The 69,851-nt window shown below is 52.1% G+C and overlaps 2 protein-coding genes across 2 annotated transcripts; both read right to left on the bottom strand.

Annotated features, from left to right (window-relative positions):
- OPTC (opticin) lies at positions 29,902–36,552 on the bottom strand. The gene is made up of 6 exons (XM_005690373.3): positions 36,231–36,552; positions 35,385–35,520; positions 33,626–33,784; positions 32,725–32,927; positions 31,006–31,101; positions 29,902–30,578 (listed from the first exon to the last, which is right to left on the bottom strand). Exons 1-6 carry the CDS (start codon positions 36,453–36,455, stop codon positions 30,408–30,410), a joined length of 990 nt encoding a protein of 329 aa, XP_005690430.1. The 5' UTR covers positions 36,456–36,552; the 3' UTR covers positions 29,902–30,407.
- PRELP (proline and arginine rich end leucine rich repeat protein) lies at positions 43,565–57,521 on the bottom strand. Its single transcript, XM_005690372.3, has 3 exons — positions 57,349–57,521; positions 48,548–49,530; positions 43,565–46,638 (listed from the first exon to the last, which is right to left on the bottom strand). The coding sequence occupies exons 2-3, from the start codon at positions 49,512–49,514 to the stop codon at positions 46,463–46,465; spliced, it is 1,143 nt and encodes a 380-aa protein (XP_005690429.1). The 5' UTR covers positions 49,515–49,530; positions 57,349–57,521; the 3' UTR covers positions 43,565–46,462.

The raw sequence follows: 69,851 nt of genomic DNA, 5'->3' as shown, positions 1-69,851 counted from the left end.
GAGAAGGAAATGGCAACCCACTCCAGTACTCTTTCCTGGAGAATCCCATGGACTGTAGCCTGCCAGGCTCCTCTGTCCACCGGGTCACAAGAGTGGACATGACTTAGCGACTAAACCACCACCATTTATATTTAGCTACTATAAATAACTCACGATAGAATTGCCCTTTGTAATGTATAAGGCACTTTTAATCCATTATCTCAAAACGGAAAGTTATTTTTGGCTCTCATTCACCGATGAGGAACCTGGGGCTTAGAGTGGTGAGATGCCTTGGCCAAGGTCCGTAGTTTATGCAGAAATGCTGAGTGAGAACCACTTTTGGTTAAGACAGAGAGTACTGACCTTTTCAAGCCCAAGTGCTAAGAGGGGCCACCAGAAGGAAAGAAATTGGTGTGGCCTTTAGGCTTCCCTTGTAGCTCAGTCAGTAAAGAATCTGCCTGCAGTGCAGGAGACCCGGGTTTGATCCCGGGGTTAGGAAGATCCCTGGAGAAGGAAACGGCAACCCACTCCAGTATCCTTGCCTGGAAAATCTCATGGACAGAGGAGCCTGGTGGGCTGCAGTCCATGGGGTTGCAAAGAGTCGGGCAGTACTGAGTGACTAACACTTACTTACTTACTTACTTTGCTAACGTAGGGCTTGTTGGGAGGTGGTAGAGGTCACACAGCCCACTTAGGGTGATACAATCAGAGGGTGGAAGCAAGTGGAGTCCCTACCTTTCCTTGGAATTTCAGAAAAAACCTTTAACAGGAGAGGTAAAGTCTGTATAAATGCCCACAGACTTGGGAATCTTTGTCACTTTCCCTTGTTTGATGGTTTTATCTCCTGCCCATTCATTCTCCTGAACCATAAGCAATAAAATCCTAATAAGAAAAATCATCTATCTGCATATTTTGGAGGCAGCAAAGAAACAGACACTACACAGAAAAAGAAGAACCCCAAAGGATATGTGGCTAGTGGCAATTTTTCAGGGGGAAAGACTAAATCTTCAGGACATAGCAGAGGCTGGGAAAAGTGAGAAGAACACAGGAGCTTCCCAGTGGGAGTGGGGCCCACCAGGAGTCCTGGGATTTTACAGGGGAACAGCCAGCCACCTGGGCCCACGTGGAGCCAGACCGTGGAGCTAGGTCATGTCACCACACTGTACGCGGCTCAGAAACGCTGCAGCTCGCGGACTCAGGCCTCAGGTGATGAGGGGCTCAGTGGCAGAAGACCAGGAGCTTTCAGAGAAGTTCTGAGGACGGTCAGATAGTCGGCCATTGGCTGCATCTGCTGCCAGACTGAGAGAGGAGCGGAGGCAGGGGAGGTGGCCTTGAGTTTGTTCAGCTTGAAGCCTCCCTGAGGTGCGTGCAGCAGTTCCTCTCCAGCAAGAAGACTTGGGAAGAGCTGCAGCCTGCAGCCCGGGTCCTGCCCCAACCACCGTCACTAACTCAGCTGTGTTGCCTTTTCACACAACTCCCCAGGCCACTGCGTCTTCACTTGTGAAACGGGGACAAATAATTCTAGCTTTAACCATTTCATAGCATTCCGAACAAGAACAGTTGAAGTTAACAGATATAAAAGAACACTGAAAACTAACAAATTCTGAAGGACTAGAAGAGCATTTCGTGTGTTCTCATTATTAATTAATTTTAAGGCACTCTCCAATCCACTAGTGTGGCAATGTGTCATCTGTTACTGACTGGGAGCTCTCTGGTCCTGGGTGCTCCAGATGCATGGACGTGTCCAGACTGCAGGGCACAGGGGAGCAGCCAGTTTCCGTGTCAGAACAGAATGGTGCATGCTTCATGAGCTAGACTTCAGGTAGATGAAGTTCACTGGAAGGCCCAAGGAAAGAAAAAGGAGAGACTGTGTGACGTTTCGAGAATTTTCTTCTAAGATTTTTTTTTATATTATTTTTTCTGAATTTTGCAGTAGATTAAAGATATTACGATTTTTCATTTCTAGTTATTTCAGCTTGATGATTTTTGATGATGAAGGTGGATTTTGTATGGGTGTGTGCAAGTATAGGCAGCTCTTTTTGAGAGGGTTTGGGCACTCCTGTATTCAGAGTCAGGAGAATGCACTATATATATTCTTCTCACATCCTTCCTGGATTTTAGCAGCTGCCATCTCATGCTCAGCCTGAGTGTCCTCAAGCTCTCAAGGAAGGGAGGCGCCTGGAGCTGAAGAGAGGAGCAGACAGGGCAAGCTGACTCAAGGGAAATTCCTCTGTTTCTCTGTCTCTCATCACAGCCTTTCCCTGAGGCACTAAGTATCCAATGCCAGTGACTCTATAATAATCTCTCACCGAGAAAACTGAAAACACCAAGGGCTGAGTGTGGTACCCAAATTGCAAATCAATGAAGTCTGAATTAAATATTGATTTTCCCCACTTTCTTTCAGGAAAGCTTCTTTAGAGTAATTGCCTTGCTGGTTTTGTTTTTCACTTTTAAATTTTCATCCTGATTTTTAATCACTCCAGTGCTGAAAGGCTAATAATCCTGTAAGGAAGAGCTCCATCCTCCCCACTTCCCTTTCACCTTCCTCCCAGCCCTCCTCCCTCCTCCCTTGGTAACTTTCCTCTCCAAAAATGGAATGTCAGGAAGTGGGAAATGCGACTCATAACATAGGACTGAGCACATCAGCCCATAAGGCTGTGCAGGGTGAAGGGCAGTCAGCCCCACCCCTGGGGCTCCAGTATGGACGCCTTGTCCCAGAAGGAAGAGCAAGGTATCGACTCCTTAATGTTTAAGATGTAATACATAAACTCTAAAATCCTTTAGCATAACTGACCATATATAGATCAAAGGCATAAATATGTTTAGGCCATTTTTTCCTCCAGTAATTCTCAATTTTTTACAATTAAACCCAAGATAGTAATCTTAATTCACACACACACACACACACACACACACACAAGCTTGTGGCACAAATAAGAGCAAGGCCTTATCACCAAGGCCAAATAAGAGATGGAGACTAAGCATCACAGGGGCTTGGCTTCAGTGGGATTCACCTAGACTGTTCTCTTCACACTCCTCTTCAGAAACTCTTCCTTGGTCTGCCTCTCCTAAAACCCAGGGCTTTTATCCTTGGATATGGGCCTGTCAGAGCTGGAGGAAAATATTTAAGCCTTAAAAAGATTCTGGTGCTTTCTCAAGTGTGCCAAATCCTCATATAGCAGAAAATGAAACATAAGTTCAGGCAAGAATCTCCAAAATAGTTCTGCCTCTCCCATAATGATGACTAGAATGTCAAGTAGGAAGTCATTTGAATTGTTTGTGTGTCTGCTTTGTTGAGTCCAATAAGTGGTTGAGCTCTAGGTGTGGTGAGAGGGCAGGTCCATTTCTGAGAGGCTGGAGTCTGCCTGGTGGCCTGTAATTCTCCACCCACTCTGGAGAAGCTGTCAGTCCCAGGCTCTGGGTAACAAGGAAAGCAGCCCAGCCCTGACCCGCTTTCTCTCCCGCTGTGTGCCAGCAGCTTCTGGGCCTCTAGCACATCCAGTCAGCCACTGGCTCCAGGCTGCAGAAAAAGAAATCGGTCCGGTCTCAATTCCCAGAGGACCAGACTGGAGGCAAGGATGTTCTGGGATGAGCTTGTTAGCAGAGAAATTTAATTACATCCCTCTCACCAGACCAAAGGTTCTGTGTTTCCACAATGCCTCCCTCTTGAGCTCTCCAGTGTTGGTTACGAGCAGGTCTCTAAGTGTCAAGGTGCAAGTGTGGAGAACAGGAAGATGGTGCAGCCCAGGGGATTTCAGAGTTCCCCCAGGAGGAGAATCGTCTATGTGCTTCCTTCTGCCCTGCTTCATTCACTTTTGCTGGAAATTCCTCAGATTTTGGAATGAGCCAAATCTGGGTTTGCATGGCAGAAAATGCATTCATTCACTAAACACTTATTGAGACCTACTGTGAACCAGGACTCAGGTAAAGAAGTATGGAGATAAAAATCACAGCCTGTGATCTTAAAGACCCCTTTCTAGGGAGACAGACACATACGCAATTACAATATCGCTTGGTAAGGGCTGTGATAGGTATAGCCATGAACCCAAAAGACGCTTACTCCTTGGAAGAAAAGTTATGACCAACCTACATAGTATATTCAAAAGAAGAGACATTACTTTGCCAACTAAGGTCCGTCTAGTCAAGGCTATGGTTTTTCCTGTGGTCATGTATGGATGTGAGAGTTGGACTGTGAAGAAGGCTGAGCACCAAAGAATTGATGCTTTTGAAATGTGGTATTGGAGAAGACTCCTGAGAGTCCCTTGGACTGCAAGGAGATTCAACCAGTCCATTCTGAAGGAGATCAGCCCTGGGATTTCTTTGGAAGGAATGATGCTAAAGCTGAAGCTCCAGTACTTTGGCCACCTCATGTGAAGAGTTGACTCATTGGGAAAGACTCTGATGCTGGGAGGGACTGGGGGCAGGAGAAGAAGGGGACGACAGAGGATGAGATGGCTGGATGGCATCATGGACTCAATGGACGTGAATCTGAGTGAACTCCGGGAGATGGTGATGGACAGGGAGGCCTGGCGTGCTGCGATTCATGGGGTCGCAAAGAGTCGGACATGACTGAGCGACTGAACTGAACTGAACTGATGTAAGAGGGACACCTAAAGTCTACTAAATGAGACCAAGTGGGACCAGCTTTATGGAAGTTTGAGAAGGTAATGAATAAATGAGATGATCTGTATAAAGTGCTTCCCCTTCATGGATCACAGTGTTGTCATGGAAAAAGGGCTTTTGTAACTCAACGAAGCTATGAGGATGCTGTGCAGGGCTACCCAAGACAGATGGGTCACAGTGACAAAATGTGGTCCACTTGAGGAGGGAAGAGCAAAACACTCTAGTATTCTTGTGTGAGAACCCCGTGAAAAGTATGGAAAGGCAAAAATATATGACACCGAAAGGTGAGCCCCCCAGGTTGGAAGGTGTCCAATATGCTACTGGGGAAAAGTGGAGAGCAATTGTTAACACTAATAGCTCCAGAAAGAATGAAGTGGCTGGGCCAAAGCAGAAATGACACCCAGCTGTGGATGTGTCTGGTGGCAAAGTGAAGTTCAATGCTGTAAAGAGCAATATTGCATAAAAACCTGGAATGTTAGGTCCATGAATCAAGGTAAATTGGATGCAGTCAAGCAGGAGATGGTGAGTGAACACTGACATCTTAGGAATCAGTGAACTAAAATGGATGGGAATGGGTGAATTTAATTCAGATGACCATTACATCTACTACCGTGGGCAAGAATCCCTTGGAAGAAATGCAGTAGCCCTCATAGTCAACGAAAGATTAAAAAATGCAGTATTTGGGAGCAATCTCAAAAACAACAGAATGACCTCAGTTTGTTTACAAGATCGCTCATTCATTACAGTAATCCGTTTATGCCTAAACCACTAACGCTGAATAAATTGACTTTGACCAGTTCTTTGAAGACCTACAAGATCTTCTAGAACATCAAAAACAGATGTCCTTTTCATCATAGGAGATTGGAATGCAAAAGTAGGAAGTCAAGAGATACCTGGAGTAACAGGCAAGTTTGACCTTGGAGTACAAAATGAAGCAGGGCAAAGACTAACAGTTTTGTCAAGAGAATACACTGGTCAAAGCAAACACCGTTTTCCAACAACACAAGAGGTGACTTTACATGTGGGCATCACCAAACGGTCAATACCGAAATCAGACTGGTTATGTTCTTTGCAGCCAAAGAAGGAGAAGCTCTACACAGTCAGCAAAAACAGGACGAGGAGCTGACTGTGACTCAGAACATAAACTCCTTATTGCAAATTTCAGGCTTAAATAGAATAAAATAAGAAAACCACTAGCCCATTCAGTTATGACCTAAATTGAATCCCTTATGATTATATAGTGGAGGTGATGAATAGATTCAAGGGATTAGATCTGTAGACAGAGAGCCTGAAGAACTATGAACAGAGGTTTGTAACACTGTACAGAAGGCAGTGACCAAAACCATCCAGAAGGAAAACAAATACAGAAAGGCAAAGTGGTTGTCTGCGGAGGCCTTCCAAATAGCTGAGAAAAGGAGAGACGTGGAAAGCAAGGGAGAAAAGGAAAGATATACCCACCTGAATGCAGAGTTCCAGAGAATAGTCAGGAGAGAAAAGAAGGCCTTCTTAAATGAGCAATGCCAAGAAATAGAGGAAGACAACAGAATGGAAAAGACTAGAGATCTCTCCAGGAAAATTGGAGATATCAAGAGAACAGTTCATGCGAAGATGGGCATAAAAAAGGACAGGAACGGTGAGGACCTAATAGAAGCAGAAGAGATTAAGAAACAGTGGCAAGAATAAACAGAACTATACAAAAACAGTCTTTATGACCCAGATAACCACCATGGTGCGGTTACCCACTTAGAGCCAGACATCCTGGAGTGTGAAGTCAAGCGGGCCTTAGGAAGTATCGCTATGAACAAAGTTAGTGGAGGTGATTGAATTTCAGCTGAGCTATTTCAGATCCTAAAAGCTGATGCTGTTAAAGTGCTACGCTCAATATGTCAGCAAATTTGGAAAACTCAGCAGTGTCCATAGGACTGGAAAAGGTCAGTTTTCATTCCCATCCCAAAGAAAGACAATGCCAAAGAATGATCAAGCTACCATACAATTGTGCTCATTTCACATGCTAGCAAGGTCATGCTTAAAATCCTTCAAGCTAGGCTTTAGCAGTGTGTGAACCAAGAACTTCCTGATGTACAAGCTGGGTTTAGAAAAGGCAGAGAAAGCAGAGATCAAATTGCCAACATTCATTGCATCATAGAGAAATCAAGGAAATTTCAGAAAAGCATCTGAAATTGACTGCCTCATTGACTATGTTAAAGCCTTTGTGTGGATCACAGCAAACTGTGGAAAATTCTTAAAGAGATGGGAATACCAGACCATCTTCACTTGTCTCCTGAGAAATCTGTATGCAGATCAAGAAATAACTGGACATAGAACAACAGACTTGATCAAAATTGGGAAAGAAGTATGACCAGGCTATACACTGTGACCCTGCTTATTTAACTTAAATGCAGAATTCCGTTCAGTTCAGTTGCTCAGCCATGTCCGACTCTTTGATACCCCATGAACCACAGCACACCAGGCCTACCTGTCCATCACCAACTCCCAGAGCTTGCTCAGACTTATGTCCATCGAGTTGGTGATACCATCCAAGCATCTCATCCAATGTCTTCCCCTTCTCCACCGGCATTCAATCTTTCCCAGCATCAGGGTCTTTTCCAATGAGTCAGTTCTTTGCATCAGGTGGCCAAAGTACTGGAGCTTCAGCTTCAGCATCAGTCCTTCCAAAGAATATTCAGGGTTGATTTCCTTTCGGATTGACTGGTTTGATCTCCTGGCAGTCCAAGGGGCTCTCAAGAGTCTTCTCCAGCACCACAGTTTGAAAGCATCAATTTTTTGGTGCTCAGCGTTCTTTATGGTCCAACTCTCACATGCATACATGACTACTGAAAAAACCATAGCTTCGACTCTACAGACCTTTGTCAGCAAAGTAATGTCTCTGCTTTTTAATATACTCTCTAGGTTTTTCATCTAGGTTTGTCAGATTGAAGGCTAGAGGAGAAGGGGATGACAGAGGATGAGATGGTTGGATGGTATCACCGACTCGACGGATGTGACTCTAAGTAAGCTCCAAGAGTTGGTAATGGACAGGGAGGCCTGGGGTGCTGCAGTCCATGGGCTCACAGAGTCAGACATGGCTGAGCAACTGAACTGAACTGAACTGAAGTTTGTCATAGCTCTTCTTCCAAGGACCAAGCGTCTTTTAATTTCATGCCTGCAGTCACCACCCGCAGTGACTTTGGAGCCCGAGAAAATAAAGTCTGTCACCGTTTTCATTGTTTCCCCATCTATTTGCCATGAAGTGATGGGACTGGATGTCATGATCTGATCTTAGTTTTTTGAATGTACATCATGCAAAATGCTGGACTGGATGAATCACAGCTGTAGTCAAGATTGCCAGGAGAAATAACAACCTAGATATGCAGATGATACCACTCTAAGAGCCTTTTGATGAGAGTGAAAAAAACTGGCTTGAAACTCAACATTAAAACCAAGATCAGGGCATCCAGTCCCATCACTTTATGGCAAATAGATGGGCGGAAAAGTGGAAACAGTGACAGATTTAATTTTCTTGGGCTCCAAAATCACCGTGGATAGTGACTGCAGCCATGAAATTAAAAGACACTTGCTCCTTGGAGGAAAAACTATGACAAACCTAGACAGCGTATTAAAAAGCAAGAGACATTACTTTGCCGACAAAGGTCTGTCTAGTCAAAGCTATGGTTTTTCCAGTAGTCACGTATGCATGTGAGAGTTGGACCATAAAAAAGGCCAAGCACCAAAGAAGTGATGCTTTCAAACTGTGGTGCTGGAATAGACTCTTGAGAGCCCCTTGGACTGCAAGGAGATCAAACCAGTCAATCCTAAAAGAAATCAACCCTGAATATTCATTGGAAGGACTGATGGTGAAGCTCCAATAGTTTGGCCATGTGTTGCAAAGAGTCAACTCATTGGAAAAGACCCTGATGTTGGGAAAGATTGAAGGCAAAAAGAGAAGGGGGTGGCAGAGGGTGAAATGGTTAGATAGCTTCACCAACTCAATGGACATGTATCTGAGCAACCTCCGGGAGACAGTGAAAGATGTGCTGTGGTTCATGGGGTTGCAAAGAGTCAGACACAACTCAGAACTGAACAACAACAACAGTATAAAGTGCGTAACACAGTGTCTGGGATGTAATGACCATCTATATATTTTAGTTGCTATTATTACTGAGTTGTATGATCTTGCAAAAGCTATTTAACTCTCCTCTTTAGTTTTCACATATGTAAGAGGGAATTCAAAAATCTATTCAACTGTGAGCAGATAGAGGGCTTGTCCTCTTGACTTGGACCTCCCAGCTGCTAAGCAGTGCCTGGTATACAGATGCTGGTTTCTCATTTCTCTTCCTTCCCTTGGCTTTTTCTTCTGCTAGCCCCACTTAGGGCCTAAACACTTGAAAACAGTGGCAGCTACTTTTTTTTCTTTCAGTTCAGAGTCCATTTTGCTTTAAACTCACCTTCCAAAATAGGTCTGATTTTAAGTTCAGCCTTCTTTCCACTAAACTTTAGTTGCCATGACATATTTTTAATCTAACAATGACATGGAGATTTTTGCCGAACAAATTAGCAATGCATTAAAAAACAACCCAGCGGAGGCAGGAATACAGCGAAATGGACATATTTATTCACTGCTGGAATAATGTTTAAAATAATATATAAATTCTAAAATCTTTTAGGATAACTGACAATATATATCAAAAACATAAATATGTTTAAGCTGTTCTTTTCCCCAGTAATTCTCGATTTTGACCATCAAACCCAAAGTAATAATCATAAATACAGACACACAAAAGCTAGTTGCACAAACACACTTGTTGCTGCATTACTGTTGGGGAAAGACGGTATGATTAATCCTAAGAGGACAGTTAAATTATGATAGAGCCATCTACCCAAACTTGTGCAATTATGAGGGTTGAAGAGCAGTCAGATTCAGAGACTGAGACTGGCAGTCACTAGGAGCTGTGTGGGGGAGGGAACAAGTAGTTGTTAAATGGGTGTAGAGTTTTAATTTGGGAAGATGGAAAAAAAATCTGGGGATGAATGGTGTTGATGACTCAACAATGTGAGTATACTCATTGCTACTGAACTTTAAAATGGTTAAACAGTCAGTCTTACGTTACGTATCCCCGACACAGGGCTTCCCTGGTGGCTCAGATGGTAAAGAACCTACCTGGAATGCTGGCGACCTGGGTGCAGTCTCTGGGCTGGGAAGATTCCCTGGAGAAGGGAATGGCAGCCCACTCCAGTATTCTTGCCTGGAGAATTCCAAGCAGAGAGGAGCCTGGCAGGCTACAGTCCACAGGGTCACAAAACGCTGGACTCCACTGAATGACTAACAGTTTCACTTTCACATACCTTACACACACACACACACAAAAAGTGCATCAAAGAAAACTAAAAAGATTAAAAATTCTCTTTCCTAAAATCCAATTAATTTAAACAGAATTTGTCTGGAGTTTGGAGCATGAGATGGTGAATGAGAACGAGGAGGATACTTGTTCATTCCCTCCTTCATTCACATCATGAAACACACGCCTTTGCACCAGGAACTGCTCCAACGGGACGCAGAGTGGGACAAACACGACAGACCTGGATGCCGACCTATTTTTCTCCTCAGTAATGATCGGAACTAGGGGAACTGCAGCTCCAGGGCAACCAGTTAACCTGTTGGAGATCATATAAACTGTGATGTCTTGTGTGCCCTGATTTTGCTTGTTCGGGCTGGAGAGGTGGCTAGTCCCAGGTGGACGACGTGGACACGGCCATTTCTAACGAGCTCCTCTGTATTGTCCCATCTCCAAGAAAACTCTGCCTCTGGAAGACAGCAGCTTCCAGCTCACTTAGCTTTAGGCTTCTGAGGGAATGAAGAGCCAAGCAGGTACTGGGTTGGCCAAAAATTTCATTTGGATTTTTCTGAAACATCCTATGGAACAACTTGAATAAAGTTTCTGGCCAACCTGTAACTCCAGAGGGCTTCTGGGTGAGTGTATGGCCCCACAGCACTGAGGAGGGCACAGCCTGTTTTCATGACTTAGCCAGAGTCGGGGAGCAGGGACATGGGCATGCTCTCCCATAGGCCTGGTTCATGCTTACCAATGCTGCTGGAAAATGTTTTGGAACACATCCAAGCTCTGGAACAGGGTTAGAAACAATAAAAGTGCAGGTGAGTAGTGCTAAATATCATAATTGGGAGGGACAGTGAGTTTGATAAGTATCTGCTATGTGTCAGACGGGCTTCCCTGGTGGCCCAAATGGTAAAGAATCTGCCTGCAATTCAGGAGACCTAGATTCAATCCCTGGTAGGGAAGATCCTCTGGAGAAGGGCATGGCAACCCACTCCAGTATTCTGACCTGGAGAATCCCATGGACGGAGGAGCCTGGCGGGCTGCAGTCCCTGTGGTTGCACAGTCAGATGTGACTGAGCGACTAAGCCCAGCACAGCACATGTGTCAGACACAAGGGCTACAGGCTATACAGAAAAGGCGTTCAGGGCACAGAGAGCAAAGCTGCGCCACCCGGTTCAAGGGGCTTCCCTGATGGCTCAGCTGGTAAAGAATCCGCCTGCAGTGCAAGAGATCTGGGTTTGATCCCTGGGTCAGGAAGATCCCCTGGAGAAGGGAAAGGCTACCCACTCCAGTATTTTGGCCTGGAGACTTCTATGGACTGTATAGCCCATGGGGTCGCAAAGAGTCGGACACAGCTGAGCGACTTTCCTTTTCACTTTCACCTAGTTCGCGTCCTGGACGTGCTACTTCAGGCTGTCACCTTAGGCAAGTCATCTAACCAGCTCTGTGACTCACTTTCCTCATCTGCAAAGTGAGAACAGTAAGAACATTTACTTCATGTGTTGATATAACAACTGGGCTACCAGGTGGCTCCGTGGTAAAGAATCTGCCTGCCAGGCAGGAATCGCAGGTTCGATCCCTGGGTTGGGAAGATCCCCTGGAGGAAGAAATGGCAACCCACCCTTGCCTGGGAAATCTCACGGATGGAGAGGAGCCTGGCGGGCTGTGGTCCACGGAGTCACAAAGAGTTGGACACAACTTAGCGATTGAACCACCACTCCTGATGATTAAATGAGTTTATATTGCAAAATGCTTAAAGTAGTGTGTGGTACATGGTACGGACTATTCAAGCTTCTATTAAATGAGATTCAGTAAGTTATCAGCCCATGGAGCTCACAAAGTGAGAACGTCCTGAAGCCTGAACAGATTCACACCTGTGAGAGTATGGCCTCTGAGTACGGAGCTCCCCCTCTTCCCATTCGGGCAGGGAACTTCCCTACAGACCCATGAGTGAGGCTGTGTTGGGGCTGCGGATCCCATGGAGGCTGGGAGCAGGGTCAGGCCGGGCTGCCTGCTTTGACAGCCAGCCTGCCTCTCCCGACGGGCTCCAGGCACAGGCGTGCCAGCAGCAGGCAGACGCAGACTGAGGTGGAGTCAGATCAATATCATCGCTGTATGACCAGCCCTACTCATTCCCTCACGCTTTCCCTAAATGGTGATTATTATACTTATTAGAGGCTCAGCTGCCAATGGTTATTGATTTTCCCTGCTGCAGCATTTTAATCAGGCATCTGCATCTATTGTTGTAACACAAGCCTCTGAGGACCCCAGGACAGAGGCCGAGCTGGGCACCGGGACCTTGTCAGGCACCCAGACAGGGTCCCTGGGGCTCCGGAGACATACAGAGCGCTTGACCCAGAAACACCCTGCCTCGGCCTGGAGTCTGGAAAGTGGGCTCCAGTCACAGATGCTGGACTCAGTTCCAGCTCGGGGCCCTGATCAGGGTGCTTTCTCTCCCCTGCCTCCCTCCTTGGCCATCCCGTTTCCCCAGCCACACCTCTCCCAGAGGGTGGTGGGGGTGGACTCAAGTGTTTGGGTGTCTGCAGAGCCGGGCAGAGGCCGTGGGCGGGGCGGGCTTGGCCACGGCAGCTTGGCTGCCCCCCCAGAGTCAGGGGTGCGCGTCTTTTGTGCCGCCACTGCATGTCAGGCGTAGTGCTGGGAGCTTTGCCCATGCGATTCCCTCTAACCTCGCATCGGCCTCTTCAATGGCACGTTACTCCCACATTATTTATAGAGAAAACTAAAGCTTAGAGAATTAGGGTGGCTTGGGAAAGGTCACTCAGCTAGAAGAGGCAGGCCTGGGACTGGACTCAGGTCTTGGATCTGCGGGTGAGAAAGACTCCATTTCAGAGATGGGTGGTGGCAGAATCTTCTAGATCTCTGCTGATGTCGGTCCTGCACAGCTCAGCCCTGTTTTGTGCAGGCACTGAGGATGCTCAGTGAGCTTTAGGGACATCGTGTACTTGAGCCCAGGAGAGTGAAACCTATACCATGGGAGGCCACCAGCCTGGGCAACAGCCCTGAGCTGCGGGAAGAGCCCCTGTGGCCACAGCCCTGGGCTTCAGCTCTGACTTCTGCTGTGCCTTCCAGGTCCCCGCCTCCACTGGCGTGCTGACGGGAAGGCCACGCTGGCGGGCCGAAGCCCGTGCCCATCACTGCCTTGGGAGCCCTGTGGTCCCAGGGCCCCTTGCAGGCTGGCACCTGGCACCATTCCATCAGCCAGGATGCCATTGTCTCTCCTGCTGAATTTGGGCAGACTGGCGCTGCTCTGTGAAGCTCTTGCAGCAAGAGCAGGGGAGTAGAGTGGCCCATAAAAGTCAAGTGAAAATCCAACAAATTAAAAAATATTAAACATAGGTTTCCTACTTCCACAAACAAATGGACGTGTAATGTGAACATTCTTCAGTTCTGCTGAAAATGTTAAGTGGCTGAGGCGTTGGCGGTTACAGAGGATTGCAGGTCTTTGGTTGACGCTGGTGAATTCTAGGTCCTTCTGGGGGACCATCCACTGGCGTCCTTGTGGTAGAGGGGCCAAGAAGACAGCGTCACAGACTCTCTGCTGCTGACTGCCTGTACTGGAAACATCACGGTGACAGGGCTGTGCTCTAGTGAACCTTCTGACCCGCAGGCCCCCTGCTTTCAGAGAGGCAGGATGGGCAGGCAGCGTGAGCTCCTCCAGGGGCGCCCCTCCCACCGACGCGCTGTGTGGGAGCGCCCCAGTTCTCCTCGCCGTCTCCTGGACTTCCCTCTCCCTGTCTCCTCTGGGTGGCCTCAGGGCCTCGTGCGGAGGCTGGCAGCGCTGTCCTCTCTCAGGTCGCACTGGCAGAGCTGCAGGCAGGGCTCCTGTGCGTCCAGCGGGACCGGCCCCGTCCCTGGGACTGTGGCTCCCACTCCAGCGGGGCGGCCCCAGCCCCAGCCCGCATTCCCAGCTCCAGACCCCGAGGCTTGGTCTCTTGCCACTGGAGCCGGTGCCTCTTTGTTGGTGGTGTGTGCCCCTTTCTCTGCCATTCTCCGCACCCCCATATTTCCGAGATGCACACGGACAGCCTGTGCCCAGCTTGCTACCCGAGGGGTCTCCGGTGCTGACCGTCCCCAGCCCCAAGGCCCCAGTCTGTATGCTGCTCAGTCACCCGCCCTTCAGGCCCAGCGACCACCACCCCCCCGGCTCACCAGGATTCACCCTGCTCTTGCCCGGTGACCTTCACCACCCCCTGAGCTCCTAGTTGCAGCCGCCCAATATGCTCCCGGTGAAAGGGTGTCCCTCCCTAGGAGGCTGCAGCTTAGGGGAGAGGAGGAGTGTAGGGCTGTAACCCTGGTAGCTGCATGTCATGTAGCAAACACATCACCCTTAGGAGCCTTAGATTTTTCTTACCTGTAAAATGGAGATACAGCTGACTGAGGGTATGAATCAGACAGTGGGTATACATTGCCTCCATCAACACCTGGCACAGAGAGGGAGTTCATCAGTCTCAGCTTCCAATTTCCCTTTCCTCCTTTTAGCTAATTTGCGTCCTTCCCTCTGCGGGTCAGGGCAGGAATGTGATAGGCCTGGTGGTCAGTCAGCACCTGGGAGGCTGGGGCAGCTGCAGTTGCACTGACCTTGGCCTCCTCTCTGTTACCCGAGCCTTCAGGCCCCAGTTCCCGCTTCCCACCCCCAAGATGCAGCGTCTTTGGATCCATACAGCCTCTGCGGTTCCTGATGTACCCCGAGACTTGGAGAATGAGTCATGGCAGTTGATAGCATGGAAATGAGAGAAGCCAGCATTATGATCTCAGTATGATAACGAGCATCATGGAGCTTGGAGATGAGTCAGCGAGGCCGGCTGCCTCATCCTTGCCCTCACCAGTAGGGACTCCAACACAGGGGCCCTCACCGGCGGGGACTCTGACACAAACGGTCTCTGTTAACCGGCCCCTATCCCGACCTGCTGCTCCTGGGCTGTTCCTGTGGTGCCAGGGGGGAGGCTTGGAGGTCTCTTGGGAAGGGAGCCTTTCAGGAAAAGGGGAGTCTGGGATCCAGGCTCCCGGAATTGTCCTGTAGTCTCTCCGAGGCCCCAAAGTAGCCCCATGTCTTGGTCACCATGACTGCTTGTTGGGCCCTAAAGGGAGCTGAAAGAGGGAGGATTTAGAGCCCATCATACTTCTTTTAAAAAACAGTAACAATCACTTCTTTTTGTCAAGCTCTATGTGTCAAATAATGGTAAGCATTATGTGTGTGTATGCTATTTAAGTTAACCCTCATAACAACCCCAGGAAGGAGTGGCATTCCCACTTCACAGATGAAAAACGAGAAGTGCAAGAGAAATACCCTGCGGTAGAACTAAGATTCAAACTCAGATTCGTCTCTAAGTTAACCAGACTGGGCCTTGTTCCGGGGCTGCGGTCAACACATCTTTTATCCCCATTTCCTGCTGGTGGGGAGAGCAGGGTCTAAATATGCACTTGTGGGGCTGCAGCAGGAAAGACGTGGCGTGTGCACCGAAGCGGGGTTGCAGGAGACCAGGGAGAGCGGGTGAGACACCCTGAAGGGACGGGGAGAGCCGTCTGGAGACGTGGAGAGAGCGGCGGCTGCGGGCGGCTGCGGGCGGCTGCGGGCGGCTGCGGGCGGCTGCGGGCGGCTGCGGGCGGCTGCGGGCGGCTGCGGGCGGCTGCGGGCGGCTGCGGGCGGCTGCGGGCGGCTGCGGGCGGCTGCGGGCGGCTGCGGGCGGCTGCGGGCGGCTGCGGGCGGCTGCGGGGAGCGGGGCTGCACAGTCCTCCGCTGCCAGTCCCGAGCTGGTCCTCCTGGAGCCTGACGTCCAGGCGCCTAGCAGGCGCAGACTTAGAAATCAGCCTTCCAGGCACAGAGCTCAGAGCGGGCGGAGCAGCGGGGAGGGCAGGACGTGGGGCGGAAGGGCAAATGGAGGCTAGTCACGGCAGGCTGCTTCTGGAACTTTCTGGGAGACGAGCACTGCCTGACGCTCTCGGAGCCTGGCGAAGGTCGGGCTGGGGAAGTCCACAGTGCTATCTGGCCTGCATCTAGGGCAGTGGTACGAGAGCCACAGGGGAAGGCGCTGGGGCCCAGGGGATGCTCCGGGTTTGAACAGGGGCCTCCCTGAAGGGAGCCAAGCAGAGATGGGGAGGAGCCCTGGAGAAGATGCACCTCCGAAGGGAGGAGCGGAAGCGAGGGAGTGGCGAAGGCCAGCTTTCCCTTCATGCTTCTTACCGTTAGAGGCACACGCTCGGCGCCAGCGGCCTTTTATTCTTTCTATAGCTGTGCTGTGCAGTGTGAAAGGCCTGTCCCTGCCACGCAGAGGTGGTACTAAACACCTGTCTCTGTGGGAATGAGGAGGGGCGTGGCAGTTCATACACCGCCTCCTCCAAGCAGGCCTCCAGTTGAGCTCCGCCTGTGGCACCCTCCCTGAGCTTCCTTTCACATCTTATGCTGTTAGCATTACTGCCTCGGCTATGGCCTCCAGGGTAAACGCCCCAGGACAGGCTCATGTTTGATTTGCCTACTCCTAGAAGTCAGGGAAGTACCAGGCATGGGCAAACATTAGAGATGCTCTAATGTTAGAGGTTAGAGAGGCTCTGTAACTCCTGCTGCCCTGTGCTCACCTCTAGAAAAGAAAGACCGATAACGCAGTCATCTTTTGTCTGTTGGGCCGGTGAGACCACTAATGCCAGCTGCCCAGCCCCAGGCCCTGCCCCTGTACCCAGGATACTCTCACATTAGCTGCCCGCAAGGGTGGCCCCCACTGCCCTCTGTCTGTGTGATTCCCACCCCACACCCCCTTATCCAGCAGCTGCTGGGGAGTGAGAGGGCAGGCGTAACCTGCCAGCATTCTTACTGATCTGGGTGCACATGGGAGGGATGGACAAGTGGAAGGCAAGGGCTGGAGGAGAGTAGGCTGAGGCCCTGCTCATCACATCTATGGACTGTGGAGCCTGCCGGGCAGCTTAAAAGGCTGGTTCAGCTCCCAGAGAGATTGGCTGCAATCCTGCTGTACCTTGGGCCCTGGGATGGAGTCCTGATTGGACTGAGTCCTAGGAGAGGTGCGTTTCCCTCTGCTAGCTGCTGGCCCCGGCATCTCCTTGTGCCTAGAGGAGTGAGGCTGAACGGGAGTTGAATCTCTGCCAGGAGAGACTGGGCCAGGGCCCGTTTCTGGGGCACTGGGGCACCGGGGTAGGGACCAGCCTTGACTGCTGGGCGAGCCACTCCACAGCCAAGAGCCTTCCAAGCCCGTGACCTTGAAGGGAACAGATGAGCCTTTGTACTCTTGATTTTTCTCCTTGCCCTGTCAGCTGACCCCAGGCTCTCTGCATCATTTGTGTCATAGGACTTAGGACTTGATGGGCGAGGCAGGCGGGTGACTGGGGGTGTGTCTGAGGGAAGGGCCTAGCTCCCCACCACTGCCATCCAGCCCGAGTGTCTCTCTCGTTTCACAGTTGCTCGGCCATATTTCTCTCCGTGCCCCACTGGTCTCAGCGGCCCCGAGCAGCTTTTGCTTCCTCATCCATCATCCTGACTGCAGGGCACCAGAGTACATCTTCCAGGGAAACCTGCCTGCCCTAGGCCTCCGAGGAGAGAGCCTCCGCTGTCAGAGAAGAGAGTGATTTCCAAAGGGGTCAGAGCCCTGGGCCTTGCAGGGCTGACGGGCCATGAATTCTGGACGTCTTGCCCCAGGGGCGGCAGAGCCCGAGGGGTGTCCCTGCCTGCCTTCCAGAGTCAGCCTCTTTTCCCAGCGTCCCTCCGGCACGTGTTCACTGACTTTAGGTGCAGTCCTGATTGATACCACTTCGTTGGCTGCTTTTTTACTGGATGGAGACTTTGTGCTCACACAAGCTCCCCCAGCAGACCAGGGGCTTTCTGAGCAAGAGCGCTGTGCCTGTCCCCTTCAATAACAGCCTGTAGAAGGCCGGCCTGCTAACTGATGCTCAGCAGCCACTGTGATGGATGGTGGGGTTGCCTCCAGGAAGGCCTCAGAGGCGAGGGGAGCGGCAGCAGTGAACCCAGACGGCTCCCACAGGTGTGCCCGGGGCCAGCGTCCTCCCACTGCAGGACTGAGCGGTGCTCCCCTGGAGTGGAGCCGGGCCTGCCTCCTCCCTGCTTCCCCCCTCGCCCTCCTTCTGTCTGGGTCACCGGTTCCCCCGCTGCTCTCTCAGGCTCCTCCTTGGCCTGCACCTGCCTGGCCTGGGGCTGCTCCTGCTGGGGCGCTTTCCCGGCCCTGGCTGCCGTTCTCAGGCTCTGTGCTTAGTGACCATCCCAACCCTCCCCTGGATTCTCACCCGAAATACTGCAGGCTCGCTCTTGTATGGCTGCTGGGACTTCACTCAGAACTCACTTCTGGTGCGCGCCATTGGCCTCCTAACCACGCTCCCTCCCCGACTCCTGCTTGCCCTCCTCAAAGCTGCCTTTCTGAAACCCCAGCCTGCCCCTTCCGGTCCCCCAGGACAGCCCAGCAAGGGTGCCTTCATGAGTCTCTCCAGCCCCGCTCCCACCCCCGCCGCAGCCCCAGCCCAGGGCCCGCTTGCTCGCTGAGGTCACCGCTTTGCACGTCAGCGGTGCCTCGCCCCCACCCCGCTCTCCCACGTGTGTCCCACCCCGGCGCCTGGAGTCCCCGACAGCAAGGACTGGACACTGCTGAGAGGTGACCTGAATGAAGGAACGGGTAGGAGCCGATGGGTCCTGTGTGCCGGGCTCAGCGGGGAGGACCAAGAGAACGGGGTGCCCGAGGCAGGTCAGAGGAGCAGGCTTTGAGGAAAACAGTGCCGGACTCAGCCACAGGCGCGGGGCTGAGGGAAGGTGGACAGACGGACGCTCTGAATACACAGGACACCCTTTACCTAGCTGCTCCTGTCAGCGTCTTCTCAAAGTGAGAAAAAGACAGCTGTTTTCCTTATGACAAAGCCTCATTTGACGATAAACCCTCTCAGTTTCTCAGGGGGTGGCAGCGGCTCTGAGGGCTGCGGAGGAGCCGGAGAAGGTGGGAGGAGGGGGAGGGGAGGGGAGTGGGAGGAGCCGGAGAAGGTGGGAGGAGGGGGAGGGGAGGGGAGTGGGAGGAGCCGGAGAAGGTGGGAGGAGGGGAGGGGCTGTGGTTCCTGTGCCAATGACTATGACAGTGGAGATCCCCGGAGCCTCCCGGCTCCGCAGGAAGGCTTTCTGTGCTGAAGGAAGCAGGCCATCGGCTAGAGCAGCTCCTGGGGCTAGAGCAGCTCCTGGGGATGAGCTAGGAAGCAGCTAGGAAGGAGAGGGCTGACCAGGGTGTGGAGACTCTGCTTGGCCCTGACGCAGCACGGTGAGTGGGAGAAGAGGCCTAAACTCTGGACCGCAGGTCCCAGGCTACTGCAGGCTGTCTGCAGAAGTGGGCAGGGCTCTTCTGCTCCCCAGCGGGTATCTCACCCACTGAGGTCAGAGCTACCTTCCTTGGGGAGCTGTGTCCATGGTCTGCCTTGCTGGGGGCAGCATCCAACCCAGTCAAGAATCCCCGTCCCTGAGGGAGGTCAGCTCCTTGGAGAAGACTGGACCTGAGCAGTGTGTGTGTGGTGTTAGGGAGTGGATGGGCCCCTAAAACTGTCCCCCCTTGGTGCCAAGGGCAGCAGAGTGGCCTGCTTCAGGGGTGAGGCCGTCTTCTAGAGGTCAGTTCAGTTCAGTCGCTCAGTCGTGTCTGACTCTTTGCAACCCCATGGACTGCAGCACCAGGCCTCCCTGGCCATCACCAACTCCTGGAACTTGCTCACACTCATGTCTGTTGAGTCAGTGATGCCATCCAAGCATCTCATCCTCCGTCAGCCCCTTGTCCTCCTACCTTCAATCTTTCCCAGCATCTGGGTCTTTTCCAATGAGTCAGTTCTTCGCATCAGGTAGCCAACGTATTGGAGCTTCAGCTTCAGCATCAGTCCTTCCAATGCATGAATATTCAGGACTGATCTCCTTTAGGATGGACTGGTTGGATCTCCCTGCTGATCTTCTCAAGTCTCTGTTAAGAAAATGGATGAACCTGTGGCATCTTGGAGTCTCAGGCTGTTTGCACCTTGGAGATCGGGTAACTCAGTCGTCTCAGGTCCAGAGGAAGGGAGCAGAGGAGTGCCTGGCACGAGGCCACACACTCACAGCGCGTGAGTGTCCCAGCAGGGGCCTTTTCACCTGCGTCCCAGTCTCAAAGTATACTCAGTACCAGGCCTCTCCTGAGGCCCACTTCAAGCTAGAGACTTACCCAAAAGGAACAGACATTAGATTCTAAAAGCTTTGAGACCTGAAAACTCAGCAGTGGCCACAGGACTGGAAAAGGTCGGTTTGCATTCCAATCCCAAAGAAAGTCAATGCCAAAGAATGCTCAAACTACCGCACAATTGCACTCATCTCACATGCTAGTAAAGTAATGCTCAAAATTCTCCAAGCCAGGCTTCAGCAATATGTGAACCATGAACTTCCAGATGTTCAAGCTGGTTTTAGAAAAGGCAGAGGAACCAGAGATCAAATTGCGAACATCTGCTGGATCATGGAAAAAGCAAGAGAGTTCCAGAAAAACATCTATTTCTGCTTTATTGACTATGCCAAAGCCTTTGACTGTGTGGATCGCAATAAACTGTGGAACATTCTAAAAGAGATGGGAATACCAGACCACCTGACCTGCCTCTTGAGAAATCTGTATGCAGGTCAGGAAGCAACAATTAGAACTGGACATGGAACAACAGACTGGTTGCAAATAGGAAAAGGAGTATGTCACTCTGCTTATTTAACTTCTATGCAGAGTACATCATGAGAAACGCTGGGCTGGAAGAAACACAAGCTGGGGTCAAGATTGCCTGGAGAAATATCAATCACCTCAGATATGCAGATGACACCACCCTTATGGCAGAAAGTGAAGAGGAACTCAAAAGCCTCTTGATGAAAGTGAAAGAGGAGAGTGAAAAAGTTGGCTTAAAGCTCAACATTCAGAAAACGAAGATCATGGCATCCGGTCCCATCACTTCATGGGAAATAGATGGGGAAACATTGGAAACAGTGTCAGACTTTATTTTTTGGGGCTCCAAAATCACTGCAGATCGTGACTGCAGCCATGAAATTAAAAGACGCTCACTGCTTGGAAGAAAAGTTATGACCAACATAGATAGCATGTTCAAAAGCAGAGACATTACTTTGCTGACTAAGGTCCGTCTAGTCAAGGCTATGGTTTTTCCAGTGGTCATGTATGGACGTGAGAGTTGGACTGTGAAGAAAGCTGAGCGCTGAAGAATTGATGCTTTTGAGCTGTGGTGTTGGAGAAGACTCTTGAGAGTCCCTTGGACTGCAAGGAGATCCAACCAGTCCATTCTGAAGGAGATCAGCTCTGGGATTTCTTTGGAAGGAATGATGCTAAAGCTGAAGCTCCAGTACTTTGGCCACCTTATGCGAAGAGTTGACTCACTGGAAAAGACTCTGGTGCTGGGAGGAATTTGGGGCAGGAGGAGAAGGGGACGATAGAGGATGAGATGGCTGGATGGCATCACTGACTCAATGGATGTGAGTCTGAGTGAACTCCGGGTGTTGGTGATGGACAGGGAGGCCTGGCGTGCTGCGATTCATGGGGTCGCAAAGAGTCGGACACGACTGAGAGACTGAACTGAACTGAACAACTATTAACACAAGGCCTTCTTAAGAGGATGACCAAGGGAAATTAAGCTGCATGAAAACCCAACTTTCTTAAATCCTCTGTCCCCCTCTTCCAAGCGCCCTGGCTCCTGGGGGCTGCTCATGGCCCTTCGCTCTAAGCTCCCGAGTAAGATCTGCTCTCAACCCTCGCTCAGCTCCTGGTGTCTCTCTTCTTACTCCGCTTCTGTTCCCATTTCCCCCCATGATACTCCCCAGGCCTAGGAGCCAAGCAGCAGACCCTTCCTCCCTGGAAGGATGCTCTGGCTCTGGTCACTGTCATCCCTAGTGAATCAAGCTTCCTTCCCCTCCTTCCTTGGGCTTTTAGGTTTTTAGCATCACTAACAGAGAGACAAGGGGGAGTTCCTTGGAAAAGGACTCATCACATTTACAGTGAAATCCTACAAGATCTTCATGGTCAGGGTCTCCTGCCTCCCACCTGCCTCGCAGCAGCTCTGACTGCTTGCATAGGTCTCCTCTCTCCTTTTAAGTTTGCTTGTTTCTGCTTAGGGCCTTTGTTTCTTCTCTCCCCTCTGCTTGGAGAGCACTCCCCTCCAGTTTGGAATGGCTGTTGCCTTCCTGTCATGAAAGTCCACGCTCAACATCAGCACCTTCAACAGGCTTTCCTTAATTCCCCTTTCTAGCGTTGTGGGCACTATCACCAGTCTCTGTTCCGTCATCTTCATTTTGTTGCATGTCTGAATTATATCGTTGATCTGTTGCTGTTCATTTATTCCATTACCACCTGCCTCCCCCACTGAGAATAGGGACCTTGTCTGTCTATTTATTATAATGTCCCTGATGCTTGGTACTTAATGAAGTGTTGTTCAAAGAATCAGTGAAGGACACTGGAGATGGTTTAGGTTGAGGGAGGGCCTGGTTCTATGTGAATCTCTTGGTAAATGGGCCCGTGCAGATTCAGGGCCTCCTTCTCCATCCTGCTCAGAAAACTGAGACTCAGGATCTGTGTGGGTAAAGAATGAAGGTATCCCTCTTAGGCAGTTAGAATAGGAAACAGGGGTCCAAAATGGTGTGGCTAAAAGACAACGAAGGGGAAAGCCCGCAAAAATAGAACAAAGGAAGTTCAAAAGAAGGTCCGAGGACCGGAGTGAGGACCTCAGGAAGAACAAAGCACTCCTGGCTAGCCCAACTTACAGAGGGCAGGCCCAGGGCGAGGAAAAACAGAAAAAGAGGAGCCAAAGGGCCAGGGCTCTCTCCTCTCTGCACGTCTTTGGGTCGGCATGCCCTCACGCCTCGAGGATGTATTTTCCTGACATTTTCTAAACAAAATTGAGCTGTAACACAGAGCTGTAACACCGATCTGTTTAAGAGCTAAAACATGGTCTGTTCGAGACCTGAGAGCTTTAACACGGTCTGTCCGACAGCTATGACACGCCGAGGGCTCTAACGTCCGTCGCTTCAAATTTTGGTTGAGACGAGACAGAAGCGAGGACAATACACTCGCCTGACATCCCCAACAGGATGGAGGAGCTGTGGCTGCCTGCTGTGTTCAGGGGGGTGTGTCTCCCTTTTTGGGTGTTGGTGTCTCTGCCTTGTTTATTGCTGCTTCTCTGCCAGCTGTCATGGAGGTTGGAAGACAAAATTCTCCCACCCATCAGATTCCAGCCTGGATATAGGGTGGTGGGAACTTTCTTGGTGATGGCAGCAAACACTGTCCCATTCCTCTTCCGATATTTCAGGCAGGAGCTGAGAGAGCAGTTCCTGGGCTCTGAGTTGAAAGAAACAGGCAGTACATTTGGTACTGTATTTCTTGCCCTCTGAGTTGCAGTGTGCAGGAATGGCAGGGGCAGAGAGGCAGGCATGGCCAGGCTGGGCCACCTCGCTAGGAGGTCATCTCCGTTAGGAAGACCTAATGGCGGGAGGGCTCCCTGAGGAGCTGAAACCTGGTCAGGAACACACCGCCCTCGGAGTGCTGTCATTCTGTTTACCAATGCCGGGGAAGGAGCCTATTGTGTTCCGGGCGAAAGAAGCGGAAAGAATTTGGTGAATAGAAGATCAGGAGCCAAGAAACTGAGCTCAGAGACAATGGGTAGGAAGGGAAGTGGTGTGGGAAGGGAGGTCTAGTCTGGAAAGCTTGGAGGCGAGATGGGGTAGAGAGGGAGCAGAAAGAAGCTGTTTATGATCAGATTTCTGCAGAAGTCTGCCTACCCCCTTGCCACAGAGCTGGCCGCTTAGAGTTTATTGGGTGTGTTCCCTAAGCAAGGCTCCTATAGGAGGTGTGAAGTTACCAGGAATGTCAGACACCAAGCATCAATCCAAGAGGGCTAGAGGGCTTTGCAGCCAGGCCAAGTTTGAATTTCCATTCAAAGTCGCCTCTTACTTGCTGAGTGACCTTGGACAAGGAGCTTAACATCTCAGAGTTCTACAAAATTGACACAGTGCCCACTTCATCAAGATACTTTGGAGATTAAGTGTAACCACGTGAGCAATGCCAAGGGCTGGCTGAGGCCAGGCAACATGTCCTGCAAATGGTGGCTGGGTAGCTCTGGGGAGCCTGGAGCTCTGGCTCTTACTTAAAACCAGGGGAAGCCACCTTGTGCACTAGATAAAGCCCTGCCTAGACATGGGGGCTGGGACTAAAGAGCTCTGAGGAATTTCGAAGCCTTTGGAAGATTGGATTTCTCCCCATCATTCTCTGCTACTGCTAGGTCGCTTCGGTCGTGTCCAGCTCTGTGCAACTGCATAGACGGCAGCCTACCAGGCTCCTCCATCCCTGGGATTCTCTAGGCAGGAGCACTGGAGTGGGTTGCCATTTCCTTCTCCAATGCATGAAAGTGAAAGTGAAGTCACTCAGTTGTGTCCGACTCTTAGCAATCCCATGGACTGAAGCCTGCCAGCCTCCTCTGTCCATGGGATTTTCCAGGCAAAAGAGTACTGGAGTAGGGTGCCATTGCCATCTTTCTCTACCTCCCATAATCTCTGCAGAGATCATGCCCTGATCTGCTGACTTTAAAACGGACACTATTTTTCAGACTGATTTGTTCAAAGGGTCGCCAGAATCCCTATGGGCAAGGCGACTGTAAGGCAATCGTACAGATGGTCTGGAAGACTTGAATCCTTAGAGCCAACATGCTTCCCTCTTCTGAAGGGTGCTTGAGCTTGAACCATCTGTGTGACTGCTCACTACCTTCCCGCTCTGCAGAGTGTCTCTGGCATGGGGGCTGTGGGCACCCCTCTGTCCTGGCATCTTTATGCGTGGCCAGGGCCCTGCCTCTCCTCTGCTCATGCCAACCCCCACTTCCCCCAGCACTTTCCTCAAGGCCGCAAGCTCACCTGCCATTGCTTGTTTCCAGGGTTCAAACCTGCCAACCTGCTTGTCTCCCAGGACATGGCTCTGTGGGGGTTTCTGAGGTCCCCAAGAGAGGTGCTGCACCTCTGGCAGGCCCTGCACTCCAGGAGCCCATCCTGGGATGCAGTTTCCTCTCTGGGGGAGGGAAGCACTTCCCCTGAGACTCCAAGCCAGTTATTCTTTGCTGGGTGGATACTGATCACACGCAACATGCAACTCAAGAGTTGTTGCCTCTCATGTCAAGAGGAGTCAGGACGGACGTCCATGTCCCAGGTTCCTGTGAGAGTCTGGTCTTTGTTCCTAGACAAGAAAAATAATGAGGATGAGGAGAGACACCTCACCCACCAGGCTTGTTTATGCCTTGAGCCATGGAACTAGGCTGAGTGGCCCCAAGCAGGAGGCAGACAGGGTATGGTGCTGGCATGACTTGCCACGCATCACACAGCACATCAGGGCTTGGGGTGGTCAGACTCAGGGCTCTGGAGTCTCATTCCAGTGCCCTTCCCGGCGTTTCCTCCTGTGTGTGAATTGTGTGTTAGACACACACCAGAGATGAGGGTTCTGGGCGACAGGGCCGGGACCCGCGGTGCCAGAAGGCTAAGCACGGTTTGCAGGGCCTGGGGCGCAGCAGGGGCTACAGGAAAGGGGCCAGGTGGAGAGGGGAAGAGAGAGCAGGTGTAGCATGCTCTGCGTGTGCGTGCTGCAGGGTGCGCACACGCGTGCCCCAGCCATAGGTGTGGCCGTGCCCGAGAGGCGTGAACAGGTCGGCCTGAGGACAAGAAGCAAGTCTGAGCTGGGGAGGCTGAGCAGTGAGACAGGCAGGATGTGGTCGCTCAGCTGTGTCATCATCCTTGAAAAAGCAGGGAGACAGAAGCTGTGGGAAAGAAGCAGCCTCCCTCCACATGCAGACCCTCTTCAAGCTGCCAGCAGCCGCGGGAGGGAGTCTGTGAGATGGTGGCTCCGGGGGATGCGAAGCTGGTCCGGCTGAGAGAGACGACCTTGAAAGAGGAGAGAGGCCTAACCAGCTGGTGTCTAGTGTGCAGAGCGGGGAGGGGCAGGCCCGGGGAGGAGAGAAGGAGAGAGCCAGACAGCAGGAGGCGGGGGAGCGGGCGGGCCCATCCTGGGGTGGGAGAGGGGAGGGTCAGCGGAGCTGGAGGGGGGCGTGGGGGGGGACAGGGGTGCGGGGGTGGCTGGTGGGCCCACCCCTGCCGATGCCTCCCTCCTTCGGGCTGGAAGCAGGGACACAGGAGCATGTGGGTGCTGGGCTGTCTGCACACCTGCTCGGTGGGGGCAGAGACGGGGTGCAGCGTGTCCTTCAGTCCTCCTCATCACCTCCGGTGCACCATCCGTGTGCAGGCCGGCAGCTCTGTGGGTGGTGGGTGCTTGGCCAGCCTGGAAAATGCTCTCTTTGCTTTTAAACAGCTCCTGGGGAGTGGGGAGAGGGCCGCTGACCCATGGCTCCAGCAGGCGGGGCTGGGATTCCCATTTCCCCTGCAGGAGTTCCCAAGTGAAGGTTGTCGCCCCCACTCCCCCTTGTGTTCCTGCACGTTAAGTCAACTGGCTCTTGAGCAAATCACTTAGCCTTCCATTTTCTACTGTAAAGCAGAGATAATAATACCATTTGCACAGTTATAGGGACCATAAATTCAACCCCATATGTCAAAGAGATCAGCAAAGTGCCAATTTGCAACATAAGCATAGAGATTATTATTCAGGGAGGAAATTTAAGGGAAGACAAGCAGCAAGGCAAGGTCAGAGTGAGGAAACCCTCTCTGGCTCCTTCCATTCCCCACCCATCCCTTCCCGCCCAGGCTGGCTGTGGAGTTGAGGAAGGGTGGGCCGACAGGCCAGTCACTGCAAACGCTCCCTCTTTGCTCCGCCTCTTCCCACGACAGTCACAGAACTGGTCAGGGCGCCTGCCTGGAGCTAGAACCCTCCTGAAGGCCACAGGGGTGTTGCGGGGGGGGGGGGTGCTCCCCTTTTCTCAGGGTTGGCAGGAGGGCCACCAGGAGCCACCCACGAGCAAGGGTCCTCACCAAGTGTGCCACGGTGGAGCACGGTGCTGCCTGCCACTGAGGACCTGCACGAGGGAGGCTAGGAAAGACTGGCTCTTGGAAGAGGTGGACCTAAAACCAACACAGCCCTGTCCATCAGTGTCAGCAGTGAGGCCCTTCCCTGCCTGACTGGACCCCCGCAGCCCACTCCTCTCTGCTCTCCCTTTCCCGCAGGAGTGGCTCATTCCCGTCTTTCCATTCCTCAGGACAGGAGACCCTCAGTCCAGATAAAGAGGCACCCCCTTTCCCCTGACAGGCTCCAACCCCAGCTTCTCTAGGTCCCGGAGGAGAGCGCTCAGCTCCCTCAGTGAAGATGCGACAGCTGCTGGGATTTCTGCCCCTGCCCCGCTCCCTGGGTCATGGGAGGGCCCAAAGATGCACTGTTTAGAATTTCTGTGGGGGGGGGGGCAACAAGGGCATGCTTTCTGTTCCTTGGGTTTCCCTAGCCAAAAATAGGGGATTAGTTAGGAGGCAGCTGCAGAGGCAGCAGGCCCCTGGGGAAATTCTACCCCGCAGAGCAGGCTCAGCCTCAGGGAGGAAACTGCCTGCTGGGCTGGCCTTGACAGCGGCGCCTGCGCTTGTGTGTGCTGAGAACTAGACTCAGCTCCCTGGGCTTAGAGAGCCCCAAGTTTGAATCCTGGCCCTGCCACTTATTCACTGTGTGGATGTGGGTATGTCCCTTCCATAAGCTTGTTTCGCCACCCACAGTATGGAGATCAACATCTCTATTAACTAGAGTGGTGCTTGGGACTAAGTGGGTTAATGTGCATAAAAAGTCCTAATACACATCTGGCAGATTCCAGGAGTCCAGAAATCCTTAGACCACTTCTGAGGAGGACAGGGTCAGATGCCTTTCTTAGCACGTGTGAGGGTATGATGCAGTTTCTGGTACCAGAGAGCCCCACTTCTGGAAAATTTCTTCACTTCCTTTTACTGGATTAGTTCAGATCAGGGTTTCTTGCACTCAGGGATCTTGTGGTTTCCAGCTGCTGCATGCTAAGGCCGTGTCATAATCAAATAGAGCAGGATATGGAGGGGATGCGACTGGGGATGAGAGAGGGAGAGAGAGGTCCTTGGGTCCTGGAATCCTCGGATCCCTAGGGAGAGAGGGCAGACACAGCAGCCACTAAACCGGGCCTCCCTCACCACCTGCTCACAGTTTGCGACTTGTGTGTGGAGTCTTCTCTAGTTCTCAGATTCTTCATCTGAAGAGTGTGAATAATAATCCCCGACCGGTCGGCTGATGGGACTGACCTGCACACCCACAGTGCGTGCAGAAGTGCTAGCCGGAGGCAGAGGAGGCAGACACGGGGGTCCCCTCCCATGTGGACTGCAGGACACCCCTGTTCATCCAGGCGTGAGGATCACCTGGGACACTGGGTGGTTGCTGGGCTGGCTCCTAGCCCTTCAGCTTTCAGCTTAGACGTGGATTCTTCAAGGCCTCTTGGACCCTTGACCCGCGTCCCCCTTCTGTAAGGTCTCACAGCATTTTGTATGTTCCTTTTACAGTATTTATCCTGAGTTGAATAGTGTGGTTACTTGTGTGATCATCTGTTCAACGCATGCCTTCCACACTCTAAGTTCCATGAAGAAAAGGAATATGTCTGCTGCATATCATTTGCACATAGCAGGCAGGTGCTGAATAAAACCCTTGCTTGAATGAATACATGAGCTGCCTGCCTCACCAGGTGGCTCAGCGGTTAAGAATCCACCTGCCAACGCGGGAGGTGCAAGAGATGTGGGTTTGATCCCTGGGTCGGGAAGATCCCCTGGAGGAGGAAATGGCAACCCGCTCCAGTATTCTTGCCTGGAAAATCCCATGGACAGAGGAGCCTGGGGGGCTACAGCCCATGGGGTCACAAAGAGTCAGACATGACTGAGCGACTAAGCACACACCCCCCTCTTCTGTGCTCCAATCAACACCTAATGCCAAGCACTCATCTGTTACAACCCCCTTGCCCACAAAGTCCTCATAAGAAGAAAGATGACATCTCTCCTACCATTATAATTCCAGGAATAAGTGGGTCAGATCATAGTTGTCCTTCTCCCCATTCTCCCAGCACAGTGGGCCCTGCCCTGAATCCGGGAAAGCTGCAGATGAGTAATTGCTGTATTTATTTACCTTTTGCACAAGGCTGCCCTCTGGTGGTTAAACACAGAAGGGAACGTGGCCAGGAAGTGCTGCAAGAAGGGCCGGAGAAGGCCATGGCGCCCCACTCCAGTACTCTTGCCTGGAAAATCCCATGGCTGGAGGAACCTGGTGGGCTGTGGTCCATGGGGTCGTTAAGAGTCGGACACGACTGAGCGACTTCACTTTCACTTTTCACTTTCATGCATTGGAGAAGGAAATGGCAACCCACTCCAGTGTTCTTGCCTGGAGAATCTCAGGGACGGGGGCGGGGGGGGGGGGGGGCGGGGGGGGTGGTGGGGGTGGTGGTGGGTGCCTGGCGGGCTGCCATCTATGGGGTTGCACAGAGTCAGACACGACTGAAGCGACTTAGCAACAGCAGCAGCAGCAGCAACAAGGGCCTCCAGAGGAAGACACATGTCTGTTCTCCATCCTTAGGAAAGGCTCCCTCCAAGTCTAACAGCAAGCCTCGGCATAGGAAAAGCAAGGAGCTTTCAAAAGCCCCAGAAACCCCACCCTACCCCTAGTAGAGTGGCCTAGAGATAGGGAGAGGCTAGTTTAAACAGCTGTTTTCATCCTCAGAGGTGCTGGCAAAGGCTTAAGAACAGGCTCTTTCTTTAACAAAATCCTAATATGTAGCATTTACTAATTCTGTGGTATAAATACTCCCACCGTGGCCAATTTCAAACTACCAATGTGATGTCACTAAAAGCATGTCATTATATAGTAATTCCACTACACAGATACCACAGACACAAATAAGTTCAAGAACATGGTTAATAGTAAAAGATGGTAAAATAATTGGGAAGTGATGAGTTTGAGTATTTATTACATTTGTTTTCAACATAAAATATTTAATTGTGAGCTTACATGATTTAGTTTTTAATAATGACTGCATTTAACAACTGGCTTGAAAAATTCTGGAAAATTTAATAATCAGTTCTTGCAAGCCTAGTAGTAAGAACTAGCTCCAGCACACGACTGCTTTTTCCCCTTCCTCTTCTCTTTCTGTCCCTCCTCTGCTTCTTACATGATTCGCTTGGCCTTCTGTGTGGGTAGGAAGAATCAGGAATATGGGAAAGAGCTTTGCTGCAGACATCTCTATTCTTTGATCCAGGAGCCATAAGGTGTTAAGGAAAGAGGATGGAGAAATGTAAATCTGGCTCCTGGAGGATATTTCTCTGTGTGTGTGCGTGCGTGTGTGCATGTGTGTGCACGGCTGCATGTGCGTGCGTGAGTGCATATGTGCGTGCGCGTGTGTGCACGTGTGTGTGTGTGTTGAGGCAGGGGGAACAGTGGGTTTCTGCCGCTGGATCTTGAGGCTGACTAATAATGCCCGGATGAAAGGTTGCTGTTCGGGGGGCCGGCAGACTTAGACAAAGCGGCCCGTGGGGAGCCGAGGCAGGCAGAAGTACGCGCTGGGGAAGAGGCTCAGGTTGATGGGGTTGCCGTCCAGGCGGATGTCTTCCAGCTGCCTCCTGGTGTATCTGTGCTCCTCGGCGTCACAGAAGGCGTCCCTCTGCATGGTCTCTATCATGTTATTCTGCAGAGAACACACCGACCGCTGTGTCGCTCCTCTGCCTGGAGAGTCTGCCCTCAGGCCTCGCCCCACCAGCTCACCTCCCCTCTGCAGCTGGACACACTGAGGCCCAGAAGGCTGGGGCCACAAACAAGGAAGGAGGCCAGAAAGCGGGGGCACGGGGAGCAGGAGGGGACAGAGGGGGGCGAGGGGAGGGGAGCAGGAGTGAGCACTGGGTGAGATGGGTAAGAACGTGGAGGGGAAGTGTTTTAAAGGGCAGGAAGGGGAAGGAATGAGACGGAGGCGGTAGACAGCGGTCTGAGTGAAACGTGCCAACTCTGCTGGCCGAGCTCTCAGTGACGGAGCCCCACCACTGCTGAAGGGGGCTCCCTGCAGTCTGACCTCCACCTTCTGTGCCATCCAAGAGCCCTGTCCTCGGGAAGCCGCTCACCTGCAGGTGCAGTGAGCGCAGGCTCAGGGGCAGGGGCCGGGGGATGGCGTCCAGCAGGTTATCGGCCAGGTAGAGGAACTGCAGCTTCTCCAGTGCCTGGGGAGGGGGCAGAGGACGCGGGAGGCTGGTGGGCTCTGTGGGGCCCAAGGAGTGAGGGGCGCTGATGTGACCCCATTCCTTCGCTCCTGGGCCCGTCTCCTGGGCCTCAGCCAGGTGCTGGGTCCTGAGCTGGGTGCTCCAGGGATGGTTTATCTCCTCCCGCTGGATGCAGAGGAACAGCTGCTGCAGCTGAGGGCTATGAAGGGGCTCAGCGGTGTCGGGGGGATGCCGGGAGGAGCAAGCAAGGGGCAAGGATGGCTGGGAAACAGGCCGGCAGGAAACAGGGCCCAGCTTCAACATCCCTGCTATCAGAAGGGACTTTCCCAAGTGAAGAGTCTCCAGAAAAGACAAAAAGTCCCCAGATGCTAAATGTGGACCAAATATGGAGAGCACGGCTGGGAGATACGCAGGCCAGCATAAGGAGGGCCACAGGCATGACGGAGAAAGTGTGCGTGTGAGTGTGACAGCTGGGTGTCAGGCTCACTCACAGCTCTCTCCACTCCCCCACTGGGACTGCCCCCAGGCTCCCTGGACCGCTGAGTGGACAGCCCGGGGGCCGTATCCGTGCATACGTTTAGCCCTTCCCATTGAAACTGGCCAGCCAGGGACCAACCAGATTGTCTCTCTCTTGAGAAATTGCTCCTAGAAGGACAAAGGTTGGTCAGTTAGTGGTGGGTTCTGAAAACAAACAGCTATGCAGAGTGAGAGCAGGAATCAGTACAACGCCAAGTCAAGTCACATGTTAGTCCAAGTTTCTGGGGAGCAGAGGGTGAGTGTGTGGAGAACACTGATGCCCAGGGAGGTGTGAGCAGGTGCAGAGAAGGCACCCGAGAGGCCAGGGGTCCCAAGAGGGAGAGGGGGAGTTGCTGGTGGCTTAGATGAAGAAAATGGGGCTTGGCTTTTCTGGCGAGTGGTCTGAGGGGAGCTCTAAAAATGGTTCTCTATCCATTTGACCCAGAAAACCCCACAAAATCATGCAAATCAAGAGGCTGAAATCTTCTAGTTCACTTTAAGAACTTTTGTGAAACTGCCCAGGTCACTAAGGGTATGCATACCTGAAAGCTCACCAAGTACCTGAAAGATGGCACTTTACAGAAGCAGTACCCGCCGCCTTTCCATTGTTACCGTGGTAGGTGTGCCCAGGCCGAAGGGTGGGGCTGGGTGCAGGCTCGGTGGCCCCAAAAGTGCTGAATTTTTACTGCACGTGCTCAGAATGCAGAGAGTAACGCTGCACTGAAAGACTTGGATCTCTGGCCACTCAGCATCTCACGTGAACAAAGCCCCGAAGATGCAGCTCGGGACTTGGATCAACCCAGACATGAGCTCCCCCTGCCACGTTGAGATAACCCTTACTGAAAAAGAACAGACTGTTCCTAAACCAGAAGAGGAGGATATCCTTTCAGAATAAGCAGAAGAAACAATAACTGATGGCCTGGGAATAAATGCCACAAAAAATAAATGCAACTAAAAGCAAAAGATAAAAAAAAAGAAAATGGCAATTGACTTTCATGCCCCAGAGCAGCGTTGGCACAGAGATATTCCACGAGGGCCAGGTGCGTGTGTGTGTGGCTGTGGGCACAGGTGGCACGCAGTAGGCAGGGATGCAAGGCCTTGGCTCACCCTGAAGGCTTCAGGCTGTATCCCTGAGCTCTGGAGCCGATTCATGCGGACATCCAGGACCTCGATGCTGGTGGGCAGCGCAGGCAGCGCCACGAGCTGGTTCTCAGGGAGGATGAGATCCCGCAGAGCAGGCAGCAGGCGGAGGGCCTTGTCATCGATGGCGGAGATGGAATTGCCGGAGAGGTCAATCCTCTTCAGTTTTGCTGAGAGGTGCGGAGCAGAACACAGGGCACACTACCTCCCCCTGCTCCTGCTGGAGCTGCCGCGCCCTTCTCCTGTCCCAGCACAGGGCAGGCGAGCCAGCGCTCCACTTGCACCAGGGTCAAACCAGAAGGAAGAACTTGATAAACCTGGGGAAGTCCTCAGGTTCCGTGATACCTTTCCCTGGAGTGTTCTGTCCTGTGTGGATTGGCTTGGAAGAAGCCTTCTGAGGGCAAGACCCAACAGGTGCAGGAATTCCTGGATCCGTCCTACTTCTAGCTGTTAGTTTATACAAACCAACAAAAGAACCCCAAAACTCTGAGGCCTGGGAAGCCTGTCAGCAATGAGCGGTAGAATCTGGGTTATAGACCAGCGTTAGCATGGTTTTGTTCAGAGGCCCGGAGGGCAGAGAGCTACAGCTGCTAGGACAGCCTGAAAACATAGGCTTGCTCATAGCTTCTCCTCCCCAGCTTCCCATAGCTTTGTGGAGCAAAAACAAGAACAGGTCACTTCTGCTGTAGGAAAACCTTCAAGGCCAGGAATTAGAGTAATTTCCAAGCTGGAGAGACTGAAAGCCACAGGGAAGGGCCGATGCAGGAGGGGCACTCTAATGAGTGCTCGGTGCGGCTGAGCAGCACGGGGAAGAACCGAGGGGCTCCCTCTGCCCACCCGCTCTTTCCTTTGCCAGGACGTTACATACTCAGCCCTTTGAAGTCTCCGGCCCGAATGTGGCTGATGCGGTTGAACCGAGCATATAAGTAGGCAGTCGTCTGGGGAAGGGGAGGGATGTTCTCCAGGTCCGCGTCGTCACAGTACACCGAGGAGCCGAGGCACACGCAGATCAGACAGGTTGGCAGGCCTGGGCCAGGTGGAGGGTGGGACACAGGGAGAGCCCCCGACACACCCCCGTGAGACTCCCTCAGCCTCTGGGGCCGATGGGAGACACACACACACACTCCCACCCACCCACACCCCCGTGAGACTCCCTCAGCCTCTGGGACCAAAGGCCCTGGCCGGGGCGTGTCTGAGCCGAGGTCACCTGTGTCCCTCAGGTTGCCACCCAGAACGACTGTCACAGTGCCCCCGGAAGTGCTGCTGGCCGCTCCGGTCTGGCGCTCAGCCACTGACTGCGAGAAGCAGAGCCTCCCTCAGTTTTTACCGTCACGATCTAAGCCCTTAGTGCCTTCATCAGACCCTGGTCCTACGTAGATTTACCCAGGCCCACGTGGGTATTTCTAGGACATTTAGGTGCCACCACAGAGGTGGACGTGTTAGTCTCCTTTCCATGGGGCTTCTCTCTGGCCCCCAAAAGTGCCCTGCAGATGATACAAAGCCAGCGCGACTGCCAATGGCTGCTGACTCTGCTACCTGCCTTGTGGGTGAGGAATTGGGTTCTAGGTGGCTCCCAAAAGCATGATAGAGTCAAGGTGGAGTGGACACTGACTGTCTAGGATTCATTTCCCCTTCTTATGACATCAGTGTCTCAGTTTGCTGTTGGGAAACATCCCTCCCCTCTTCTCAGTTGATCACCAGTGGTCATGAGACTTAGGCCAGGCCACCGAGCTCAGACTGGCTTTAACAAGTTGGGACGGTTTTATTGAATACTGTAGGCAGTCTATCTCTTGCTCTGAAAAGGACATAGGTTACTAAAGACCACTGCTAGTCCAGCTCAAGGAGGAACTCTGATGGTAGTGACCAGACTCGAGATTAAGAGACAGCTTTTCCTCACCAGCCGTGAGTTGACAGTGTACTTATCCCCAGGCCTTGGATGGCAGGTCCAGCTGAGGCCCTTTAAGCCTGGGAGGTCACAGATTCCTGTCTGAAGTGTTTTCTCTAATGATGCCTCATTACCCTGTACCCACTCAAGGCAAACATCTCAAGAGAAGAATAGGAGCTGAGAACAAGCAATTCCGGAATTAACTGCATCCGCCTGTGCCTCAGTTCTGACCCCCAGCAGAGTGCAACCCCCTACTGATGGATATGCCAGCATCTGAGTCTCCAGGAAGGCCTCAGGGAGCAGGGGAGAAGATGCTAGGGAGGGAATTCAAGCTGAAAAGCAAAATAGATTCTTCGTTTGCCCCCATGCCAAATGACAGCCACAAAGTTACTTATTCTTCTGTACAGGTTTTAAATCATCTCTAATCTAATTACCACTCGACCTGCTCCCCCAGCGATGCCATTAATTAAGGTAGGTGGCTTTGCTAGGCACAGGGGAGTTCTTGCTTTCTTTGCCTTCCATCCAGATTGTGCACTCAGGCAGAAGCATCAGGAACAGTCAGCCTCTCCCTCTGTTTCCCACGCCCCGCCCCCCACCCCCAGACCCCCGCGGCTGTTTCCCCTTCCCTCCCTGGCCCTCTGCTCTCCACCCCTGACGACACTCCTCTTTGGCACCCCTGGGGCTCGGGCGTGGCTACCCAGTCTGTGGCCCGTGGCTGCTGAGGCTGTACCTGTGCGCTTACCGTGGTTGGCCGGGGCAGCCAGCAGGCCTAGTGTCGGAGGCCTGGCCGTCGTGGGGTTTGAAGGGAGTGTCCTTGCAGCCTCTGTGCTCTGAGTAAAGCGTGTCCTGGTGAGAGAAGCCAGGCTGGTCCCTTTAACCTGGAGACACAGCACACAGTAAGTCAGTTTTTGCCTGAGAGGAACTCGCTTTGTAGTCTGGGAACTTCAGCAACCAATTCCAAGCTTACAGAGAGCCCCTGTGGAAAATGGGGGAAGGTGGGCAGAGAGTGGGACAAGCAAGGACTTTCTGAGCGTCTGGTCTCTCATCACGCTATAGAGGTGGAAACGGAGGTCCAGACGGGGAGGGCCTGAGCTCAGGGGCCGGCGAGCTGGTGGGATAGCTAGGATCAATCTCCAGACCCCCTGACCGGGGACCTTCCCTTGCCTGGGGATCAGGTTCACACAGCAAACGAGCGCAGTCTTCACGTCAGCCCCTGTGAAGGCAGGCAGGGCTGAGGAATGGACTTCTGAACTGAAGGCAGTCTAGGACAGGCTGTGGCATTCCTTTTTGCTAGGAGAATGTGAGGACACTGCTGATGTTCCAGTGAGATACACTTTATGGTCTCACTTGAAGGCCGAGGCAGGGAGGGATGTGTGGCTTCTAAGGGAAGGCTCACAATTTTTGCTGCAAATTTGAAGTTTTGTGTCTTCTTTCTTAGCATTATGTAAGTGACAGTTTCCTGGGGAGGAACAAGAATTGCACTTCCCAGAGAAAGATGGAGGCTTGAGACAGCTGATTACAAGGTAGAGAGGGACCAGGCCTCGGGTTCCCAGTTTCTTTCAGGGAACGCAGTGAGTCTGCTGCTCACCTGGGGGAGCTGGTCCCCGTAGTCTGTGAGTTCATCATAGTTGCTTGGATCGATGACCTCTTCGTAGTTGTCCAGGCTCAGGACATAGTCCCCCAGATGCAGAATGGCATAAGAATCGCCTTCCCCATACGGCTGCTCTTCTCCCCTCTCCTCCTTTGAGAGAGATGCTGTCCCTGCTTCCTGCAGCATCAGGATCAGAAGGCTCAGTAAGGCCGGGAGCTTCATGGGGGTCCTGGCGGGTGGGGAATGGAATGAGAATGGAGCTGAATCACTAAGGCGTCCAGTCCTGGGGGAACAGCTCACAAACGCATCCCACTTCCCACCCCTACGCTTGCAGACCCTTAAGCTGTTCGTCACACTTAGTGTCTTCATTGCAAGTGAAGGCTCCCTCCACGCTGGGGCTGCCTCTCAGGGGATGTCTCCTGTCGGCCCCCGCTTCAGTCTCGTCCACACACTGCTACTCATTCACGCGTGCAGGAATGTGCAGGCACCTGGCAAAATCTCATTTACTCATCTCAACACACACACTCCTGCGTGTTCCCTTTTCTACATAACTCCCTACTAACTAGGCAGACACAGATGTGCTCTCGTATACAGTCACCCATTCAGAGTACAACTATTACCCACTACAGTAGATTTAGAGAAACTTCACCATTAAGGAAACCTGTGGTTTTGGGGAAGATCATTAATTCATTCATTCGTGCCTTTGCCTGACAAACATGAGCTATCTGAATAGTCCCAGGCCCTGGATTTGTCTCCTGGGGGCACAGAAATAAATAGGGCAAGCCTAGTTCCAGGAATGCCTAATCCATTTAGGGAACATAGGCTTAAAAATTGATTCCAGTTAGAACTGATGAGAGAAAAGAATGTTAGTTTTTAAATATATTTATGAATGCAGCTTTTTAGAAACGAAAGATTACAGAAACAAAAGAACTCTTTGTGCATGGTTGTACACACCCAGAAAGTTCCATAGGTATCTCTGGACAGATGAGTTCAAATGTTCATGCATGTTCATCCACATATGCACAGATGGGTCAGGGAATGTGTGTTGTGTGGGTGTGAAGTACCTGGCATATTTCTGTTAACGCATCTTTCCCCAAAGTCAGCTGCACGAGTCTCTAGGAGACTCTCTTATTTTCCCTTCAATTTTTAAAATTGAAGTATAGCTCATTTACAGTGTTGGGCCAATCTTTGCTGTATAGCAAAGTGATTCAGTTATAAAAAATATGGAATGCTTCATGAATTTGCATGTTATCCTTGTGCAGGGACCATGCTAATCTTCTGTATCACCCCAATTTTATTTTGTTTTTTATTTTTTAATCGGATGATAATCGCTTTACCATGTTGTGTTGGTTTCTGCCATACAACTCGAATCAGTCATAATTACATTAAGTGTGTGTGTGTGTGTAGCGCATATATATATATGCTGCTAAAGTGAGCACTTTCCCTCTTTCTTAATTTTTGCTGGGCATGGGGGTAAGCTCCCATCCATAGCAAGAGCTGTCTCTTCAACTTACCTCCCATACATTACTCCAAACCAAATTATATAATCAAAAAAAATCTTAAAGAAGAAAGCCCTAAGCTGAGTTACTGCCACCCTCCAACCTCAACGCCAACACCCCACCCCACTGCACCCGGTGCTCCCCTCCGCCCGCACTCGCCCTCACGCAGCAAAATAGCAAAGCCCACAAAATATCAAAGTCTTACTCTGTAGACTCTGGGTTCCAAATGGAGCCTCACAGCTTCCAGAGAGGCAGGAATTCTGCCGGGAAGTTATGACCCTCTGAGGGGCCTGGGTAGAAGGTTGCCTGGGGAGGGCGGGAGCGAGTCAAGCCAATGACTTCTCTGTTTCCTGACGTCCAGCCGTTTCTTCTCCCCTTTCCTCAGCGGGTCCCTCACGCCACCCCTCTGCTTGGTTGGAAAGACTCTCTCTCTCCCTGCCCCCAGCCCTCCCTTCCCAGGCCCACACGGACCCCTCCCACCTCCCACCTCCCTTTCCTCTCTCTGTCTGCCGTCTGTCTCTTTTTCTGGCCCACTCTCTTTGAGGGGGCAGGTGGCTACCACCCCTGCAGAGGACACCCACCCCTCAGATCCTGCGCTCTCCAAGAAGAGAAGGCAGCCGTGGGGCTTTGTGGAGGGATGCAGCTCGCCTTTCCCGCTTTCTTCAGCCTGAGAGTGGCACGGCTTTGGTTTCAGAGAGATGGAATCCAAAGATTTAAAGAGGCTCACCTGAGGTACGCTGACCAGCACCACTACCTGCCACCTGGACCTCTAATAGGGGACTATAAGTGCACAAAAATCACCACAGGGAGAGAGATTCAAAGAGGAGATGAACAGGGGGTGCAGTAGAATTTGAAAGCCAGCCTCAAGCTCTCCGACAATGATGGAGAGGAAGATACAGGAAACTCTCCCGACCTACAAGAATGGGCCTCAGAAAAGCATTTCCTGATCATAAACACCAGAAAGCATCATGTGGGGTCCTCAGGTGTCTGAGGAGAATCTCCCCCCTCTGGGGTCCTTACCAAAGACGCACTTCTTGGGAGAGACTCTTCTTTCCCTGGTGCCTTTGGCAAGTCCCTGCTGAAGGTGGTGGGAAGGAGCTCGGACACCCTCCTCCCGATTCTGCCAGCCTGAATACATGGTTTGCCCAGGTTCTTAGGCGATGCTCCTCCTCCCTGCTTCCTCCCACTAACCACGTACTAAACCCCAGCTGCATGGGTCTCAGGATCATTAATTAATCATTCAGTTCAGTTCAGTTCAGTTGCTCAGTCGTGCCCAACTCTTTGCGACCCCAATGAATCACAGCATGCCAGGCCTCCCTGTCCATCACCAACTCCCAGAGTACACTCAAACTCATGTCCATCGAGTCAGTGATGCCATCCAGCCATCTCATCCTCGGTCGTCCCCTTCTCCTCCTGCCCCCAATCCCTCCCAGCATCAGGGTCTTTTCCAATGAGTCAACTCTTTGCATGAGGTGGCCAAAATATTGGAGTTTCAGCTTCAGCATCAGTCCCTCCAATGAACACCCAGGACTGATCTCATTTAGGATGGACTGGTTGGATCTCCTTGCAGTCCAAGTGACTCTCAGGAGTCTTCTCCAACACCACAGTTCAAAAGCATCAATTCTTCGGCACTCAGCTTTCTTCACAGTCCAACTCTCACATCCATACATGACCACAGGAAAAACCATAGCCTTGACTAGACAGGCCTTTGTTGGCAAAGTAATAGTTTTAGGATCATTTAATCCAAATCTTTTATATAGTACAGGTGGAGAATCAGAGGCCCAGCAAAGAGAGGTGACTTGCCCAAGATCACACAGAGCCAGCCTCAGGTCCTAAATCTTTAATTCATATGACCCCTGGCTTCTTTTGGAAAAGGAAATGGCAACCCATTCTAGTATTCTTGCCTGGAGAATCCCAGGGACAGAGGAGCCTGGTGGGCTGCGGTCTATGGGGTCGCAGAGTCAGACACGACTGAAGCAACTTAGCAGCAGCAGCAGCTGCCTTCTTTGCCTCACCCTAGAAGTCCTGAGGCCATACATCTCCGTGCCCTCAGAACAGATGGCCCTGGCAGAACTCATCTCTGCCCTGGCACAAGACCTGAGGGGCAGAGCTAATATCCTGGCCCAAGGGCCAGAGCCTGGCTTGCAGTGTTCCTGGGCACCAGCTGGAATGGAGGGGCTTTCCCAGTCCAGGAACCTTGTCTCCAGAGCAAAACCTGTTCCCGATCCCCCGGCAGCCCCTCGCAGGAGGAGAGACACAGAGGGCTCTGCTGGTGGAGAGATGGCCCTGGAGCCAGGGAGGAGCCCAGGAAGCGGGCGGCGCTTGCGGTGGGCGGTCCTCAACCTTCACAGCCGAGGCTCCGCGTTCAGATCCCCGGGCCCACTCCAGGCAGCCGGGCGTCGCCGCTCCACCGCCGCACCGCTTGTTCCCTGAGAAGAAAGCGGTGTGGCTGCTCCTTCCTCTCCCGTGCAGTCTGCCCCCGCTCCCCTGGGCCGCACCCCAGCACGTCTGCTCCCGGGTCTGCGGCTGCGGCCCCTCAAAGCCCCGCGCCCGCTCTCGCCGCCTCTGGTCCCGCTGCGCATGCGCCGGTTCCCTGCTCCCCCGGCCCGGCTGAGCCGCTTCTGATTCAGGCTTCAAGTTCTAGACCCTCAACCCCTTCTACTCTCGGCTTCACAAACACACCCGACACGCTGTCTGGTTACCATGGATTTCAGGGAGGGTCCATGGTGTGTGCGTGTGTGTGCGTGTGTGTGTGTGCATGTGTGTGAGGGCCCATGGTGTGCGTGTGTGTGTGTGAGGGCCCGTGGTATGTGTGTGTGTGTACATGTGTGTGAGGGCCCATGGTGTGCGTGTGTGTATGTGTGAGGGCCTGTGGTGTGTGTGTGCGTGCATGTGTATATGTGTGAGGGCCCGTGGTGTGTGTGTGTGTGTGTGTGTGTGTGTGTGAGGGTCCACGGTGTGTGTGTGTGCGTGTATGTGTGAGAGCCCGTGGTGTGTGTGTGCGTGCATGTGTGTGAGGGCCCGTGGTGTGCGTGTGTGTGTGTGTATGTGTGAGGGCCTGTGGTGTGTGTGTGCGTGCATGTGTGTGAGGGCCCGTGGTGTGTGTGTGAGGGTCCACGGTGTGTGTGTGTGTGTGTGTGAGGGCCCACGGTGTGTGTGTGTGTGTGCATGCATGTGTGTGAGGGCCCACGGTGTGTGTGTGTGTGCGTGCGTGTGTGTGTGCATGTGTGTGAGGGCCCGTGGTGTGTGTGTGTGTGCGTGCATGTGTGTGAGGGCCCACGGTGTGTGTGTGTGTGTGTGCATGCATGTGTGTGAGGGCCCACGGTGTGTGTGTGTGTGCGTGTGTGCGTGCATGTGTGTGAGGGCCCGTGGTGTGTGTGTGTGCGTGCATGTGTGTGAGGGCCCGTGGTGTGTGTGTGTGTGAGGGTCCACGGTGTGTGTGTGTGTGTGTGTGAGGGCCCACGGTGTGTGTGTGTGCATGCATGTGTGTGAGGGCCCACGGTGTGTGTGTGTGTGCGTGAGTGTGTGCATGTGTGTGAGGGCCCGTGGTGTGTGTGTGTGTGTGCATGCATGTGTGTGAAGGCCTGTGGTGTGTGTGTGTGTGTGTGTGTGAGGGCCCACGGGGTGTGTGTGTGTGTGTGTGTGCATGTGTGTGAGGGCCCACGGTGTGCGTGTGTGTATGTCTGAGGGCCCATGGTGTGCGTGTGTGTGTGTATGTATGAGGGCCCGTGGTGTGTGTGTGTGCATGTGTGTGAGGGCCCGTGGTGTGTGTGTGTGTGCGTGCATGTGTGTGAGGGCCCGTGGTGTGTGTGTGTGTGTGTGTGTGAGGGTCCACGGTGTGTGTGTGTGTGTGAGGGCCCACGGTGTGTGTGTGTGTGTGTGCATGCATGTGTGTGAGGGCCCACGGTGTGTGTGTGTGTGCGTGAGTGTGTGCATGTGTGTGAGGGCCCGTGGTGTGTGTGTGTGTGCGTGCATGTGTGTGAAGGCCCGTGGGGTGTGTGTGTGTGTGTGTGTGTGAGGGTTCACGGTATGTGTGTGTGTGTGTGTGTGTGAGGGCCCACGGGGTGTGTGTGTGTGCGTGAGTGTGTGCATGTGTGTGAGGGCCCGTGGTGTGTGTGTGTGTGCGTGCATGTGTGTGAAGGCCCGTGGGGTGTGTGTGTGTGTGTGTGTGTGAGGGTTCACGGTATGTGTGTGTGTGTGTGTGTGTGAGGGCCCACGGGGTGTGTGTGTGTGTGTGCATGTGTGTGAGGGCCCACGGTGTGCGTGTGTGTATGTCTGAGGGCCCGTGGTGTGCGTGTGTGTGTGTATGTGTGAGGGCCCGTGGTGTGTGTGTGTGCATGTGTGTGAGGGCCCATGGTGTGCGTGTGTGTGTGTATGTGTAAGGGCCCGTGGTGTGTGTGTGCATGCGTGTGTGTGCATGCATGTGTGTGAGGGCCCGTGGTGTGCGTGTGTGTATGTGTGAGAGCCCATGGTATGCGTGTGTGTGTATGTGTGTGAGGGCCCACGGTGTGCGTGTGTGTGATCTGCATGGGAACCGTCAAGCCGTCCTCCTGTTGTCCCAGGCAGCTCAGCCCTGGAGAGCCGCTCTAATCCGAGCCTCGTTAGGAGGAGCAGGAGGCGTGATGATGGAGTGGAGGTGGCAGGCCCTGGGGACAGAGGTCTGGGGCAGGGTGACCCCACTGCTTCCCTGTTCACGGGCACAGAGGGGGAGAGAGAGAGGCAGAGGTGGAAGTTTCAGGAACTCCCCTGCTTTTTGGACAGCAGGGGTCTATTTCCTGCCGAGGGCTTGTAGCCACATAAATCCATGACTGCAAATCATGCCTCTTCTTCTCTCAGACACACACACACACGGTAGACTCCATGTCTTCAATCTTTTTCTCAAGCTGGTTCCCTTCTTTCCTGCTTATGTGCTTTTTCCTTCTTCTCCCACCTGGCAAAATCTGATTCAGATCTTAAGATCCAGAGCAAGATCTTAAGATCTTAAGATAGGAACCATTCTGGTTTCTCCCAGGCAGAAGGAGAGACCTTCTCCACAATGCTTTTTGTACCCAGCATCATTGCAGACACTTAAGACACGCAATTACTAATTCATGGACTTTCCCTTTATGAATTCCTCAAGGGCAAGGGGGTATATATTACCTGTCCTTGAATTCTTAGCTGGAAACCTTGCACATGGTTGATATACACTGAACACTTGCTGAATTGAACTGAGGCAGAAATTTAGGAGGCAAGGAAGGAGTGGGACAGTATCCGGCAGCTTTTTATCCAAAAGAAGGTGGTGTAGTCTGGGGGGATTACCAGGTTGGTTCTGAGACAAACCTTCCACCTGAAGAGAGATTCCAGGGCATCCTGATCTTGCCCCTCTGTGCATATCTGCACGGCCTATAGACCATTCCAGGTGGAGTGGTTGGCCCTTTGCTCACTGCGCTCGGTAAACCTCTGCCACGTTGTTCTATGCATCTTACACTACCGGTCCTCAACTAGTCTGTAAGTTTTGTCTGGTTAGGAATGGAGTCTGGATTGTGTCTTTCTGTATCTGTCTCAGTACTGAGCATTTGGGAGACCCTCAACCATCTAGTAGTATCTGTGGGTTGAAAAGAACTTGGAGTTTGGGGCTTCACATGTAGCTGCCAGATTTTTTTATCTGACTTTAGGAATGGGGGAAGTCCACCAAGAAAAGGTTTTAGAATCATTTCCCTAGAGTTTCTTAGGAATAGGATCCTGTCTCTACCAGTCTTCTCAGAGGTGGTAAGGTTGGAGGCAGGGGGAGAGGGTGGCAAGATGAATTTAAGGTACTATCCTCACCTGTTTACATTGTCAATTCAAGCAGGATATTTTTCATATCACTTTATTTTCTCTGCTGTGAAGCATGATGGACTGTGAAAGTTGTTTCACAAAGTTGTCTTGATCTTCAAGAAAGAATAGATGTAGGTACAGGGCACGCGTACACACCTACTTACACACCTGTATGTGCCTATGCCAAACAGCACTGAGAGAACGAAGTTGTACATGGAGGAGGCGGCCTCCTTAAATCCAGGGGAAACCGGCGCATTATGTGTATGTGGTGGGGGGAACTATACGGCCAACTCAGTTTCCTCTGGGTTATAGCTGCAGGGAGCTATAGAGGAAGCCGGCATATTCTAGACAGGGCACTGGGATGATGGTGATCTTGTTGCTGCTGAAAGAAGACAGTTCAGGTTTGCAGGAGCAGGGGAGTGACCCCTCCTCCCTGAGGAGTCCTAGGCGCTGTGCTCATTACCAGAGGGGCTGACGGTGCAAGGTGGAAGTAAGATACACAAGGGGGGCTTATCCAAGCCGTAGCACCTTGGCTACAGTCTATCTTCACTTTAAGCAAGAGCTTTGGAAAAACCAGCTGCAGCTGCAAAGAATGAAGCAGTTGAATGGGAACATGGGGAAGAACTTGAAACGGGCCTGTTTTCTGTAAATTAGCAAAAGAGGAAAATTAGAATAAAATGGAGATTTCTTGAAGTTGGGGAGCTAGCTTAATCCAATTTCTTAAACATCTCTGGAACTTTTCTCAACCTAACCTGAGAGTGGGCACTGTGTCCTACTCATTTCTAGGACACCCCCTGCCCAGTCCCACCAACATTCACTTGGGGGCTGTAGAGGGGGGGCATCTCCACCCACTAGAGGGAGGAAAGGGGAGATGAAGGTCAGTCGGCTCCGGGGGACTCGGGCTTCCTTTAGAGGCCTTTCACACACTGCTCCCCTGTGCCAGATTGGGGGGCAGTGTGTGTGAGAACTTTGGGGGAAGGACAGTCTATACAGGGAATAAATTATTGCAAAGGAAGGAGATAGTATTTAGGCCTCGTGCTGGTCTAGAGGGTGGAGCTGCATAGGGAACGTGAGCTCCAGAGGGTCCCTGGAGGGGTACTGTAGCCACCTCCTTAGCCTACCGCCTGAAAGCAGAGAGCAGAAGGGACCCGCAAGGTGAGAGGGCAGAGGGGAACAAGCCACATCCTCTTCTGGGTTCCTGAAGTTTCCCTCTTGGGTTCACTCATATGGGAACCACGTCCCCTATCTTGGTGCCTCTATACCTGCGTGCCCGATAGACCCCAGAGGACAGAGACCATGCGTGTCGCCCACAGCTTTTCAAGTGGGAACTTGAGGCCAACTCCTGACCTTGGCAGATCACCCCAGGAAGATGAGGAGGACACAGGGGCCAGTTGTGGGCAGATGAGGAGGACTCAGGGGCCAGCTGTGGGCAGATGAGGAGGACTCAGGGGCCAGCTGTGGGCAGATGAGGAGGACACAGGGTCCAGCTGTGGGCAGATGAGGAGGACACACGGGCCAGCTGTGGGCAGATGAGGAGGACACACGGGCCAGCTGTGGGCAGATGAGAAGGACTCAGGGGCCAGCTGTGGGCAGATGAGGAGGACACAGGGGCCAGCTGTGGGCAGATGAGGAGGACTCAGGGGCCAGCTGTGGGCAGATGAGGACACACGGGCCAGCTGTGGGCAGATGAGGAGGACACACGGGCCAGCTGTGGGCAGATGAGGAGGACTCAGGGGCCAGCTGTGGGCAGATGAGGAGGACTCAGGGGCCAGCTGTGGGCAGATGAGGACACACGGGCCAGCTGTGGGCAGATGAGGAGGACACAGGGGCCAGCTGTGGGCAGATGAGGAGGACTCAGGGGCCAGCTGTGGGCAGATGAGGAGGACTCAGGGGCCAGGTGTGGGCAGTATCGGCCACCAGGTGTCACTGCTGTGCCTGGCTGAGAGGGGAGGCCGCTGCACAAGCAGAAGAGGGCTCTGGGAGATTTCTGGCTCTCTGCCCCTTCTCGAGCCGTTTCTCAGGAGCCGCTCCCCAGCAAGGGAAGGGCAGAGAGCGCATGGCAGGGCGGGGTTTCTGGCTCTGAACCCTCCCCGTGTTGCTACTCCACAGGCGTTGGGCCTCTGGTCCAGCGGCCAAGCAGCAATCCACACCCACCCGGCCATCCTGGGCTCTGACCCCCAGCCTCTCCCACTGGCTGGCTCCTGGGTGTTTGGGCCACTCTCCTCCTGGAATGCTCCTCCCTGCTCTTACTGTTGGCACGGAGACTCAGCCAGGAGGCTGCGTGCCGAGAAGGGGCCGGTCTCACCCCATGAAGGAGTAGCGGGTCGCTCTGCCCCTCTCTGAGCCTGCGCCCTTCTTCAGCCGTTCCCTTGCACCTCCTTTCCAGAATCCAGGCTGGCAGAGGGCAGGTGCCCATCTGGTGCCCGTGAATGGGGCACGGCAGCAGCAGTTTTGGAAGATGGGATCCTTGACCCAGGAGACCTGAGTTTCTCAGTCTGTTTGGGTCAGAGCTGCCCACAATAGAGGAGTTTACAGAAGGACTTTCCAAACTTCATGTCTAGGCTGCCCCTGACCATGCTCTCTGCTTGCTTTGGTCAGGACGAGAACCAGATTTCAGTCCATGGCCCAGGCTAACCCAGGGGTGATGAGGGAGGAAGAGAGTGGGATGTCTTTAGACACACACCTGTGCTTCTGGGACCAGAAGCTGGGGTGCACAGCGGGTGTCTTTGAACTGGGTGGACCAAATCAAGCCTTTGGAAATCTTGTTCTAGAAGCTGCAGGGTCAGCAGAGTATGTGGCTTGTCCCTGACTCGGGAAGGTGGGATAAGGAGGGCAGAGCTGGGAGCAAGAAAAAGAGACAGAGCAAGCTGTGGGCGCAGGCGCCTGGGCCTCCACATTCAGTGTAGCCGGAGGAGCTCCAGGGGCGCAGGAGGCCTAGATGACCACGGACTGCAGCAGGCGGAAGCACATCATGAGGTCCAGCGGGATGGGCGGCTTCAGGTAGTTCCCATCCAGCCGCAGGTAGCGGAGGTGCGGCACGTGCTCCAGATCCGAGGAGAAGTCATGGAAGGCGACTAGATTGTTGGGGCAAATTTGGGTCCCATTGATTTCTGCGGAGAAAGAAAGGGAGAAGTCAGCAGGAGAGGTGGGCAGGGGGTGGGCTCACCAGTTCTCGGGAACGTGCGATCCTGAGTGACTGACCCTAACCTCCAGGCTGGTTTACCCGTTTGTAAAATGAACTAAATTGGAACTGGTCAACAATTGTTATTGAAAACTCACTCTAAAGAGTCATGGAGAAAGTGAACTTTGAGCTGACCCTTCAAAGATAGGATTAACGTGTAGAGACCTGGGGATGGTGTTCTGATGCCGTGACCTATTTGAATGATGTTGTGGGGGGGCAAAAAGCTCATGGCAGAGTTTGGAACCAGTAAATAGTACAACGTGGTGTACTAAGCAGAGTAAACTGGAGAGGCTCCCGTTGTGGCCACCAGTTATAGGAGACTTTCAGATGTTTCACTAAGGATGGGGTCTGTGGTTTCTAGTCTGAGGAATGTCACTGAGCAGGACTGCTATTATGAGAGGGACAGTGGGATATATGAACTGGTGTCTGGCGGGGCTAAATCTGGAAGGGCCCTACGATCAGGTTTATGCTGTAGAAAGATGAATCTGGCTGCATGTGGAGAAACAGTGGAGGGAAGCAAGATCTGACGCCCGCAGTGGATGGATTGCCCTGGAGGTGCTCCTGTAAACGGGATGTGAGGCTTGAGGGTGGGCAGAGGATGGCTAGGTTAACTGAACTAGGGATGACAGGAAGAGAAAGGGTGCCAGGGAGGGGCGCGGGGCCCCAGGACGTGATGGAGCCGTTGATTCTGGAGTGATGACTGGCTCTGGGGAAAGGGAGCAAGAAAGGGAAGAGATGGGCAAATGGAGGTAGGTTTTCAAATGGAAGCTGAGTTTCCGTTTTCCCCTTCACCTTTTTGGTATGCCCTCTTCTAAATGAAGCTTTCTATCCTCCCAAGCCTTGCTTCTTTTAGCTTCTGTGGGTGGTGGTTGGTTGCTTTTCATCTCCTTCCTCCTCTTCCCTCTCTCCGCTTTCTTCTCTCTTCAGCGTTGGAGCAGCAAAAAGAGCCCTGACATAGATGAATTTTCTTCCTATGACCTTTGTGACTTCGGACTTTACCCCCCTGATGCGCTGTTCTGAAATCTGTGAAATGGTGAGAGTGGGTGGAATCTTTCTGTCTTCAACCTCAGAAGGCTGGATCACCGACCCCTCCCGCCACAGCCTGTTTTTGTCCACAATCTGGTAGAAACTTGTCAACCATTTATTAATCAAGGTATCCTTTCTGTCTAGATTTTTGGCCTATACAGCCTCGTGGGAGTAATGTGTTCCATCAGTTTGCTACCTGCAGGGTAAAATTAGACAGTTTTGCCTTTTCCTGAATTTCTTTCTTGCAAGATTTAAGAAGACTACCCCTACCTTTGTGGAATTATCTCAGATGAGTGAACAAGCCTGTTCTATCATCCACTTGTTTCAAGATTATACAAATTCAAAAATCTCCCTCTCATCCTTTGGCTTGAAAGCTAAGGATTCCTAATATCATGTTAGGAGTGCTTCTTTCTCCTTGGTCTGCATTCCCACAGCTGCTGCATTCGTCTGAGAATGTCCAGAACTGTATTTTATGTCTTCCTTACCTACAGGTCTGGAGGGCAAAGGAGCAGGGGCTGGTGAGAAGGGCTGGAGGTAGAAAAACTGTTACCCCCCAAGCATGGTATTCTGGGTACTTTATCCATACTAAACTAGCAAATCTTCATAAACATTTTGTGCCATTTTACAAACGAGGAGACTTCCCAGAGAGGTCAGATATTCTTTGAAGGTCATGTGGGCTGCAAGTGGAAAGACCAAGGTTTGAAGCCTGTGCCAGACTGGGTGCTTCTGCGTGCTCAGGCACGAGGCCCACGTGAAAGTGCTGAGGAGGGAGAGCCGGCCACCCCCTGCGCCGCCCCAGTCCCCGCACTCACTCTCGATGCTGTTGTTGTTGAGGTACAGGTGCTCCAGCCGGTTGCTGATGGCGGGCACGCTGCTGATCCTGTTGTGTGACAGGTGCAACACCAGCAGGTTGGAGATGTTGAACGAGTTCTTGGGGAGGCCCCGGTCCGAGAGCAGGTTGTAGTTGAGGCGGATGAAGGCCAGGTTGGGGAAGCCCTTGAAGTACCCGCTGGGGATGGCCTCGATTCTGTTGCTGTCCAGGTAGAGCTGGTGGATGGCGGAGGGCACCTTGGGGGGCATCTTCCTCAAGGTGTTGTGGGCCAGGTTGAGCTGCATGAGGTTCTTGAGGCCCTGGAAGGTGTCGGGCTTGAAGACGCCGTCACTCAGCTTGTTGTGCTGCAGGTCCAGCAGCAGGAGGTTCTCCAGCTTGCTGAAGACCCCGGGCGGGATCCTGGAGATCTGGTTCTGGCTCAGCCTCAGCTGCTCCAAGTTCCGGGGCAGGGCTGCGGGCACCTCTTCCAGCTGGTTCTTCTCCATGTAGAGGAACGCCAGGCTGGGGAGCTTCTCCAGCACCCTCTGGTCCACCTTTCGAATCCGGTTGTTGTCCAGGTTGACCCACCTCAGGCCCGTGGCATTCTTGAAGGACTCCACCGGGAGCTCAGTGATGAAGTTGTTCTGGAGATAGAGGTAATGGATGCGGGACGGGATGACGGGGACCTTCCGGAGGTTGCGGCTGTCGCAGTAGAGGGCGGACGGGAAGTCGGGGGGGCAGTAGCACTCCCGGGGACAGTCAGGAAAGACCGACGGGGGCCCTGGGGGCAGCGGGGGAGGCAGGTCGGTAGGCTCCGCTGGCTCATCGGGCTGCGGAAAGCTGGGTGTGGGCCTGAGTCTGGGTCTGGGCCGGGGCCTCGGTCTGGGTCTCGGTCGTCTTGTTGGCTGGCCTTGGGCCGCTGAGGCCAAGATGAGAAGTGTGAGGAGCCAGCAGAGGGATGACCTCATGATCCAGGCGACGCACCTGTGGGGAGGAAGGCGGCGGGTCATCAGCCTGCTGGGCCTCAGTAAAAAGAGCACGTGTCTTTGCAGCTGGAGTTGGCCGGGATGGGCTTGGGGGGAGCCGTGGCAAGGGCCTGTGGAAGCATCTCCTTGCTTGCCTGTATCCAGCAGGTGAGAAGGCAGCAAGGGTTTGAGTGTCTGGCTCCCTTTCCCAGAGGCCCAGGTGCTGATGTGCTAGAGTGTCAGCTGTCTTGGCAGAATGCACTCTGGGCTGTGAATCAGGAGTCCCAGGGTTTCCTGAAGAATACCCTTAAGCACTCTAGTCCTCAGTGTCCTGGTTTGCAGTATGAGAAAATCATCTCTCCCTTTATAGGAAGAATGTTAGGATACGTGAGCCGTAGAGTCCTGGGGTATTACATCTGGAAGGGTCCTTACTGGTTCCATAACTCAGTGGTTTTCAAACCATGCCCCATTTCAGTGGAGTCCTCCTGAGGGAGAGAGGCCAAGGGGATGGCTCTGGGGGACCCCTGTCCAACATGAGGAACTCTGTGGTTTTAAAATCTGCTACATATATTAAAGGGTAGCTGAAGCACTCATTTGAAAAAAAAAAAAAAAAAGTAGCATTGCTAAAAGTGTTTTGAAATTCACAAAGTCCAGACTCAACTATTTATAAAAATTGAGTACTGGAGGGGAATAGGAGCTTGTCAAGGCCAGGAAGCTATATAACAGCAGACCCAGGACAAAGCCCCATGTCTCTGTGGGCTCAGTGAGCTCTTGGGAAGGAAGTGCTGCGGTCCCCTTGTGTCTGCCCCCGCTCGCCCCTCCTCCCCAGGGCTCAGCTCAGAGAACGCTGGTCTTTGCCAGCAGGACACACACCAAGAATTTCTCCCCAGATGTGGAGGCTCCTGGGGAAATAAACAAGGAAGCAACTGAAAGCTGTGGGGACTACAACAAACTAGTGAATATTAAAAAAACCCAAAAAGAAGCAGATTCATAGGTATAGAGAGCCAGTGGTTACTAGTGGAGAGGGGCAATATAGGGATAGGAGATTGAGAGGTATAGACTGTTATGTATAAAATAAGCTATTGTGCAACTTGGGAAATACAGCCAATATTTTATAATAACTATAAATGGAGTGTAACCTTTAAATATTGTAAACCACTGTATTGTACACCTGTAACTTAGATAATATTGTACATCAACTATGTTTCAGTTTTTTAAAAAGCTGCAGGGAAACCACTTTCATTTCTTCTGATCTGGTATTGCTGCTTCCCATATGCATTGGAGTTGATGATGTCTGGTGGGATATAAAGAACTTCCGCCCACCTCAAAGACATAGTGGAGCAGGTTGCTGAAGGATGCTCTGGGGTTGCCCTTCCCGTTGGTTCTGATGCTGCTTCAGATAGGGCCATGTGGTCTGAGTCAAATTAAGCTGAGGAAACTGGCAGACCCAAGGCTGCAGACAATAGCTGGCATTTCTCTCAGACCCCCTGCCCTAGCTTGTCGGGTTACCTGTCCTTTCCCCTCCCAAGGTCCCTGTGACAGCCCCTCTGGTCTCTGGGATATCTGTTTCCACGTTGCTTCCGATGGCCCTCTTTGCTGCTTCTTCACAGTTTGCGGTGGTCTGCCCCTCCCCTTCTTAGGGCCTGGGACGCTCTGGAGATGCAGGTTTCTTGGAGTTCTTGAGAGAGGGGGACGCTGGAGTGTATCCTCAGCTGCATCTAGACCCTGTGATCACTGTCTCTGCGCCAGGCTTCCCCCGCTTTCTTTGGAGCCCACATCAGCTAGGTTCTTCCCTGTGTGACCCAGTACTGGCTTCCTGCTGGCTTTGTTCAAAGCTAGCTCAGTAGCAGCCCCTCACCAGATGTTTAGCCTGAGTCTGTTACTTGGAAGGAGCTGAGTGTGACAAGAAACATGGATGAGGGCAGGGCTCACCCTGGAGGGGCGACGGAGTCTACCTACACCTGTTGCACACCTGCCCTGGACACCCAGCCCACACACGCTCCCACAGACACTCGTCTCCCTGTGCCACACACACGAGCAAACACACGCGCCCCTCCTCGGTGTGCATGCGTGGGTCCTCATGGGGCAGAGAGTGTGGAAGGGGAGGAGCAGAAGCGAGACAGAGCGGAGGGAAGGGAGAGGAGGCTGCCCTGCAGCTTCTGCTCCGTCTCCTCCTTCTCCTAAGGTGGTCTCTTCCCAGGCAGACCTCTCCAAGGGGGCCCAGGGGGCCATTTCCCCTGGCCTCCTATCACAGAGGACAATGCAGTTAGACTCTTGGCTTTATCTCCAGCTGCGAACGTAACAATCTTGGGGATACACCAAAAAGGCTGAGCTGAAAAGACACTCATTGGAAAACTAAACCTGAGTCTTGTTGCCAGGCCCCACACCACTTGTAATTGGTGAGCTATCAGTGAAAATGTTACAGGTTCTGTAATTTTCTTGAAAATAGCACAACAATATTGCACAGAGATTTTAAACGGGGAAGAAAAGTTATGACCAACCTAGAGAGCATATTCAAAAGCAGAGACATTACTTTGCCAACAAAGGTCCGTCTAGTCAAGGCTATGGTTTTTCCTGTGGTCATGTATGGATGTGAGAGTTGGACTGTGAAGAAAGCTGAGCACCGAAGAATTGATGCCTTTGAACTGTGGTGTTGGAGAAGACTCCTGAGAGTCCCTTGGACTGCAAGGAGATCCAACCAGTACATTCTAAAGGAGATCAGCCCTGGGATTTCTTTGGAAGGAATGATGCTAAAGCTGAAACTCCAGTACTTTGGCCACCTCATGTGAAGAGTTGACTCATTGGAAAAGACTCTGATGCTGGGAGGGATTGGGGGCAGGAGGAACAGGGAACGACAGAGGATGAGATGGCTGGATGGCATCACCGACTCGATGGCCGTGAGTCTGAGTGAACTCTGGGAGTTGGTGATGGACAGGGAGGCCTGACGTGCTGCGATTCATGGGGTCGCAAAGAGTCGGACATGACTGAGCGACTGAACTGAAAGTGTTACATTTGTGTGCTAAAACCTAACATTTTTAAAAGCCCCAGTTTTTGTGACCTTGAATTTTTTTGCTTTGGCACTTTTTACTTCCTGACCAGCTGGGAGACTGACAATAAGCAAGAGGTCTCTTGTGCAGTGAGAAGCCCTGGGCAGGCTTCCCAGCCTGGCGGAGCCCCGTCCCTTTCACTGCCTCGGTCAGCAGGAGCAGTTACCCTGGGCCCTGAGTGGGCAAGTCACGCCCGTGCGGAGCGGCAGCCGGCCCTGGCACGAGGCACTTCCCGGTGACGCGGGGCCCGGGCAGCACTCGGCTCAGGCGCGTCAGAGCCGCGGGTTAGTCACAGCCTCACCCGACGGGCATGCCTCCCACCCCTGCCATCCCCGTGAACACAGGCCGCCCTTGCCGCCACCTCCTGTGCCAGACCCTTCGGGAACTTCCCTTATCTCCCCACCGGCCCTCTGACCTGTCTATGCTCCAGACCTCTGGGGGCTGGCCACGCTCCTTTCAGCGCTGAGAAGGTTCTCGAGGAGAAGCTCCTGGGCCTGTTCCTTGGAGAAACTAGGTCTGTTGAGTTCCCCTGCTCTTGGCCCTGGGGCTGAACCATGCTGTGTGCGCGCATGCTCCTTCCTTGAGGAAGCAGTGCTCGTTTCTGAGGCTTTTCTCATGGGCCAGTGCTCCTTCCTGATGGCGTCTGTGCCGTCCCCACAGTCTAAGTCTCCAAACCAGAATTTGCGACAGACGAGAAGTCCCTGGACTCCAAAGGGAGCCATGGTGTCTCCCACAAAGCCCAAAGCCACGCCTTCGTATGTTCCTGTCTTCCAGAACCTTCTGTCCGGTCATAAGTCCCCGCAGGCGGGATTCTAAGTGTATGTGATTTTTAAATTTCTTATGCCTTCGCAAGCACACCTCCCCACCTTCCGCTGGGCCGAGCTCACTGATCGATCAGTGAATGCATATGGGCCGCCTATAACCACTGACCTCCTGTAACCCCATTCACCAACACCTGTTCTCAAAAAGCTGCTCATTTGTGAGGGGAAAGCAATCGCTTTGACAGACCCAAAATTCACTCTCCCATTTGAGAAGATTTTCTAAGAGAGTTTTAAATTCAAATTTCAATCTCAAGTATTAGAGACTTAGGCTTGAATCCTGGCTCTGACCCACCTGCTCAGGCCCAGGGTCCTCAACTGTGTGAGGATCAAATGGGATCATCCACATGAAGGCATGTCATAGAGCATAAAACCTCTGCAAATGGCAGGGGTTTCATTTATTCATTTATTTGTTTGCGAAAGAACGTATCCTCTCAAGAGACTCTGATTTTTAAAGTGAGAAAGCCCTGTCCCTGTTTAGCTCATAAATTCATTCATTTAAGGTTCATACTCCCAGGACTCTTGCAACGATTCCTCAGGGCAGGGTGGGGTTGAGGCCCACATGGGTTTACCAAATTATAGAGTAATTGGCTTTGTATGGAGAGAGCCTGGGATTGGGGTTGAGTTGAGGGTGAGGCTGGGTGTGTCTCCTTGGGTTAAAGAAAGATGACTCCACACTACTTCCTGGTGTTCTTGTCAGATTTCACGTCCAGCTCATTACCCGTGAGCCTCCTTGGCTTCACCCAGCTAGTGACCCTACCGTTGGAATGGGGCTGCCCCTGCCAGAGCCGTGCCCATGGACGCTGGGATGACCCTCTTTTTTGGTTTCCTTCTTTCTGTCCTAAACTCAGACTTCTGAAAGCCATTCTATTCTCTGTGTCTTCCTGAAGCCCACACGGGAGTTGAAAGCCAGGAGAATCGGGTCGTCTCTGCCCAGCTGTTAACAGAGGAGTGAGGCAGGCCCACCGCAGCTGCCTTAGACTCTTCCAAGGCCCCCAAGTGGGCGTTGTGGGGTTCTGAGGTAAGGAAGGGGATAACATGGAGGCATGGTGAATTCAGCAAGTCACCGACCCACTGTCCCTTTCTTGGGGAGTGAAAGCAGGATGGGAGTAAGGCTGACTGGGGCAAAGGTGAAGACAGCATCACGGTGCGAACTAGACAGAGGGTGTGGGGCCCCTGCCCAGCCACCACTGCCTATAGTGACGCGACCCTGTCCTCAGCCTCACTTCCCTTACCTGCAAAACACAGATAAAGAAATCTTCCCTGTCCCTCTGTTCCTTATCAGGTTATTTTCAGAAGAAAATGTGATAAGCGACTTTAAAATGTGCTACGGATCAAAAAGAGCTAAAAATAAATCTAGCACTCTAATGGAGAAGCCATCTGTCTCCCCAGTGTCTACCACAAGGTGACATGTAAACACAATGTCTTTTGGCCTCAGGCCACTAAGTCCAGAAGAGCAAGTTTTCCATTCTAAAGGCAAGGGGAACAATTTAGGGTGGGATGGCTCTTGTCCTCTCATTATGGCTCCTCACTATGTCCTTCTCTCCGCCTCAATCCCCTAGCTTTTCCACCCCGTGAAGAAAGCCTACAAGAATCTGTCTGATGTGTCGAGTGCTTATAGATGTGGGTCTCAACCCTGCAACTCTTCAGCTGTTTGGCTGGATGCTCTTGGGAAATCTCTTGCCTCTACTAAGCTTCAGTCTCCTCATCTGTAAAATGGCATACTAACACACTTTTATCCTACTATTTTGAAGGTTAAGTGAGTAAATGTGCAAAAAGCAAGTGCTTGGTGAATGTTAAGCTATTATTGACATTATTTCAAAGTAATGGGGTCTCTTTCTCTTCAGCGTGGCCAGAGGACAGCCATTCCCGCCACAGAATGCCGATCCTTGCAGATGTTTACCTGGATTCCCACCAACTCTCCTACACAGAGCAAGCTCCTCCCCTTTCAGGCCTGTGAGACCACACTTAGGTCTCAGAATGAAATAACTAGAGAAGCTATAGATGCCTCCAGCCATTTGGGGAATGTTCGCTCTGTCCCTCCCCCTCACTAACACCCGCTCCCGACCCTGAGCCTTTCTGCAGCAGCTGCGGGGATGCTGACCAGGGACACCGCAGGCTGCTGTCCTCAGCTGGCTGTGGAGTCCACTGTGACTCAGGACTTCCCCTCCCAACCTTGGGTACCTGTCCCTTCCAGCTTCCCCCAGAGGCCCAAGAGGTGGGGCTGCCCCCGGGGAGGTGAAGGGGCAGTGTAGACCCTGCGGTTCGGCCCATCCTCTGTGCAGGCCCGCCAGAGCAGGCAGCTACTGGGCAGGAGCAGGGGACCTAAAAGGGGTGGGGAGGAGCCCTGCACAGGACCCCTGGGGGCCCAGGCAGGCGGATTAGCAGGTAGGAGGAAGCCTAAGCTCTTTGGAGCTACCTTGGGGGAAATTGCTTTCTGCAATGTTCCCTCATTACACAGCTGCCAGTTTTTACAAGGAGAAGAGAAGGGGAGAGCTCACTGAAGGTCTTCCCTGTTCCTTCAGGTGCTTGCTTCTACTCTGCAAAAGAGGGTGACCCACTGGAGACACTCTGAAGCTGCTCCCTCAGACAGTCCTTGTCCGGGAAGCCACACAGCCTGTCTGCCCAGCTAACGCTGCCAGAATCCTGGGCTCTTCAGTCCTACACATGTGTCCCTCAGGCCTCTGGTTCAGACTCCCAAACCCTTGCTGCCTCTCACATCCTGAAACAATAGCAGATTCTTGGGTCTTGATCCCATGGGTCTAAAGCAAAGGGTCCAGCTGTCTGTATTTCTAGTGAGCACCTCTCACCCTCCCCTGCACCCAGGTGATTTCGAAGACCAACCGTACTTGGAGACCCTCTCCTAGGCTATGCCCTTCTTGCCTTGGGATAGCACTATGCATAATCGAAGAGGAATGAGCTGGGCAAACGGAGAAGGTCCACCCTATTTAAAAAATTCAGTTTCCCACTTCAGTTTTCCCCTCCCTTGACTGATTAAGGAACTACGTCTTTTTTTGTCTCCCATAGGAAGTCCTTGCCAGTGTGGGATTATGTTGAAGTGGCTTTAAAGAGAATTCTTTTCTGGCTGCCTGCCGAAAACAAAAATGAATACCCCCAGTGCTGGGAATTAGTACCTCTAAGCCTTTGGAGTAGGGTTGCTTTCTTCTCTCTCTTTCCAAAAGAAAAGTGGTTTAGAGTAGTGAGGCAGAGAAAGTCAGAGCTACTGGGAATACACTGTGCAGGTTAGAAAGCTGCTTTTTTCTCTCCTCCACCCAATTAAGTTCTAAAGAATGAAGAAATTTTTCCAGCCCCTGCTGCTGCTCATCCTGTTCCTGCTCTGCCTGCGCTTGGGACACATGGTTTCTTTGGCTCTGCCAGCTCGGTGGGAGGACGCACTCGCTCTTCGCTCTTAGGTGCTGTGTGCGCGCGTGCCTGCGTGTTTTCCTGCCAGGGTCTTGTCACTGCGTTCTCTAGCTCTGCATGTCAAATGCCGTCAGGACGGAGGTGAATGGACAGGACGCCTTCACACTGTGTGTGCATTCGTGCGTGTGCATGCGAAGTGGAAGTGCAGCATCTGTGAGGCACATGTGTGTGCCCGGGACAGTGTGTGACGAAGCATCAAAGGTGCAGCAGAGTGGGTTCTAGAGTGGAGTTTCCGTGGGAACCCGATCTGTAGAAACACTGGGTGCAGCATAACTCTGGGCTACAGTACACAACCGTACCAAGAAAGTTTAACTTTTGCAACAAGCCAATACATGGGTGCAGAATGATGAAGAGAGGGAAGAGGGTGGAGACGAAATGAGGAAGACTGATTTGAGCTCCTCTGAAAGGAGAAAAATCTGGTAGAGAACAGGAAGGAGGGGTGGAAGGAAGGAAGGCAGGCGAGGACAGAGCCTAGAGCAGTAGCCTGGCGTGGATGGGGCGGGAAGGGGCTGGCTGGAGGCCGGAGCCTTCCTCCTCCAGACGGCTTACCTGAACCACCTGCCTCTCCTCTGAGCTCGGGTTTATCTCCGGCGAGGCGAGACTGCCTCTGCTCCCCCCACCCTCAGTGGCGCTGTGGCAGCAGAGAGCCAGCCAGAAGCTCTGGTCTCCCAGTGGTGTGTGCGTGCTTGTGTTTGCCTGACTCTTCCTCCACCAGATCCTATTGGGGTAGGGAGGTTAGGTTAGGGGAGGGCCAGGCTGATTGTAAGTAGGGAGGGGAAGAGGAAGGGAGGGAGGAAGGGAGGAGGGAAGAAGGGAGGAGGGAAGGGAGGGAGGGAGCTTGGGAGAGGAGGAATGACAACAATAAAGTCTTTATTTGGCAGCCAAAATCCCAAAGACTCCATCCACACACCATGCCCACTAACGGACCCGTTTTTAATAACATTTCCTTCTGCTGCTGCTGCTTCTGGGAGGGAGGTTGTTTGACCCATGTTTGGAAAACAGGCCAAATTAACAGAAGGAAAGGAATGAAAGCAACCTCTGTGCCGGCGAGAACTGGATGGCTGGGTCCAGCACCAGCGTCTTGCATTTCTCCTCCTGACAATCGCCTTGCTTCTGAGGCCGCTCACTCCTCTGCTCTTGAATTCCCAAATGTGGAGGGTGGGGATGTGTTTTCTGAGCAGTGATGGTCCTTCCCTAGGTCACCTTCCCTGGGAGGTTGCTAAGCGGATGGAGTCCTGCTCCGTGTGAGCTGGCATGGGAGATAGTTCGCTCCGAGAACCGGAGAGGGAAAAGTCAGGCCTGGGACTGCACTGCAGAATAAAGATTTTATGTGAGACCTAAAGTCACTGTCCATGTGGACAATGTCAGTGTCTTCTCTCAGCTTCCCCATGTACATCACACTCAGGAGAGATTTGGGTGCGGTACAGTCATCAAACACAGAAAATGGGGAAACCCGAATGTTCCCCGTCCGTGTCTTCCCAGGAGACGCATTCAGGTAAGAACTTCCTCTAATAATTTTTCTCAGTTAAAAAACTGCAGCACACTTGCGGTTAAGTGTTAAGCAGCAACCCATCAAAACTTCCTGCCACCTCAGTTGACGACCGAGAAAACTTGCTTGTCTTTACGTTTTCTGTCATCAAGTCCATGGAGAACAGCTTCTTTGGAAGCACTGACAGGGAGAGCATTTTGCGATTCACTGACTTCATACAGCTAGACCCTTAGTCTTTTCCAGAAAGAGATAGCTCCTCTAGAAAGGGGCTTCCCTTGTGGCTCAGATGGTAGAGAATCCACCTGCAATGTGGGAGACTCAAGTTTGATCCCTGGGTCAGGAAGATCCCCTGGAGAAGGGAATGGCTGGCTACCCACTCCAGTATTCTTGCCTGGAGAATTCCATGGACACTTGTACTTTTCCTCCAGAAACAGCTTCCCTTTCTTGAATCTTGGGGACACCAATTGGTGTAGCTTGACCCAAGGGGAGGTATTTATCTCTTCTTGGTATATCAAGAACAATATGAAGTGACTGCTGGGAAGAATGGTGGGAAGTCAAGTCACCGGGGTTGCTGCTGCTGTTGCACACTCCTAGGAAGTGTGGTCAGGGGGACAGAATGTGAAGGCGGGAAAGTGCAGGAAGGGCGAGGTGGGAGGGAGGGGCCTCCCTGATGTGGAAGATCACAGATACATTTCCAGAGTCAGGACCTGCTCACACTTCCCACCCAGGCTGAAATCTCATCTCCAGGGCTCACTGCTTATTTGATCTGCTTAGCAACTGCTGCTTGATTATAAGCAGTGAGTGCTGGAAGCAAGAGGAAAAAGGGCATGGTTGTATACAAAACTCTCCAAGGGAGGTGGCTCAGGCTCCCACCTCTCCACGGCCCTGCCTGAAGACTCTGCTGGGAAGTCATCGTGTGGCCTGGGGCAGTTTTGGCTCAGACTGGCTTGTGGTCGTCAGGCCCACTAGGGCTGGGTCTGGGGCAGACCCTCACCCTTCACCAACTGAGGCTCCCAGCCTAGGGTGGCTGGGGGTCTGGGCAAATGTACGACAGGGAAGAGCTGTGGGAGATCTGTGGTTGCTTATCCCACCGCCCAGCCTGGGGGGTCTGGGTCACCTGGGGTGAGTGGCTCCTGGTGGGTAGAGGCAGCATGTTACTCATCATGGTATAAGCCGCAGCACCCACCTGGGGCTTGGCACACCCTCGGTGGTCAGTAGAAGTCTGTTTCATCACATTTAAGAGGGTTGAACAAGGAAATTCTCTGTCACTCTCTTAAAAAATGTTTGAAAAGCTAATACTGTCTCTTGATTCAAATTCCAAATGGTACAAAAGATTGTACCAGGGAAAAGTCTTCTGCCCTCTCTGTCTCTCCATCATCCAGTTTCCTTCAGGGCACAATTGGCATACCAGTTTCTTGTGTCTTGCCAGGTTTATTTAATGCACATGTAAGCACTAAGTACAAGCAACTACGCACTTTTATTTTTGCTCTGTAGGATAGCTCGATGGCCACTCATACTGGTACCTAAGGCTCTCCCTCACTCTCGGCCCCATAGTTATCTGGGCGGCCCCTCCTGATGGACATTTGGGCTTGTTGCCCTCTCCCGACCCAGTTTTAAGGTAATGGACTCGGAGTCTCGCACACCTGGGCCCAGCCGTGGTTCTGCCTCCTTTCCATGCTGGCTGAGGGGCCTGAGGCTCCTCATCTGCCCTCTCCGAGCCTCAGTTTTCTCGTCTGCATGTGGCAGGTATCATTTGCTGCCTATTGACTGGATAGTTCAATTATTCTATAGTTTAAACTTTCTTCTAAAAGTTAACTTCCTTTCTGAATCTGAGTACTCCTATCACTGGTACAGTGGAAAACTCCATCTCAGCTCTTGGTTGTCCCTCCCCCGGGGCTGTCCAGTCAGTAGGCAGTTAGCGTTTCCCCTCCAGGGCTGCAGGACACTCCCTTTGTCCTGGAAGGCCCCTCTAGCCCAGCAGACCTCTGACACTTTCTAAGGCTGTGTGCCCAGAACAGAAACCTTCCACAGAGCGGTCGTTTCCTTTCTGGAGACACGCTGGCTCCTGGCTCATTGCCAGGGGCTCAGGCCCCGCACACCCCACATTCTCCCCTGGCTTGGGGCCAACCAGGGCTCATTCCTGCTCAGAGAGGAAGCTTCCTAGGCCTCCTTACTTCTGGCCATGACACTGTATGTATGTTCAGAAACTCCCCAGGGCTCCGCCTTGTAGAAAATGAAACCAAGGAACTCATAGGCTCTTTCCCCGCCCTGCCTCCCCTAGAACAGATCTGACCTTCACCTGTCAACCAAAGGGAAGGGGAAAGACAGGGAGGGGAGGAGTGAGCCACGTCTGCAGACAGCCAGGGAGCACAGTTGTGCTAGACGACCCTGAAAGTCCTTTCCGCTCGCTGTCCGTGATCCTGTCTAGAGGATCTGTGGGCCAGCTGAGCAGTGAGGCTGCAGCATCAGCTGTGTGAACAGACAATACTGGCCAGAGGCTGCTCAGTCAGTGTCACCTCCAGAGTTCCTCAGGGCCTCAGGAAGCCAGGTTCAGGGGAGTGGGAACGGCGTTCTGCCTTTCAAGAAGAGGTTCTCGAAGGTTCTGGGATGCCTACCTTCCAACTACATCATCCTGGAATTCCAGTCTCAGTTCAGTTCAGTTTAGTTGCTCAGTCGTGTCCGACTCTTTGTGACCCCATGGACTGCAGCACGCCAGGCCTCCCTGTCCATCACCAACTCCCGGAGTTCACTCAGACTCACGTCCATTGAGTCGGTGATGCCATCCAGCCATCTCATTCTCTGTTGTCCCCTTCTCCTCCCACCTTCAATCTTTCCCAGCATCAGGGTCTTTTCTAAGGAGTCAGTTCTTTACATCAGGTGGCCAAAGTATTGGAGTTTCAGCTTCAGCATCAGTCCTTCCAGTGGATATCCAGGACTTATTTCCTTTGGATGGAGTGGTTGGATCTTCCCCAACACCACATTTCAAAAGCATCAATTCTTTGGCGCTCAGTTTTCTTTATAGTCCAACTCTCACATCCATACATGACCACTGGAAAAACCATAGCCTTGACTGTATGGACCTTTGTTGACAAAGTGTCTCTGCTTTTCAATATGCTATCTAGGTTGGTCATAACTTTTCTTCCAAGGAGCAAGCGTCTTTTAATTTCATGGTTGCAATCACCATCTGCAGTGATTTTGGAGCCCCCCCAAATAAAATCTGCCACTGTTTCCACTGTTTCTCCATCTATTTGCCATGAAGTGATGGGACCAGATGCCACGATCTTAGTTTTCTGAATGTTGAGCTTTAAGCCAACTTTTTCACTCTCCTCTTTCACTTTCATCAAGAAACTCTTTACTTTTTCTTCACTTACTGCCATAAGGGTAGTGTCATCCGCATATCTGAGGTTATTGATATTTCTCCCGGCAGTCTTGATTCCAGCTTGTGCTTCATCCAGCCCAGTGTTTCTTATGATGTACTCTGCATATAAGTTAAATAAGCAGGGTGACAATATACAGCCTTGATGTACTCTTTTCCCAATTTGGAACCACTCTGTTGTTCCATGTCCAGTTCTAACTGTTGCTTCCTGACCTGCATACAGATTTCTCAGGAGGCAGGTGAGGTGGTCTGGTATTCCCATCTCTTTCAGAATTTTCCACAGTTTTCTGTGATCCACACAGTCAAAGGCTTTGGCATAGTCAATAAAGCAGAAATAGATGTTTTTCTGGAATTCTCTTGCTTTTTTCATGATCCAGTGAATGTTGGCAATTTGATCTCTCATTCCTCTGCCTTTTCTAAAACCAGCTTGAATATCTGGAAGTTCATGGTTCACGTACTGTTGAATCCTAGCTTGGAAGAATTTTGAGCATTTCTTTACTAGTGTGTGAGATGAGTGCAATAGTGTGGTAGTTTAAACATTTTTTGGCATTGCCTTTCTTAGAGATTGGAATGAAAACTGACTTTTCCAGTCCTGTGGCCACTGCTGAGTTTTCCAAATGTGCTGGCATATTGAGTGCAGCACTTTCACAGCATCATCTTTCAGGACCTGAAATAGCTCAGCTGGAATCCCATCACCTCCACTAGCTTTGTTCGTGCTGCTTCCTAAGGCCCGCTTGACATCACATTCCAGGATGTCTGGCTCTAGGTGAGTGATCACACCATTGTGATTATCTGGGTCGTGAAGATCTTTTTTGTACAGTTCTTCTGTGTATTCTTGCCACCTCTTCTTAATATCTTCTGCTTCTGTTAGGTCCATACCATTTCTGTCCTTTATCGAGCCCATCTTTGCATGAAATATTCCATTGGTATGTCTAATTTTCTTGAAGAGATCGCTAATCTTTCCCATGCTATTGTTTTCCTCTATTTCTTTGCACTGATCGCTGAGAAATGCTTTCTTATCTCTCCTTGCTGTTCTTTAGAACTCTGCATTTGAATGGGTATATCTTTCCTTTACTCCTTTGCTTCTCTTCTTTTCACAGCTATTTGTAAGGCCTCCTCTGGCAGCCATTTTGCTTTTTTGCATTTCTTCTTCTTGGGGATGGTCTTGCTCCCTGTCTCCTGTACAATGTCACAACCTCCGTCCATAGTTAGTCAGGCACTCTGTCTATCAGATCTAGTCCCTTAAATCTATTTGTCACAGTTATATAGTAACTGTAGTTATACTATTACAGTATAACTAGTATAGTATAATAGCAGTTATACCATTGCAGTGTTAACAGTAATAGTAATAGCTGAAGCTCACTGAGGCGATTATATGCCAGCCTTCTTCCCAGCCTTCTACTTGGACAACTCTTCAGTCCTCGCCCCGCTCCATGATGCGGGACTGCTGAAATCCCATCTAACAGGTGAGTAACGGAGGCATAGATAGTTCATGTGCCCAAGGTCACACGGCTGTAATGGCAGAGGTAAGATCGGGATCTCGTTTGTTCCGCTTCCAGCATCCTTGTTCATGTTTATCTACGCTGTTGTGATGAATAAAATGGAGATTCTTTAAAATGCTCTCTAAATCCATGTAGCTGGTGTTCTTAGGTAATTTCAATAAATGCAAGTTTAACTATCATCACTGTTTTTTTTTTTTTTTTTTGATGCTGAAAAGAAGTGCTCAAACTTGAAACTTGATAACCACAGGTTTAGGCCCCAGTGTCTCATTCCTAAAATACAGAGTAATGCTCAGCTCCTCTCTTTCTCACCCCTCATTGTGAGAGTGTATGGACTCAAGTTCTGTCAGTTCCCTTTCCTTAGTGGCTTTTGTAGCTTGCCCCTCACCTGCCGCGGCCCTGCACCCCCATCGGAGCCTCTGATTGGGTCTTCTTGCCTTGCCCCTCCACCTGGATCTTCCTAAGGCACAGATCTGACCAGGTCACCTTTTCGTGGCTAACCCCAAGACTCTGGTTCTTAGCCCATGGTGCAGGTCAGATTCTCCAGAGAGTTCTTAAAAATGCCTGAGGCCCCCTCCATTAGACACGCTGATTTAAGTAGATCTGTATTGTTAAAGGCTGCTGCCACCAGAGATTTGGACCCGGGCCCTCGGCGGAGCTCTGACTCCTCCTCACCTCTGCAGCCCCATTGCTCAAGCTCTCCACCCCAGTCACTTGCCTTTCTCAAGGCACCCAGCGCCCTGCAGGCGTCTCCACACCTTCGCTCTCTGCCCCCTTGAGCCACAGCTGCTGCTCCTCTAGGACGCTCTCCTGACAGCGCTTTCCTCCCCACCCCATGGGAAGCCACGAGCACTCTGTCCTCATGTTCCAGCGACCCCCTGGCGTGTGTCCAGCCTGGAACCTGTGCCACTTCCTTGCCCTCTGCCTGCTCTGCCAGCCCCCCAGAGGCTTGTGTCAGATCTGATTCTGACTTGAAGCACTGAGACCTGGCACCCTTTTGGCGCACAGTAGGTGTCAGATCCCTGAACTGTGGCCTCAGTGTAATCTGGCAGCCGGCCAGAAGAACTAGAATACTTTCTCCTCTTCTGTGTTTGCCGAAGCCATGCAAAACCCCCCTGGGTGTGTTTTTCAGCAGCCCTCTCACTTTCTAATCTATTTTCCATGACCCATAAATGTGTTATTTTCCCAAACACAAACTTAATCATGTAATCCCTTTGCTTAAAATTCTGTAGAGTCTCAGCTGTTTACAGAACAAAGTTCAAATGCCGTAGCATGACACTTGAGGCCCTGCAGTTTGACCTGGCTTTGTGGCCATTGTGATTTCCTTCCATAATTCCTACAGAACTTGAGAGCCAGATTCATGAGGTCACGTATTCCCGGGTTTTCATGTCTCTAAGCCTTTGCCCAGTCTGTGTTGTTGGCTATGAATAGTGTGAATATGGTGGAAGTTATGATAATATAAATGATCAGGTTTAATAATGTTATGGTGGGGTTATATAGTAAAACTGCTGTTATTCAGCCTATGTGGGTGATTGATGAGTAGGCCATGATTTTTTGTAGTTGGGTTTGGTTTAGTCCCCCTCAGCCTCCAATTATTGTTCAAATGTCCTTCTTTCCTTATTCTCCATTTGGGGCACTCCTATTCACCCTGCAAGGCCCAAAGCAAATGTCACCTCCTGTATGATGCTCTCCCTGATTGCCACAGGCAGAGTGGACTTGCTCGTGCCTGTGCTTCCCTGGGCCACAGCTCTACCACTGCACTTATCGCACGGTACCGTCACTGCTTCTTTCCCAGTCTGCCTCTTTTGGGTGATTGGAGGGTCTCCAAGGCAGGAATTCAGCTCCTGACAAAGGACCTTGAAAGAGGAGTAATAATGGGCAGAACAGCTAACCCTCTCAGGAGCTCGCTGTCTGCCTTGCATGCACTTTATAGTGCATTAACTCATTTAATCCTCAGAACCACAGGGGTAGGCACTACTGTTATTATCCTAATTTTACAGAGCAGCTCAGACAGTAAAGAATCTGCCTGCAATGTGGGAGACCCAGGTTCGATGCCTGGGTAAGGAAGATTCCCCAGAGAAGGAAATGGCAATCCATTTCCGTATTCTTGCCTGAGAAATCCCACGGACAGAGGAGCCTGGTGCGCTACAGTCCATGGGGTCGCCAAGAGCAGGGTATGACTGAGTGACTAACACTCTCACTCTTCATACAGTTTCTGAGAGTCAGAGTTGGGATTTGAGCCCAGGCAGCCTGGCTCCAGTGTCCGCGCCATCTAGACTATACTGATGACGCTTGTTGACTAAATGAATGGCAATCTGCAGTGAGTTTTGAGTGTGCGTGTGTGTGTGTGTGTGTGGCAGGGCAGCATCAGTTAATAAAACAGGATGTGACTCGACTCCTACCCACTCTACCCCTGGTGTGAGGCTGGGTTGGAAGCCTGGTCTCCTGAGACCTGGTCTGTGCCTTTCACTGAGTAGAGCTGTTACCTCTCTTCCAGCAGGTGATGCAGTGATCACCTGCTCCTCTCATTACACGCACTAGCTTCAGCCTCCTTTCTTTTTACTTTTCTTATTTTCTGCTCTGCTTGCCCAGTCTGGAAAAATGGCTGGTTGGCCTGCAGCTCAGGGAAAGGTGCCCCTTCTCCCTCTCGCCTCCTGGGCCCCCTCTCCCAGCCTCTGGAGCACAGCCCTGGCCTCGCTCTCCAAAGCCCTGGCCTCGCCAGATCACAGGCCTCAGGGGCTGAGCTGTGTGGCTGCCCACTGAGCTCTCTCCTGATTCTGGTGCCGCCAGAGGGGAAAGACCCAGCCAGAGGCAAAGACAAGCTGTTGTTCTCAGTTCCAGAGCTCTCCTTTCTCAGCCCACAGCGTTCAGAAGTGCTACCAAGTGTGCCGTGGGATGTCGCAGCGCTGGGTAGTGAGGCTCTTGCCGCCTCAGGGGCTGGTGACATGGCCGGCAGACTGAAGCAGAGGGAGTGAGCACCTTTGCAGCTGCCTGGGGCCTCGGCTTGCTTCTCCAGAGTGGAGCCACCAGGCTGCGCAGAGCCTGTGCCAGAGCTCCCCACCTGCGGGGTCAGCGGCCTGCCCGCGGTTTGTTCTTGGATCTCCTTCGTCTGTCCTTCATATGGCGTGGTTCTGATGGTCTAAATGGAAGGTTGGGTTGTCCCCCAGACAGGGGGTGTCTGCCCATCAGATCGGCATTTCCCAGTAGCAGTGTGAGAAGGGATTCTCCCAGTCGATGGAGTAGGGAAGAGGAGCCTTGACTGGCTTCATCCTTGTTCTCCCAGTCAGCGCCCAGGAGGGTAGCTGGAGACTGTCGGGCCTATTTGAAGTGTTCCGTGGACTCTCAGTCTAAAACCAGCGACACACGCAGACAGGACGACCGGGGTACCAATGCGCATAGCGACTGTCTGAGCCCAGAGACTCACAGTAAGGATAAATACTTTCTGTGGCTGTAGCTCTTGAAACAGCATTGTGGAGGAATTCAGAACTTTGTTATGAAGTGTCCTTGCCAAGAGACACTGTGTTTCCTTTGTAGTGTTTACACTGGCCTGGGCGGCCATCAACAGGATTTAGCCAAGGTGGCTCTGGGCTGAGGGTTGCAAATCGGGAAGAGATTTACTGGGCACAAATGATACCCCTTTGATCCAGTCGGCTCCTGGCAGTAAGCTGATGGGGCCACTCTGGCCGGGTCTTAGAAGACCACCGTGGATGCTCTTTCTCGGAGGCACGCTGGGGGTGGTACTAAGGGCTCCACGGCAAGACCCCAGAGACTCCACACCGTGGCTTCTTGACGGTGCTTCCCCTGTGTGGCCCTGGAAGCCACCCCTCCTGGCTCCTGGGACCTCGGGTCTGCTGTCCTACCCCGTAAGGCTGTCCTGAGGACAGAGCAGGGCTTTCAGGCTGGAAACAGTGATGTTAGCGGTGGAGCATTCCATCTTGGCCCACCCCAGGTGTGGGGAATTTTTAGGCCTGGTTGAGCCAAGCCACAAAATGAAGGCAAAAAGGCAAAACATGTTTTGGAAGGTGGCTGGCAGCTCCTGCTGTCTGCTCCATGAGCCAGGGCTCGGTGAGAGGCTGTGGAGTTAGCGAAGTGGTATGGGCAGCTGTGGGGAGGCGGTCTGGGGTCGTGGTGGCTCTGCTGTCACTGGTTGCCCCCAGACATGAGGACTCTCGCCCACCGCATCTTCATCCCCTCAGTCTCCATTAGCCCAGCACTGTAAGTTTCAGTGACCTGGTGAGGAAGTTCTTTCAGTCTACCTTCCCTCTCTCAGGCTTGAATTCAGCCTCCCTTTTTTGTATTCAGACAGACAAGTTTCCACCCACCTGAGCTGGAACTTAGATCTGAAGAGAGCCTTGGGTTCTGGAGATAGGTGCTGGGTAAACAGTGGTGTCATTAGTACTATTATGTCATGAACATGGCTTGTCTGTCTGCTGCTTCTGAATATAGTAGCTCTCTGGGCAGGCCGCCACCTCCCTGCTGTTTGTTCTGGGGAGAAGAGGAAAGAGGGGAGAAGGCGGCGTAGGGAGGAGGGGGCGGAGGGGGAAGGCAGGGCTCCCGGGGTTGGGGGGGGGCAGCTAGCCCCACCCTTAGCCTGCAGTTGGATGTTCCCCCGAAAGAGGCTGTGTCACCCATCAGACCGGCCTTTATGAACCTGACTTATGATGGTCGCCTCCCGTGGAGACACAGGAGTGATACGGGCCATCTGGTCCGTGGAGCCGGCGCAGAGGTTTTGCTGTCGGGAGGCCCTTTCCCTCCCTCCCTTCTCTAGGGTGCCTCCCTTTCCCCCACCCAGCCGTCCCCTCGCCCTCTCTCCTTCAGATGGCTCACTATTCTCCATCCTGCTTCTCCCTCTCTCCTCCAGCCTTGGGCCCCTCCTGTGGCTGAGTTCAGGGAGGGGATATGAAATTCATTAGCCTCCACATTGCTGCGGGATGAAGTCACCCTGGCCTCTCCCCTCCAGCAGCATTCTCCCCTCCACCAAGGCCTCCCAGAGCCTTGGCGCCCTGCAGCTCTGCCAGGATTCTCCTGACCCTTCATTGCGGGCCAGGCAGCCTTGACTCCACAGGTCCCTGTGACCCGGAGCTGGTCCCTCCCCGACCCAGGCCCGCGCTAGGGGTGGAGGTGGCTCCTGCTGCTCTCTCTACAGCCTCTCTCTGGCAAGCTTCACCCCGCCCGCTGGCCCCCCTTCCGCCCTCTCTGCCCAGCACTGGGCCCTTTCTCCTGCTCCCCACCCCAGTCCATCTCTGGGGCCCTTGCTGCCTTGCTGGCAGGGTTCCTGTGTCTGTCCTGTCCTCTTTCTCCACTTCCTGGACTCTTTCTCCTCCCTTTCACCCCCTTGTCTGATGCCTGCTTCTCTTGCGCATGCATGCTAAGTCTGACTCTTTGCGACCCTGTGGTCTGCAGCTTGCCTTACAAAGGTCTCAGAAATGCCCTCAGAGGGATTAAGTTGCTCCAGCTTCCCCTTGAGATGAAAAGCTCTATGAAGGCTTACAGTGTATGCCAGCACCATGCCCAGGCCTGGCATTCATCCTGCGCATGCTTATTGAACACCTACTATGTGGCTGGCACTGTGCTGGGCTCAGAGGACACAGCTGTGAAGAAAACAGACTTTGTCCCTGCCCTCTTGGAGGGCTCAGTCTAGTGAGAGACACAGAAAATAAACAACCTTAAAAAAAAATCAGATTGTGTAACCCAAATATATATAATTTTTATTTGTCAATCATACCTCAATAAAGCTGGGAAAAAAATGAACACACACATAGATAAATCTAAGTATATCAAAATTGGGGGTAGTGCTATGAAGCGGTGGGGGCGGGGGTGGTGGTGGTGATACATAGTAGGCCCTTGATACGTATTTATGTTGTTGCTCCACTGTTTAGTCATGTCTGGCTCTTTGTGACCCCGTGGACTGCAGCATGCCAGGCTTTCCTTCCTTCACTATTTCCCAGAGTTTGCTCAAACTCATGTCCATTGAACCAATGATGCCATCCAACCATCTCATCCTCTGTCATCCCCTTCTCCTGCCCCCCAATCTTTCTAAGCATCAGGGTCTTTTTCAATGAATCAGATCTTCTCATCATTTTGCCAAAGTATTGGAACTTCAGCTTCAGCATCACTCTTATTACTATTCAGGGTTGATATCCTTTAGGATTGACTGGTTTGATCTTGCAGTCCAAGGGACTCTCAAGAGTCTTCTCCAACACCTCAATCAATTCTTCAGCACTCAATCTTCTTTACGGTGCTTTCACATCTGTAGTACATGACTACTGGAAAAAACATAGCTTTGACTAGACGGATCTTTGTCAGCAAAGTGATTTCTCTACTTTTCAATACACTGTCTAGGTTAGTCATAGCTTTTCTTCCAAGAAGCAAGTGTCTTTTAATTTCTTGGATGCAGTCATCCACAGTGATTTTGGAGACCAAGAAAATAAAGTCTGTCACTGTTTCCATTTTCCCCCCATCTATTTGTCATAAAGTGATGGGGCTGGATGCCATGATCTTAGTTTTTTGAGTGTTAAGTTTTAAGCCAGCTTTTCCACTCTCCTCTTTCACCTTCATCAAGAGGCTCTTTAGTTTCTCTTTGCTTTCTGCCATAAGGGTGGTGTCATCTGTATTTCTGAGGTTATTGACTTCTCCCAGCAATCTTGATTCTAACTTGTGCTTCATCCAGCCTGGCATTTCACATGAT

This window comes from Capra hircus, chromosome 16, assembly GCF_001704415.2.
Source record: "Capra hircus breed San Clemente chromosome 16, ASM170441v1, whole genome shotgun sequence".
NCBI lineage: Eukaryota > Metazoa > Chordata > Mammalia > Artiodactyla > Bovidae > Capra > Capra hircus.
The sequence above is the reverse complement of the archived record's forward strand: the minus strand, read 5'-3'. Positions and strand labels throughout refer to the sequence as shown.

What these genes read in the sequence shown, in the direction of transcription:
- PRELP (XM_005690372.3), bottom strand. Translation starts at nt 49,514, where the DNA reads ATGAGGTCATCCCTCTGCTGGCTCCTCACACTTCTCATCTTGGCCTCA. An exon ending in CAACAACAACAGCATCGAGA is followed by an intron (nt 46,639 to 48,547) that starts GTGAGTGCGGGG and finishes CTTTCTCCGCAG; the next exon opens with AAATCAATGGGACCCAAATT.
- OPTC (XM_005690373.3), bottom strand. Translation starts at nt 36,455, where the DNA reads ATGAAGCTCCCGGCCTTACTGAGCCTTCTGATCCTGATGCTGCAGGAA. An exon ending in GGCTGCCCCGGCCAACCACG is followed by an intron (nt 33,785 to 35,384) that starts GTAAGCGCACAG and finishes CACCTGGCCCAG; the next exon opens with GCCTGCCAACCTGTCTGATC. An exon ending in TACAGCCTGAAGCCTTCAGG is followed by an intron (nt 31,102 to 32,724) that starts GTGAGCCAAGGC and finishes CCCCCTCCCCAG; the next exon opens with GCACTGGAGAAGCTGCAGTT.